Here is a 54,177-nt window from a genome sequence, read left to right as displayed (position 1 = left end):
ATGTAGTTAAAAGAATATAAAAATATATATATTATGAAGAAACGAAATTCATTCATTCAATTTTATTATCTAATTTTTCGTTTAATATTCCTTATTTCTTCATTTAATTGGCCGTATGAAGTTGTTATTTTATTATCATTAATATGGAAAAACGATCAAATGATACGAAGAATAATAAAAAGAAAAGATAAACAGCAAAAGCGAGTAAATAGCTCAAAAAATTCGTATAGAAATCATCTTAATTCATCAATCATAATTTGTATCATCGTATTTTTGATAATTATTTAAATGAACGTTTTATTGTTCATTGCTCCATTATATTAATGCATCATCTAGAATTCGTATTTAATAATCTCCGAAATGAAAAATTGGAGCTAAAAATATTAGAAATATAGAAATTAAACTTTGTTACAGCTTGTATCTAATCCGTAAAATGAAATTATTAAATCCGTGCCAAAGACTGTAACGTGACATTATAAAGCAAGAGATTAAAAAGGAAACTAAACTTTCTCCTAAATAAATTTTTACTATCGATAACAATTTTATACATATTTAAGTAAGATAATTTGAATGAAATTATTCAATTCGTTTTTTATTTTCCTTTCCCCATTCAAAATTTTGAAATCCAATTCGAATTTTTTAATCCCAATATAATTCAGAAAGCACTATTATCCGTAACTGCTATCACAAGTTTGCGATCGGCAGGCGCTTGTTCGACGCGCTATTGCGCATGCGCGGACGCATACCGACGCAAGAATCCGTGCCACTGATTGGTAGACGGTCAGACGCTCCGAAACACCAAGTATACGTGCACGACTCGCATAGTCAGTCTCGCGCCGAGCGTTGTATAGTGCGCTTTGTTGGAAGTAGTATCGTTCGTGGTTCGGATTTGTGTATTTGAAAATTTTCGAGAACTCGAAATATATCACGATATTAACGTGTGTACGTGACAAACAATCAAAGTGATATTTCTCGTGTCGAAGAGACAAAAAGCAACAAATCGTTAATTCGTTTGCATCCAGCGGTCATAAACGTTCGAAGGTTAGCATTCCCTGTTTTTATAAAGTTCCTCAAGTTGTGAAAAGAAATTGTGCAATCGAACTAAAACCGCGAACGCCGTTTTTTCGATAGTCACTTTTCGATCTCTCGATTCCCACCTTCGTATTGTTTCTTATCTTACGAAATTTTAATTACTTTTGCTATTATTTCAGAATTGCTTGTCATTATCGTGATTGACAAGTGTTGTGGTTTAAAACTATTTTAGAATAATATTCTCAATTATTTGGAGGATTGTTGTTTAATATTTTATTTAATTAATTTTAAAGAGATTCTGAAAATATATTTCTTCTAATTTTAATTCCTTGTCATGTATAACATATATTCGAATACGATTAAACCGTAAGAGAAAACAAAAACTTTCTATTACGTTTACGGAAACAAATAATTTATGTGTAATTATTATTTTTTTATATAATCTAATAGTTAATTTTATTATTTACTATATATAACAAATAAATCTCTAATATTGTAATATATTACTGTATAATTAAATATATTACTATAATATAATAAAAAAGATATTTTATGTATTATATTATACCAATTATATTAATTATATGTGTTTATTAAATATCCTCATGTAACAATACTCGATAATAATATACACAATACGATATATTACATACAAATTTTAAATAATATAGAGTGAATTATTTTAATACACTCGTATATAAAATATAGTAATACGCAATAGTAAATTTGTACTAGATTCACAGTATGTATTTTATATATTGGCAATTATTATAACAATTTTCTTCAATCTTCTTCCCTCTTGATGTTTTTTCGCGTTAATGATTTTTCGCGCTTAGTCGGTATTTTCCTCGTCAAGGAAAATCGAGACCTCTCTCTATAGGTAACTTGTTAGCCTGAAATCCAACGCTCGACTAACTCGGTCGAATATATACGACTGACAATCAGTCGATGCAATTCCGTCCAATTCAACCGTCGATTGCGACAAACTTGGATAATTAAGCCGCTTGTCCGTCAAACTTGCTCGTCGAACGTCGAGCGATTCCACCGGTATAATAATACGAAATAATAATAACAACTTTTCACGACGATCTCGTTCAACGGACACGCGTGTATCGACGAAAGAAGAGTTTACCTTGCGTTACGGTTAGCTGAGTAAGAAATTTGCGGATTTAAATGGGCCGCGGTGCAACAAGTCTCCTCGAAAGAAGAACTTTCCTTCTCGACACGCTTACGCGATTATCGCTGACTAATTATATCGAGGGAAAAGAAATATCGTTTTGGAAACAATAATTTCACAAAGAACGTGTACGTACGATAATTATAATGGGCGTGGTTAATAGTAATCGTGCGTTCGTTGAGAATAAATCGTTTGATCGAATAATGGTGTATTTTGTATACGGTTATTTATCTGGTACATTGGAAAGGATTCGATAAGTCGATAAATAACCTTGGCTAATCAATGTGTAATAAACTATTACGGCTAATGGATAGATAGCATTAAGTATTTTTTCGAAATAGGATGCTTCGTTTGTTATTTGTTTGTAGTTTGTAATTATCGAAGGAAATATATTTTTAGATAAATGGTATTGAAGTTAAAAAATGTTAAAATTCATGTTTTTTTGTGTTTTATCAATTTAAGAGAAAAATTTTACTGAATTGAATATGATTTATCAATTTCAATTAATATTAAATTCATTATTTTATTGATAATGTTAATCAATTATAATATACCGATAGACGTATCTATTTATTTATTTTTTTTTGATATTTTATCAAATAAATTAAATTAAATCACTCGTCAAAGATAATTTTGTAATCAAAATATTATCTTCTATAAAATAAATAACTAAATTACGAAAAGATTTTTAATCATTGACGAATAATTCCATTAGAATAGCTTAGATTTTATACATCAATACCTGGAATTCTTTTCAATTAAAGCTGTTTAATAATAGTTATGTAACTTAAAATTATTCGTAGTTTCACAATTTGATTTACAGACAGAATTAAATGATAAATAATTTCCAGTCTTTGTCTCGTCTTCTCTTACATTGAAATAATTTATTTTTATTATTATTGCAGAATTATCGATAATTTAATTCGCAAAAAATTTTGTTTATTTGTTTTAATCATTGTAAAAATGTTATAAAATTATATTCCTGGATAATTTTCTAATCTCATACGAACGAACTATGCAATATGAATGATCGCAATTCGCCAATAAACACGTGGATGCAAACGAATTAAAAGGAAGAAATTTGATAGATCGAGACGGAAGAGCATTAGAAGACAAACTGCGTAAATGGTGAGAGAACGCGTCGCCATGGGTACCGTGTGTTGTGGTCCGCGCGTGTAGTGCAAACCCCGTGATCGAAGGGAAGAGACGATGAGATGAACAGAGACAACCTAACGGTAACAAGGAGGGAAGAGTGAAAGGTTCGGTTGAAAGAAGGAAGATATAGAACGCGTGGACAAGCGTGACCGGCAAGAGTTCGAAAGACTACTCTCTCGTTGCGTTGAAGAGAGGGCAGCAGAATCGGCGAGAGAAAGAGGAAGAATAATGCGGTCTCGTTGTTTCCGTCTTGATCAACAGGACGTTCGGATCTGCTCGTAGTAAGTAGAACTAAAAAAAATTAGTTTCCTTCGATCTCTTGGATTTTTGTTTGCAGCTTGTTTTCGTGGTAAGTTTGGTATAATTTACGTGGAATTGTTCGGCCAATCGATATCCATATTTCCATCGTTGTGTCGACGGACGACGAACAATTCGAATATTAGACTAATGAAAAAGGAAGAAACAAATTTTTGGGATTTCGAGAATCCACAGATTCAGGTAAAAAGTCATCGAACCCGGGTCCTGGTGCAAAGATGGTGGAATGTAAAGATAGGTTCCTCGGTCGAAAGTGTTGAAAAACAAGGTAGAAACTGCGAGAGCAGTTAACCACAAAGTTAACCTCGAGTATCGTGGAAAAAGAAGTGGACGGCTATAAGTGGTCCTGGCGTATTCAAGGATGTTTCGAGCAGGGTCTAGTCGGTCAATAGAAAGTACAATACAGGCCGTGACAAGTTACTATAAACCGTTACAGCATGGACTCGTTCGTTCGAACATCTATTTGCGCATCGTCTTTATGATCAATAGGATTTATTTAAATACGCGAAACATTCGACGTTATATTAACACCGTCAAAGAAATTTTATTAATATTTATATTTGCAAAAATTACTTTTATGATGATAAATCCCAGAATTTTTTTTCATTTATTGGCGATAAACTAAGATACAATCAGTGGCGTTTATATCGCAAAATAATATCCAATTTTTAAACTTAAAGGACTGTGAAAAATCAGCGTCTAAAAGGCAAAGAAACTTCCTTATTGAAATACCGTACGAAGAGAGTCGTCAAATTAGCGTAATTGGATTAATTCAAGTTTATGCGTTGAATGGCGCGTTAGGAAAACATGAAAAACGAAGCTTTATCAAAGTAGCAATTTCTTTGATGAAACTCGACCTGCCATGGTCGAGTGCCATGTACGAGAGGAAAAGAAAATATAAAAAATCTTTTATACGGTTTGTACTTCTAAAGATGAATTTTCACTCTAGAGTAGTTCCATCTAAAGTTGCTCGTTTACTTAATTAATGTCTTGGCACGAAATATAAAAAGAAATGTTTTGGTATTTACTGTTGCAGGTATTATGAGAAATAAAATTTGTTAATTAATCTATCACGAAGAATTTAACGTGTTTAAAAATATTTCGAAATTTTTGTAAAGAGTAATTTAATTTTTATATATATATATATATATTGAAGAATATTTAAAAATATGTATTGGAATTTCGTTTGTTTAATTTGTAAAATACAATCAATTTTGATAATTTATAAAAATTGAAAATATATCAAGAAATTTTTTAGCAATATTGAAATATTATTTTAATTTCGTTCGTTAAAGTTTTCATTTACATCTTATAAAAATTAAATATTTTTATAACCGAAAACGATATGATAAAAACAATTGAGAATTTTAGCGACCTTCTAATTTTTTAAGAAATGAAATTTCCGCGAATCCTTAAGATATAACTGAAATCTTAGAGTCGCAAAATCTAATTATAAAACGTTAATCCGAAGGTGAATCGGCTTTATTAAATCAGCAGCAGTTTACAGATAGCGAATCGTTAATTTTTGACATTTCAAATATATTCAATATATTTCGCTCAAAACTTGATTCTTATTTATTTTTAAAAAATTGTTTATCAATAATTAAATGTGAAAAGATAATTTTTTAGTAGGTTATGAAAAAAACACTAATCTTTTATTTGTCAAAAGTTGTATATTCTATTTTGAGTAAAAATTAATTGCTTTTAAAAACAATAAATCAAAAACGAGTTCGAGTTTTCAACACTATCGAACATCAATAAATTAACATTTTTTTTTTCTTTTTACGATTAAAGAAACGTGAAGAATAGAAAAGATAATTTTTTTCCGTAGCATTATAATTTTCTCAAAACGTGACAAGACATTAAACAATTCTCCTATTTTTCTCATATACCACGCGATACAAGAAAAATAATGAGAAACATATTTCAGTAAAATTTATAACGAAATTAGGATATATTATATTTGTCATGTAAGTATCGAAAGATTGAAATCAGTCATCAAATATTTTTCATTTAATATAGTGCTTTATAATTTTTATTTATTTTTTTTTCCTTTTAGAGTATCTATTGAAATATACGTATATTTTTAAAATAAATTTACAGTATCTGATATTCTGTCAAGAATGCAAGAATAAAAAAAATGGCAAAAATGATTGATGATAAAAATTAATAAATAAGAACAAATTAATTTCAATTACAACAACTTACGAGAAAAATAAAATTGTAAGTAATTGCCGCGATGAAACTTCTTTTATGAAAATAGTTTTCGCAATTGAGCAAAATTACCAACCTTGAAACTTTTTTTCCAACAATTTCAAGGTAACAAGGAAAATGATGAATTAAACTCTTGCTATTTTCGCGTGAACTAGAACATATTTCAATTTCAACAAAATCCCGTCTTATAAAAAGTGATCGATGCGATGTGAAGATGGCTCGCTAGCAATGCAGTTTAGAACTGGTGAAGTTTTTTAACCAGGCATAACCATATTTATATTTGAAATAAAAATTGAAACTTTGATAATTACAATAGTTCAATAATATTTATAATATTAAGAAAGCAATTAGCATTTCCAGTCATTATCCTGTAACCAACAACGATTCTTAATTATCGTATTAATTAATCATGACTCTTTTTAAACGTTATTTACAAATATTAGGTGACATTAAATATTTATATACTTTTTAAAAATCTGATAAAATTTTTATCAAATAATAAAATAAAAACATAATTTCGTTACGTATTAATCGGGAAACACAATTAATATATGCGTGTATTATGGAAACAATTGAGCTCGTTTTGGATTAATCGATGTTGGACGACGAGTTGCATGCAAACGATCGGACACGGATTCGTGAGCGTGTAAATGACGTTAGAAAGTTGCGAAAGAAGCAGCTGACTCATCCACCAAGTGCTTTTTCTCATCGTTGCGGAAACCGTGGTCATGCACATATGCATGGAACCGAGAAGAAAATACAGGATAGCCCGCAATAGTGATATATACACAACCGGAAAAGGGGTGAATCTTCATGAAAAAAAAAAAAAAAAATAAATAAAATAAAATAAAATTCTTATAGGAGCCTATATTTTAACGTTCTAATTTTTAGGAAGTAAATATTCATACTGGAATGATTCATTGTAGATTTAAACGTGAAAATTCTAATTCTCACGAATTTTTATCTTATCATTGTTAATTTCCAATACTTAAATACAAAAACCATGTTATGCAATAATGAAAAAATAAGTAATTATATCATTTTGCTTTTAATATCGTTGCAAAATTTACGTGTTAATATTTTTTCTTTTTCTTTTATCCTTCGTTTATCAGATTACAATTACTTTATCACTGATGTCAAAGATGCATCAAATTCTCGAAGCTTACTTTGACAAAATTTCATCCAAGTAATTAGCTCGATGTTATAATCAGCACTTTTAATTTTGATTTAACACAATTGAAAAATAATGCATAAAATATTCGCACGAAATTATAATTTCGAGTTTACATATTTACACGAGTATAAATAATAGCAAAAAAATAAGAAAAATTCAAATTTGTAAATTGAATTTCATATTGATTGACAGTCTATATATAAACAACTATTTGCGATAACAATAACAAGAAAAAGAATACTCGATAAGGTTTATCTGGTTGTGAGTCATATGAATGAGGTAACATGTAAATTGTTTAGGAATATAAAAAATGATGTTAAGTACCGTTTTTAGATAAAGAAATTTTTATCTGATTAACCGATTAGGAAATATCTATATAACAATATCTATATAAAATTTCAAGAAATTAATCGGATATATTTTATTTCTCTTACATTATTCATTTTAAATAAGATATTTTAATTAAAATGCAGATATAAAACAGATGTTAACAAAATGGCAGTACGCAAAGTAAAATAATAATAAAATAAATTTTTGTTGTTCGTCTAACTAAAGATCGTGACGTAAATAAAAATTATTCAAGAGATTCAAAAGGCAGAGATCGTCTTGATTAATTCTTTTCTCGGATGCTGTTACTCGTTGTAATCGGACCGAAAAGTTACGGTGTCTGATAATGTGTTGATGTTCACACGTAGAAAGAAAGTTAAATTTATATAGTTAAACACGGAAAATACCGTTTTAATCTCCTTTGATAAAAATCTTCGACTGAGTTCTTCGACGAATGCAAGATTTTATCTGCAGTGAGATTATTTCTCCGTATAAATGGATACATTTTTATTTTTAATGTAAAAAAAGGGATTTTATAGAAAATAAACTGCAACACACTACATTCTCGATATAGAACTTATGGAATTACGATGCAATACGTTTTTAATAAAATTCCAATATTCTTTATCCTTCATCTTCCTAGTAAAATTTTCTAAATACAATTATTTTCTTTCTTTCTTTCTTCACAAAGAAAAAAGTAATTTTTAATACGGAACGTAATTACTTAAAAATCATAATTCTTAATATAAATCCCCGATACCGCATTGAGGTAACTCATAAATTCAAAAAATTTCATGAGCTAATATTTTTGAGAAAATTCTACAGTTATGAAGGATGATGCGTCAGCGCGAAGCAATGCACGGAATGAACTCTTTGTCATCCTTTACGATCCTCCGCTATTATATCCTAACCGCAGAATTATTTGATAACGAATCCCCATGATATATTCAACTTATAAGGTAAAAGAAGAAAACGATTCGGTTAACTTGCTGCACGTATAATAATTCAGATAGTGTTGTTATCGCGTTTTGTAAATTTCCTAATAAATCGACAAAATCGACAGAGAAGAAGAAATACATTCTTCTTACACTAACTAGGTTTCCAGTAGCAACGCTCTCCTCCGCGCAGTATAATTCAACTTCCCAGAACGTAGCAACAAATTAGAAAAATAATTGTCTGGCTTAAGTAAGTACTTAGTCTTGCAGTTTCCCCCTCCAGTCCTCCTTTCAACCACCCCTCTCTCCTCTTTCGTTCTTTTCCCCGGTGCGATGCCCGCGGCTGGTGCGTGTTTCCGCCGTATTTTCTCTCACATACCTCTGCGTACACGCGCTCCCACGTCACGGACGTGACACTCTCAATGACCCACGCAATACGCGGCCCGTGCCATTATAATTTTTCACTTCTGATCTCATAACTCATTCAGTTCTTTACGGGCGGCGAGCCGCAACGATCGTCAACAGCCTCGATCGTAATGGGAATGAAATTATGTTGCCGTTTAGATCGAACGATAATGGAATCGAATGGAAATTCGTTGTAATTGATAAAATTATGTATTACACAGAGGAAACGATTCGTAATTTTTTCAGGAAAATGGTTTCTATTATAGAAATGAAATGTGAAATAAAAATGGGTGAAATTGAATGGCATTCAACGAAAGCATTAAAAAAGAAGGAGAAAGTATTTTGAATATTATATAATAATGATGGAAATGGAATTATGTTATCGTTTTGATTAATGGAATCGAATGGAAATTCGTAATTGATAAAATTATGTATTACACAGAGGAAATGATTCGTAGTTTTTTTCAGGAAAATGGTTTCTATTATAAAAATGAAATGTAAAATAAAAATGGGTGAAATTGAATGGCATTCAACGAAAGCATTAAAAAGGAAGGAGAAAGTATTTTGGATATTATATAATAATGATGGAAATGGAATTATGTTATCGTTTTGATTAATGGAATTCGTTGTAATTGATAAAATTATGTATTACACAGAGGAAACAATTCATAATTTTTTCAGAAAAATGGTTTCTATTACGTGAGATAAAAATGGAGGAAAAGGTGAATTCAACGAAAGCATTAAGAGTATTAAAAAGTAAGAAGAGAGTATTTTGGTTATTATATAATAATAATAGAAATGAAATTATTTTATCGTTTCGATCGAATGATTAATGGAATCGAATGAAAATTCGTAATTGAAAAAATGATGTATTATAAAGAAAATGTAATTTTTAGGATAATTTCTATCACATAAAATTAAAGAAAGGAGGAAAAATATAAGAAGAGAGGGATATTTTAGATATTATACGGATTAAATCATAAAATCAACCGAAGTAGTAGCAAATTAAGTACGAAACGTCTATCATTTCTAACCTAATTGAAAATTCCTAACCTAATTGATTCAAATTATATCGTGTATTGCAAAGTTTTTGAAAGAATATCGAGAACCACTGCAAATTTATCCATTTGAATCGTTTCTATTATTTAAATTTCGATCGTATTATTGTCTCCGTACGCGTGTATACGTATAATCCGTAACAGGTCGTCAAATACGAGTTCAATTTTGGCCAAACTCGATTTCGAATCGATCAAAGTTGGCGAGCGTGTGGGATTCGTATAATACTTGGCGGTGGTGCTCGTTTTGCCGCAAGTCAAATCGACTTAATCACTTTCAGAATTGGAAACTCTGGCAAACTAGACGCGAAAGTGCGAATTATTGCTATAACTCGAGAATCTCCGATGTCTGGATCTCGTATTATTCGTATTTTAAAATCACGTAGATCACAATTTCATGGTGAAACTTGCGATCGTGTATGTATACCGATACGAACATCTTTTTCTAACTTAATTTATGCGATCATCTTTAAAATAAATGACAACATGGAGAAATTGCTTAAATTGGAAGGAGATATAAATATATTTTTTCTTTAACAAAGAGAATTGATCATTGAAAATATATAAATTCGCAATAATAATCATTGTTTCGCGTTATTGTCTTTCTACTTCGCTTTAAATATTATTTCAAATAAGCTGCGCAAAGTGATGGAAGGAAGAAAGTTTATCGACAAGACGATTCGACGAGCGATCGCGCAACTGGCCGTTTGCATGGTGAAAAAAATAGTCGAGTTTCTCGACACGAGTGCATTTAAACGCGATGAAATCATTGACTCGTTCCTTCATTTGCCCTGTCATTGTCGATGAATAGAGCACCATCTTTGCGGACAAAGAGATAGCTGCAACTTGTGTAACAGCATTAAATGTCAGGTCGAGAGACTGGCTATGTTGGCCGGATTACGGTTTCAATCCTTCTACGTATACTTTATTTCACCGCAAACGCTTTGGCGCACCTAGATCTTTCCCATTCTCGTGGTTCCGTTGCTCCTCACCAACCGACCCAACTCTCTCAAATTTAATTCAATCTCTGTGTAGATTGCTACACGCTCCTATTTTTCCTCATCGTCGATCGAATATGAGCTTACCTATGGTATTTCATCAATTTTATAAGATTCGAAATTCGAAAAAATTTGAGATCGCAGCTTGTGCCGAATATTTTGTACTAAATGCATTAGTCGAAATAACATGGTTGGTTCTGTTAATTATAAATAATATTGCTGTACGTTAATCAACAAGACGAATAATTTTCATTGCGTAATTGTCACGGAAGTGGTTCCGTGTTTCTGATTATGTAAATCGAGGATCCTATAGAAATATAAAAATTGAATTACTCGTTTCACGCGTGTGCTTTTTCGATCTTGTCACGAGAAAGCAAGCCCCATTTACACTTCCGGTTAATCCCTGGAACGTTGCAACGCCTATTCGACGTTTTCAATCTGTGAAAATCTTTGTATCGGAGGTTGGTCGAGAACAGAAGAGTTGGGAATTAACCGGTTGAAAAGGGTAACTAGTTAAAAAATATTTGAATGTTTGAAAAGCATTTATATTCGTAGCTATTATAATTGATCCGTTCTTCGTAATGACCACGGCCATTTGGTATTGCAGTTATTCGCATTATTATTATTACGTTTCGAACAATAAATTATCGAGGTAACTTTATTCGTAACTTCAACTATTAAATTTTGCCCATTTATATTCGAGAATAATGGCAAAGTTGATAATGACAAACTTTCTTAATATTCAACGGGGCTTTATCTTCTTCTTCGTAATATCAATGAACAGGAAATTGTACGGCACATCGAGAATAGAGAATAACTTATATCGCGATGTAATTTCCTTTCGTAAAAGATCTTGTTTTAAGAAAGGGGGATCGAAGCTGCAAAGATTAGTTGAAATTTTCAAAAAGTATCTCGAAAATTGTTTAAATTAACGCTTTAACAATACATATCACCCATGTATAATTATATTTTATCACACATTCACATATTTATATATTACGTTAAAACAGCAGATTAATTATTTTTAATTGTCTAAATATTATTCATCGTTTTAATGCATGATCTTTAATACATTTATATTATACAATACACGTGGAAAATTTATACAATATTTTTGCACAATTAGAAAAGAAAAGTAGCGCGAATTATGGTTGTTTCGGAGGCGAACAATCCGGTATTGGTCACGGTTCACGTTCACCAAGGTTCCACAATAGCGCGCAACAAACATTTACTTACAAACGGCGCACCCAGCCCTGACATTTTCTGCCCGAGCACTCGTCGTGTAATCCTTATATTACTTCTCAGGATCGGAGATTCCGTTGCTTAACATTTTCATGCATTAAATGTTATCGTGTGCGACTTATAACGATCGAAGAATACAGTTGCGTAAGTAATACAGTTGGAATAAAGTTAATAAATCTTGCGATTACCGTGAATAAACGTGTATTAACATTTACGATTTTTCTTATTTATGCGTGGGCTTTATTGTTCTCTGCTTTTTTGTTTACCCTCTTATGCGATGGAAGCTAGAGATTTATCGCTTCGTGTCTTCGAGTTAACGTCGTTCTTTATTTAATTATTTTTTCTTACGGAATAATCGATCGATAAATAATAAAATTGAGAGAAAGAAATATTTTTGAATATTAAAAATTATACATGTGTGTCGAGGAGTTTTTCACTCGTCATATTGTCGTCATTTTCGTAATCGTGATCAAAGCGATGTTAAAATTCATTTAAAAAACAATTTCAACTTCATTCAAGCACATAGAAAATTTCCACCGTTACTTTGCGTTATTTGAAACAACAACTTTTTTTATATATCTCGTAACATTGACCGCTTACAGAGAACGAAGAACCATTATCCTCTTTACATTCGCGTGTATACTCATTACTGTATCAAAAGCGATCAACCGAACGATTTCACTCTTCTTCTTGCACTCGGATTCCTTTCTGAGAAGTGAATCGTGATTTCACGATAATCATCGGTGGCTCCTCGATTCATCGGTGGCTCGAAATTCACGAGATTCAACAGCGACCGAGGTGCGTCGTGATTGTCATGATGATAAGATAAGGCCATCATCGTGTTGTGAAGCAGTTTAACACGTTCGCTACTGATTGGACCATCGTTACCTGTACGCATCATATATTTATTAAACACACTGCATTCACCCTTTTTACACCTTCATTATTTTCAACCTAAAACACGAATGTTTCTCAGAATCTATCCATAAACAATTTTTACTCGACTCTAAAAAGTCTAATTCATCGCGAAAGAACGAAAGAATGCACCAGTTTTTTTTTGTTTAAAATTTACATGTAATTTGCGCCGTTGAACTAGGCTAGACTTTCCTTTAAACGACGCGTTCAATCGGAGCAAAAGAAAAAAAAAAGAGAGAGAGAGGGGAAAGAAATTCATTATAAAGTCTCTACCAAAAGCTAGAACCTTATTCGAATCTTCTACGCTCATTCTTCCAGAAAGGCTCGTTTCCAGAAAGGCGATTTCCAATTTCGAGCACCGCAACAATTCCAGGATCGCTTTCGTTTCGCTTTCCAATCTCAATGGAGGGAACGAGCGGCATTTATGAAGAACGAGAGCCGTTACAGACGAATTCGTGATCGGTTCCCTCCGCACCCGCAAAATCGCGTGCAAAGCGCGCGAAAGGTTGTCGAATCGAGTCGAAACTCTCGCTTTGCAAGTTTGTTCGGTCAAGTTCCAAGTGGCACACATTACGTGGTCCGAGCAGCACGTGTCCACGAGAAACCGGAAGCGTCTATTTCCAATGGCGCGCGCGCGCCAACCACGCCAATTCTCGCCAGTTCTCGATGCACAGACGCGCGATTCGAAACGAGGCATTCGCCGAGTGAACGCTCAGACCTTTAACTCGCTCTTTGGTTAGGTTAGGTCGTGGCATCGGGCGCAAATGTGGTTAACCTTTATACGCTGGGTTTACGTCGCGTATGGTGGTTGCAAGATTTGTTTTCAACTCTTTTCTCTTCGTTGTGGAACAAGTAAATGACAATATTTGTTATTGTTGTTGACAAACAGATTGACAGTTGTACGCGTGTGACTTTGCGAGTCGACGTATTATTGTTAATAATGATAATAATAAGATTGAAAAGTGATTTCAAACGGGATGCAATTAGCTCGAAACGAACAAACGTTTCTTTTTATCTAACGATTCGACACGGCTTTTGTCCCCTCGACGTAATTAGAGCGTTGTTTCGATTTCAATCGTTGTTCGATAAACGCGCAAACATTTTTTTTAAGCCCGATCGATTATGATTTATCACGAGACGTAACATTGATCTTGATACAATTTATTAAACTCGAGTGGTTTATATACACACACATGTAAATAAGTAGGTATAATAACGATAGGCTAACCGGGTTATTGATTTTCTCTTATCTGATCGATTTTGATGATCTTGGTCGCGATAATTTATCAATTATGTAGGTTATTATGGGTTTTTCCATTGAAATATAACGCGTTGAACGAACAATCAAATTCTTTAAAATATTCGTTTGTTTAAAAAATTGTATTTATTTTATTTATTTATTTCTGTTATGGAATTTGAAAGGGAAAATTGTTTCATACATTGAGAACAATTTCTAATTTTAGGTGTTTAGAAATAAACACGAAAGCGTAATCTGGTGAAGCGAGTGTATTTTTACGAGTGCTCGAAACAACTTGGAAATTTGTGGTAAGCCACTGTAAACCATTTTCTCAAACTTTTCTTCGCCGTTATTTTATGAGTCATCACATAAACTTCTTTTTATTCCCTTTTCTTTCCCAGAAGCAATTTCTATTAGGTGTTGAATTATCTACTTTTCTCCTCGCTTATCGTCCGTTTCTCAACCCGTTACTTTAAATAGAATGTAACCTCTGTTGCGTCGACAAAGATTAACTTCGAAATAATCAAATACGGATATTTATGCGAAAAACGATTACGAAATTAAATGCTGAAATATTCATCGCTTCGAAGAAAAATAAGAAACTCCTCGAATAATCACACCGATGCGGCAAATATACGATAAAATATATATTTATATCGTATTTTACGTATTTATTGTAATATTTTTCACGAAAGAAAAACAAAAGTGATGTTAAAAATTCATAATATTTATCTACGGTGATATAATGACCGTATTAGAAAAAAATATCTGTGAAATACATCATTTTTCGTGCACGTAAGAAAATTGATTGCCATCGATATTGTGTGTACAACATGCTCTGTGTTCTCAATTAACGAAATCGTAATACACATTCCTATGCTATGTACCATTCACACGTTAAGAACGCGTTGCCTTATTACGTTATCCGGATTTCCCAGTGCATCGTAAAAATCGTTATTATGCGATATATCGTTATTTTATTTTAAAAAAAGAACGGAAATTAAAAATATTTATCTGATAAATGCTTAATTTCTACGAACGAGATATTGTCAATTATTAATCGACAATCAACGTTTTTACGAGATGTTAAATTTTCCACGTAATTCATGAAATATTATAAGCAAAGAAAAGTTATTCCAAAGAGTTATTCAAGCGATCGAGCACCACTTTCAAAGCTGTGTAATTCACCTTGTTAAAGACAGAGGTTAAAGCCTCTCGTGTAAATTTATAAAATGGACTTTTATAAAAATTACGTATCGATACAAAGATCGTAGGAAATAAATTATTATAAATATCACGTTGAAGGTAATAAAAAAAAAAAAAAAAAAAAGGAAAGTTCTTCGTGCTAACCTATTTGTCGCATTTTTCAGAATAAAATACGTGCGGTTTACGGATTCTCTCTCTCTCTCTCTCTCTAACGATATATTTACATTTTGAAATGAAATACGCGTTTCTCAGTGTCTTCTCTCCGCCCGACATCCGGATTAATTTCCCAAAGTGACGCGAATCAATCGCAGATCGTGACTTTATCGTGACAACGTCGCGGTCGGTTATCGGGTTACCGATCGCGATTCTATTTCTTCTGACCACAATTAAACCGGATAATGATCATAATAGATAATAATAACGTTGCTTGTGATGTAATTCGTTTTTTGCTCGCGATTCGTATCGATTGGTTTTTCTCGAGAATATTACAAAGACCGCGGAAAAAAAAGAAGAAAATTAAGGAAATTAAATAACGTAATGAAAAAAAAAAAACCTTCGACGATAATGATTACGATGTGAATGAAAATTTTAATTCGTCGGATTCCTCGATCGTTCGAAAGAAATATATTTTTCTACGAACGCGATACAACTGTACGTACGTATCCGTGTTTATAAGAAGGAAGGTTATTCAAAGCGATTAGCATTTTCACAACTCTCAGAGTTGTGACAAGCAAAGTACGACGTAAATCATTGTTTGGAATAATAAAAAGCTTGTTTTCAATCGTGGATCGAAGCGTTTATTCCGCATTACTAATGCCTAAAACACGCACGTTGTTTGACAACGTTCGTGCAGATGTTCGGCCGCAGTTTAATACCTTTTTAACTTTTGATCCGCGATTTTTGCATATCGCAACAACATTCGAATTCCCGTTTATTTTTCGCTCGCGCCAACATTATATTGGAATGTTTCCAATTTATATCCCGCGTTTCGTTCACGTAAATCGATCAAGCTTTGATGATCCAAATTTAAAATAAATCTCAGAGGTAAAATAAAAGTCCGAATCGTAAATCCGCTTGATTTTTCATAGATTCGCGCGAAACTTTATGCGTTCGTGGAAAATTTTGAAGAGAAACATTTCTTGCAGCAACTCCAATGCCAGATTCGACATTATACAAGCAGTTTCTAAAATAATATAAAATGTCTTTCTCTTCTTTCAAATATTTTGCACTTTCTCTGTCCGAAAATATGGTATACATTTGCGAAAAAATCAAAGAAAAGTAAAATTAGATATAAAAAAAGTATTAAATTCATTTTATTATCGCGATATAATTAAATAGAAGTAATTTTAGTGTAATCCAAATTTAGTTAAAACGAGGCACTTTTCAACTCACAATGAAGTTTTAGCTTATTTATATGAGGAATTTTATAAATTTCCTCCTCCTGTCAACGTAATTAATTCCACACACGTTTGTAATATTATAAAAACGTTATCAACAGTATTTCTCTCTAATTTATTAAATGCATCTTGAACACATTCAATCAATTCATCGATTATGTTTGGCGAAGCTTCGTGTTGTAGTCATTGAATAGAGTTAAAAAATCCCAAATCGAGAAATCAGAACTATTTGGTGGTTGTAACTTAAATTGAATATTCGAACCACCGGTAGAACCTGCAGCAACAATATTATCATTATCAGAGGAACTTTGCAACTTTATTAATAGCAGCGTGTTCTAATTTTTCTTTGTTCTTCGTATATTGCAATAGCTGTTGCAAGATACCATGACGTTGTTCATTAGTCAATTGCTTCGATTTGGCATCTCTTCTTTGTAAATTCACCTTATTTGGGTTAAAATTTTGAAATTACAGCGGTGACTATTTTATTTTTCTTAGAAAAACTAATTTTTGGTAAACTTCAAATTCCAACTCAACTCAAAAACAGACGCCTGTCAAATATATGATATTAAGTTATTTAGCCATCAAAAACAATACCAATATAATGAGTATTGCCAATTGCTTTCGAAACTTTAGATAATCTAAATAATCTAAGATTTTCTTTCAAACGTATACCATATTTTCGGACTAGAGTAATATTTTATTTAATATTTTATCGAGATCCTCTTTTTAGATCCTCCTTGTAAATGAATTAAGAAGTTGTTGCCAAGTAAAAAAATAAAAAAAAAGAGCATAAAGAGTTAATACTACATCTTTATCCAAATCAGAGACGAGGCGAAACGATATTGTTCGCATCTGACCGCCAATCATCGAATCTCAGTCGCCCGATATTATCGATTATGATTTCCGCGTAATTAACGCGTTCCACTAATTAGAACGCCGCTCGAAACGAATTTCTTGGCAGTGGTTTTCGCGGCTGGCTGCCTGGTTAGGTAATCAGGATTTATCAACCTGAAAATTCGCAGGATCGTGAATAATCGAAAAGCAATATTCCTGCAAATATCCCGCGTTTATCTTATTATCTGATATCCCTCGATTAAGAATAATCGCCAATTTTACGATACTCTGCGATGCGTTCGAACGAAGTCGATTTACCAAAGGAAACAAGCGAAAGTCGCTACGAGTGAATCGTGAATCGTCGATGAATTACTCGTCGTGTATCGAATGTTGCAGGTCGATGATGATTCGATGTGGTTACGAAGAGGATACGAGACGTAAGATCGCGTTAATCGTCGAGGCTGCTGTGCGCAACGAGATTGCGAATCGATCTCTAGGTCTCGATTCTCTTGATGAAATAGTTGTGAATAATTCAATAAAGGAACTGGCTTTGGTCGATTTGTGATGGTGTCAGCCTTCGAGATATACAGGTGGACGCACGAATTTCTTTTTTTCTTGATTTATAGACGATGATATTGGAAATAATAGGAAAAACATTATTCCATTATCCTTTTGACCCACTATGATGGTGTCGATTTTGAGAATCGAATGTCATTCTATTATATTCCACTTTGATCCATTGTAATCGATCTTGAGAATCGAGATATGGATAGGAAATTTATAGAGAAATTTGATTTTTGATTTGGCGTGCTAATATCAATTTTTTTTTTTTTTTGACAATGCAGACACTGGAAATAACGTGGAAAATATTATTCCATTACCTTCTGATCCACTGTGATGGTGGTGTTGATCTTGAGAATCGAGATATGGATAGGAATATTTTTTTTTTACGTAAGGAAATCTGTCTTTTGACTAGACATGCTAATGTCAATTTTTTTTTTTTGATTCATTGACAATATTATTCCTTTTGATCCATTGTGATGGTGACTCTATCTTGAGAATTAAGGTACAAGTAGAAAATTGAGATATATGTATAAGGAAATCTGTCTTTAGACTTGACATACTAATATCAATTTCTTTTTTACTTATTGACAATGCAAACATTGGAAATAACGTGAAAAATATTATTCCATTATCTTTTGATCCACTATGATGGTGTCGATTTTGAGAATCAAAATGGAATTATTTCATTATATTCCATTTTGATCCATTGTGATCGATCTTGAGAATCGAGATATGGATAGGAACGAATAGAGATCTGACTTTTGACTTGGCGTGCAGATATTAAAAATAACGTGAAAAATATTATTCCATTTTGATCCATTGTGATGTGATGCGATCTTGAGAATCGAGATATGGATAGGAACGTACAAAGAAATCTGACTTTTTGACTTATTGACAATGCAAACATTGGAAATAACGCGAAGAATATTATTCCATTACCTTTTGATCCACTATAATAATGATGTCGATCTTGAGATATGGATAGGAATATATATTTATAAGGAAACCTGCTTTTTGGCGTGCTAATATCAATTTTGAAGAGAGGAGAATATAGGAATAAGTCCAAACAAAGTAGATATACGATATTAAAATAAATTATTCGCGAATTTAAAGTATGTTTCGGCTCGTTCCAGAGAGAATTGGAACGGCAAACGGATAAAAATCCCGGGATGAAATCTGTGCTCTGTGTGGCCTCTGTGTTATTCGACGATAACAAATAGGCAAGGCGGGGGGGACGTGGTTCGACGACAAACAAACTAAAACAGCGTAATGGGACATTATTGTTGGAAAAGGCGCGACAAGGCCGTTGGTTCGTCATTGGATAATTGGACAGTGACAGTTGCACCCGTGGCTGATATTCGTATTCATAGCCACGCAACGTTTCTCTGATGCAACAATCTTCATGAAATAATGGCTCGAGAACGATTTCGAACCGGAGCCACCAGGCGACAACAATATTTAAATAATTCCAGGATGAATAGGGATTTGTTTGTGACAACTGCGATCTTCGACGTCTTTCTGCCAATCTCTCGATTACATAAGAAACCACGTAAGAAACTTTGCAACTTCGATGATGCTTTTATCCATTAAAGGCATTACTTGCTGCAACTTCCTTGATGCTCGGCTTCGTTGCAAGGCTTAATTATTCTCCTAAAAATTGTTTACGTTTCTATTCTATTAAATCGAGCAAGAGTTGAGCAAGAGCAACCTGTTGAAAAAATTAACTAGTTAAAAATCTCGAATAAAATTATTTAATATTTAAATAACATTCATTCGTAGCTGTTACAATCGCTTTTCATATAAAAACGTTTGGGATTGCAATTATTTTCGATTATTATTATTATATGTTTTGAATGATAAATTATCGAACTTATGGAAGTAAGTTTATTCTATATAACTATTAAATATTTTGCCCATCACTACGACCAAGTCAAGTAATTCGAGACAGAATTTCATTAGTTCACATTTTAGGATATAAAAATTTGAAGAGAGGTTATTTTTGTACTGGAAGTTCAGGAAAGAGCCGCACGAGGCTCTTGCCAATTGATCACTAATGTCTTAGAAGACCAGATAATATCGAATTGATTAAATTTTCTTACTCTAAATACTCGATAAATGTGTTTTGAAATCTACTGGCTCATATTGTTAGTCATCTTCACTCGTACTTTCACCGTACACGCAATAAGGTCAATCCTCACATCCTATGTCACTTGAATTTCGCAATTTCTTGATAAACGATTCTCTCTACTGTGTATAAATAAAATTAATCATTATTAGTCATTATTATTATTAGTAGTAGTAGCAATAGTATTTTTTATTATTTTTGTTGTTGTTGTTTTTATTATTAACGTTTGCGGTGAAAGAAATCTCGATATTATTGGTGGAAAACTTGATTAGCTTGATGAGAAATTAATGGAAGTCGATGTCCACGAAATATAGGGCATCGAGTATCTGGGAAAATGTCGCTTGATTTAATTAAGCGGCCGACGCGGTATCCCCCCCCTCTCTGTTTTTCAATACTTAATTTCTTTCTATCGATTCGTGATAACGTGGTTGATCGTTCATTATCACGGCTTATTTTACGTGGAACGTGGAAACATTGAATTCAACGTAATAATAATATTCGTATAAGTACGTAGGATATATCTGCTGGTCTCGTGCAAATAATTAATTATAATTGCATTAACAATAGTTAATTATGAAATGCATATGGGGAATGCATATCCGTTTAATTATAATTTTACATTTATGCAAAATAATGATGCAGAAAGATTGTAAAATATTTGCAGAAATTACTTAATTAATATATACGTATAAATTAATAATTGTAATTAGATAGGTAATACTTACGAATAATTAATAATATTCCCTCGATCAAATATCCTCTAATCAATCCGGAATAAATAAGATTCCACGAGAGATGGAAAAAAAGCAGCGTTAAAAAGAATTACAAAAAGACTGCAGGGAATATAACTCCCATTTTAACAGGAATCAGAATATCCCAAAGAACGCATCTAAAGTCAAAAATGAGAACAGACACTTTCAAGTCGCTTCCTAAAATTATAAAAAGCTCGACGTGTCGATTGTTTCATCTTAAAAAAAAAAAAAAGAAAAAACTTAATTCTAACTCTTTTCAATCCTATCCATGACATCAACCGATAAGATTTTCGATACGAAGAAATTTGAGAGACTTTCTCCTAAATCGGGGAGAGTGGAGAGAAGTCACGTTTCAGCCAACGTGAAATTGGCGATTACGAGGTTCAGCTATGATGTAACTAATCGGAGGATAGGGCGAGGAGGAAAACGATCGGGAAAATGGGATGCGGTTTTCTACGGTTGGAGAACCGTGTTTTCCGGTGAAAAGAACGGGTATAATGGGAAATCGATGGGGTATCCCTTTTGATAGGAACGATCGGTCCCTTTCCAACCACTTTTTCGACTCTTTTCCGACAACCGGCGTCGATTACGTTTGAAAAGGACTTCTTCTTCCTCCTCCCGGACACTCGAGAGCGAAGGAAATGAAACGTTTCTTTTATGAAAACCTCTGCTGCTTCGTCTGAAATAGAGAGGAAGATTTATTACGTTATGGGGTTTCCTATAGAGGAATTCGAAATTTATTTTTTAAGAGAAAAAAGTGTTTTGCACGTCTTGGAAGTGATTAGAGATGAAGAAGAAGAAGAAGAAGAAGAAATTACGATGTAAAATTCGTATTCCATTCTCTAATGATTATTATTACATCGATTGAGATCGAAAGGGGATTGAGACTGAATTCGAAATAATATCTATATTTACTTAATGATTTTTTCAATGGAGGAAAAATTCAATTTCAATCGAAAAGGTTGGAATATTATAAATTCATGTATGAATAAAGTAAAGTATACGTATCAGAATTGAATTAGTAGACACGCGGTTGTAATTGGGAAGGAAACGAGTATATAAATATGATAACTCGTGTATATATCGTATTCGTAAACTAATTCAGAAATTGGAAGGATTATAAAGTCTACGTATAAATGAATAATATAAGGCCTCGATCTTTGTCTCTTACAACGATATTTATTTTCAATATGATAATATATGCGAACAATCGAATAACAGTTCAGTCACGTATATCGTAAGTAATCAAATAATTTAAAAACTTAGGAAATTAAAAACACGCGTTAATAAAACATGAATCATTGTACCGTTGTATATGGATGATTATTAAGTATGCAGAGTTTTACACAATTTTTTATTGCTAGATTTGGCTGAAAATAAAATAATATATATATGTAATTATTCATAGACATTCGAATAACGCGTATAATAAGATTCTTACACAAGCTTAAATATTAATTAATATTCGGGTATTTAAGGTATTGTATAATAAAGAATCTTCTCCGAGATTTTATAGAATTTTTAACATTCTTCAAAGACTAACGTATCTCTTTATATACTCTGCTCTGATCAATGAATTTTAATATAATAAATATCTTAGCTTCAACTTTTCTTTCTATCCTTGGAAAATTATTAATTTTTCTATATAATTTTTATACGATCTTCCTAAAAATCTTTCATAAAAATAATCAAAAGTATCGATCGAATTGAATTTAATCGGATTACAACCAGATATCTCGTTTATACATCTTAGCTTCAACTTTTCTTTCTATCCTTGGAAAATTATTGATTTTTCTATATAATTTTTATACGATCTTTCTAAAAATCTTTCATAAAAATAATCAAAAGTAGTGTATCGATCGAATTGAATTTAATCGGATTACAATCGGATATCTCGTTTATACAAATATTTTCACGATACGTTACACAATAAATCCTTAAGGAAGGAAATCGATATCAAAGGGACGTACATAATAATCCACGATGACGCAATCAATTACATCACAACGAATCCGTGTAACGGTATTAATCAATTATTTCTTCTAGTTGTCTGTTCAGCTGTTATTCCAAGGTATTGTGAAGCCTGCTCCTCCGTACAAGGTCGATCGATTACACGTGACTTAAACACCCATCGATCCAATCTTTCGTTCGGTTTAACATTACTGAATATCGAATATCGATGAAAATTTTTATTATTTAACGATTCGATATGTTCCTCGTCTCTTCTCGAATTCGTCTCACTCGAACTCGTATCTCGAAACTGATTTAACTTATACTTTAAATTTATACTTGCATCCAGCCAGGCATGGATTACGAATCAAAGTAATAACGAGCAACAAGAATTAATAGTAATCTACTTATTCCAATTTCGTATTACGTAAACGAAAAAAAAAATAATCTCTCTCCCTTTCTCTCGAGCAAGATAGCAAAGAGAGAAGAAAGAAAAAACAAACGAATTCCTATTATACAAAATCCAGTTACACGATCGGTTCATCAGATAAACCATCTACCGTGGCTTCTCCAACCCACCGTATCTATCGAAACATCAACCCACTTCGACCGGCTCTTCCCAACATTCGCAACTTCTCTCATTTTTTCTCTTCTTTCTTTTTTTCCTTACTTTCACTCAATTCCCGTTAACGAACTACCCAGTCCACGATCCGTCTCGCATCGCGAACAAACGTAATTACAGAGATCACACGAACACAAAATAAGCCTCAACGCATCTTCTTTAATTCGATGCCAAGTGAAAAAATCAAGCATCTTCGTTTTAGAACAAAAGGAGGAACAATGATTTAGATAAATAAAAAAGGGCGAAACGACAATTCTTTCTATCTCTGTTTGGGAAAAATTCGCGCGGACGAAAGAAGGAAATTCGAGGTTTGTGAAGAAAATTCGTTTGAAAACGAAGGTAACGAAGTTACGGCCAATAATCGAAGGGGAAGTCGAAAGTGTCGGCGTGTCGTGCCGCCCGATTGCCTTCGTTCGCCGTGACCGGTGTATGGTTTCCTTGAACTTTGTACCGTTGTCCGGCTTCTTCGAAGATCGGCCCTTTGCAACAACGCACCGGCCGAGTCCAGTTCCGGGACTCGTGCAATTTTTAAACGGCCGCCTTTGTCGATTCTTCCGCTCCGCCCGCCTCGTCGACCGACCGGGAGCGTATCAAAATTTCAAACCAATTTCTCAGCCCATTGTTCCGCCTCGTAATTGGATCTCCTCCCTTTCGAGTAACCCTTTCGTTTCAATCGTGAAAGAATTGTCGTTTCTCTCTCTTTTTTGTTTTTTTGGAACGTTATCATCGTCGTGGAAAAATAAAGATAAAGGTAGAAGAGAGGAAAGAGGAAGGGAATATTTGTTGGAAAAATTGTTTTAAAATTTGAAGAGGGATAAATTGTTTCTGTTCGAGATAGTTGGTTGTTTCGAATGAACGATGATAAAGAAAAAAATAAAAGAAATAATAGAGGAGTATTACGCAATGGCTGCGCGATATTGGTAATATTCTTTTAATTTGCGAATTATATTTTGGTGTCGTAAACCATTGAACACGATTTTCTATCAAGATTTCATCAGCTATGATTCATCCGATTTCTTATTCTCGTTTCCCATTCACACGTTGTTATTCGTCGGTGAAAGGAAATCCTGTTACGTGCAAGTTTAATTTTAAATTCCTTCCAGGTACTAACCTCTGTATTTATGATATGATACAAAGGACGAGATAAAGAATTTCTTATTACGAGGAAAAGTTAAAAAAGAAAAAATCGAAGGAAATTTCCTTTTATAAAATTTATGATTAAGATGGGTTTTTAAACTGCTTCGTTGTCTCAGATTCTTTTTAAATTTCTAGACAAAAATTCCAATAAATCTCGTTTCTTCGACAATGTAAAGAAATATAAAAATATCCACAACCAGATGAGTTTTTGAAAGATAATATCGTACCATGTTATAAAAAATTTTTACTTAATCGATTCTAATCGAAATCAATTATTACTTATTAGTAAAAGCATTTTCAAATTGATCAATAGCTCGGTTAAATGTTTATCGAATTAATACCAATTTCGTACAAAATCGATTAATTAAATTTGCATCACGATTCCATTAATGCGCTCATCTCGTTATAATTGATATTGAATCGATATTTGCTATTTCATAGAATTACTTTATCCACATTAGATGACTAATCCATTAAATTTTCACACCGCCACGCCGATTGTCCGTGTAATCGAAGAGCATCGAAAATGAATAATAAAAAAAAAAAAAAAATAAAAGACTAAATGTAACAATATAATATCGATTATTCCATTCATTCCATTCATTTTCAATCCGACATCCAGGTTGTAACACCATGGCATCGAGTAGTGACTTCTGTCCTGCCACAAGAACAACAATGGAAGAACACCATTGCGGAACAGGTGGTCACGAGTCGTTGATCTTCGAACAGGCGTCTTCAACAGGGACGCGTTGCAAAGCCTCGAATTATCGATCACAATTTTTTCGTCATCTCCTATTAACTGCATTATTAAGATTAATTTTCCTATCTTATTTTTCCATTCAAAATCAACGAAATGGTCAAAATCGCTCGTTTCTCTTTCACCTCCACTCGAAATGTGCAGAAACACGAACGAAATTTGCTTCGAACGAAATGGTGAAATATCTTAATACCATTATTCGATCGATTTACGAGGAATCGGGGCGAAAGTGCGACGGCGGAATGCAGGAAAATTTACACGCTCAAGTTGCGCGAGCTTGCTCTCCGTGACGTGCAACAATGCCCACTTTAATTATCCTCGATCCACCTCTATTAGCATGCAAATTAAGGAAGTCGCGATTCTACTCGGTTGCATCGAACCGAGATGCGAAGAGAAAGACGCTGAAGAACGAAACGGGAGGAGAAGTTAAGAAAGAAGGGAAAAAGAAGACGAGAAGGGAAGTGGAGTGGAATAATGAGGAAGAGCGCAAAAGCGAGAAGAACGGAAACGTTGGTGAGCGAAAGTGGAGGAAGAAGAAGGATGGAAATTTGAGAGATCGAGGGATGGAGGATGGCGTTCAAGCGTGGTGGTCCTTTCCAGGTCGTTTGGAAACTCGCGAGTTTTGTATTTTATACGTGTATTTGCGTTACAGAGGTTGGAGGTCGAGATTAAGAGTTTATTTTTTTCGACAAGAATGCTTTTGTTCGAAGCGACACGTATCTAAAATCGTCGGGAGCATGCTCGGTGGAAAAGGAGAATTGTGAGAAATTTTCACGAAGGGAAAGAGGCGTTGCGCGATGGAAAATGGGTGGGAAGAGGTTCAGAGAAGAAATTTGAAACGAGAGGCTTTGAAAGGATGCGTATACGCGCGCGAGAATGAACGTAGCGCGACGACGATGAGAATTTTGTGGCGATGATATCGCGTGATAAAATATGAAACAAAGGGAAGCAAGGGATGAGTAAAACGCGCCGAGCTTTTTATATTTTCGTTTATATAGACGGAAAGGAGACAATCGAGAAGCAAAAATGAAAAAAAAAGAGAATCTAGGTGGTTATAAGCATCGATGTAAAGAGAGTGAAGGAAGAATGGAAAAAGAGGAGGAGAAGATAAAGCAAGAATAGAAGGGGGTGTGGAATGCAAGGGAGAATATTCATGATGAAAAAAAGAGCAAAGAAGGGCAAGCATGTTTCCTCGCGAAAGGTAGGAATTTTAGAAAATGTGAAAATTGCTTACAAAGGTATGAAAGAGGAGTAGGCGTAAAGGAAGCGAATGAATAATTAAACGACACGAATACGTAGAGGACATTAAAGAAAGAACAAACGAATGGAAATTATACTTGTAACAATAGACGTTGAAATAAGTTTTTCAGAAATGCGATTGTAGATAAATATAAAATCTTTTTTTTTTTTTTTTTCTAGAAAATAAAAAAAAAGCAATAAAGCCAGAAAGATGCGAGAGGAGTAAAAATAGAAACGAGCACGCGAAATCGAATAGAATGACGAAACTCGAGACGAAGACAAAAAAATGGGGAGAGAACGCGAAAAGAAGAGATAGAAAATTGAATGAAAAAGTAAGAAAAATATAAAGATATGTTTTCACAAAACTATGTTTCCGAAAGAAAGGATGGATCGACGGTGTCGTCGCGTATCTACACGCCATCTTGACTATGAATACAGCTTTTCCTGGTGCATCGTGGATACGATTCGGAGAGAGTGGCACGTTTCTCTCCTGGCTTTGAAATATCGTAGCAAACTGTGATCGTTTCCAAGTATTCCATATCTGTCGATACACGAACGGAAGAAATACGTCACGTCGAAACGAGAGATTTTACGAGGCATTTGTCATGGATGCTGGGAATGCGTCGCGTTATACGGTAAAGGTATTCGAGCTTTTGAAAATATTATACGATATTTTTATTAGTTTCTAGAATTTTCTTTCCACTCGAAAATTTTCGAAAAAGTTTTTGTATCATCTTGACGGAATTGCTTTCGTTTCGTTTCGTTAAGAATATTATTATAAGCTGAACGAAATTATCGGCTCGCGTGATTCTTGCATCGACTAGTGGATTAATGACCGTGGTGTTTTCTTTTTTATACGCACACTTTTCCGTAGAAAATTTCTCGTTCTAATAAACCGGTTTACTTCAAACACTTTTGAATACTCTCTCCACGCGTACAATGAATATAACGTTATTAACTTTCGTATCCGAATCCGTTTTCATTCAGTTTTAAGAATTTAAATAATTTAAGTTAGTCATTGAATTGAATTGCAGGAAGAAGATGGACAATTTTCAATTATTTTCTAACGTTGTAATCTTCGTTAAATTTCATTCGAATTTACTTTATTTCTTTTTCCTATAAAGTTATCGAAAACGAAGAAATCTTGTCACGAAAGTGAAAGTATAAAGTTCGTTTCGAAATCTGAAAAATTGATACAAAAGTTATCAATCCTATTGTTAATTCTACGTTGTTAATTACGTATTACGTTCTATCCATTATGTTCTCTTCCACGCGTTTTCAACAATGAATCTTGTTATTTATAAAACGTGGGAATCGCAATTTGCCTATTTGATAAATTCTCGTGGAAAGATTAGAAAATAAAGACTTAACACCGCGAAATTATCTTGCATCGTAACAATAAGAAAAGCGTGTAATTAAGCAGCATTAAAAAAAGATGGTACGGTGACACGTGTTTCTGGACTGCATTGTAGACGCATGATTCGCTGTTACAAAGATCGTTGCATGCTTGTGACAATTATATCGCAGTTGTATCACAGTATTTTTTAAACAGATGTATTTAAACTTTTCGTACTTGTTTCTACAGATTAATCTTGTAAGGAATAATTGAATTTTTCTTATTATTATAGGATTGGAATAAAGAAACTTTTATAATATAAGTATATTTTTTTATAATAATGAATTTCTGTAATTTTTAAAGAAATTATATTAAATCGAAAAAAGAAGCATCACAGATAAAGTCAATTTTTCCACGATTAATGTATTATTCTCATTTTATAGTTTTATAACCAGAAATTATTTAACTCGATATGTGAGTATTAATTCAAATGTTTCTTGATCGTTAGAAATTACTTTTAAGGCGAAACACCTTTACTCGACTCGATTCTGGAGGTTAAAACAAATACAAAAGTGTTGACATAGAAAAATTTAAGGCTTATTTATTAAGACACAAGTATTATTGAAGTTTGTGTTGGATGAAAAGAGACGGAGACAGAGCGACATGCGCGCCGCGACGTGGCAGCTTGGTGAAATAGATATAATGCTGTCTCACTCTATCTCTGTCTCGCTTCATCCAATGCAAACTGTTTACAGCTAAATAAATAAGCCTCAAACGATATTTTTGTACATCGACTTTTGCGTTTATTTTGATTTCTAGAATCGATTCCGCAAATATATTGATATAAAAGGATCAACGTAAGGATTAAAAAGAAAGAAATATATGGAATCTCAATTTGTATGAATTTTTCGATCGAAATTTTCCAAAATTCCCAACGGTTTATCGTCAAATCTCGAAATTAAGCAGCACGAGCTGACAAATTAACGGGATATGCTTTGAATAGACAGATTCAATCAAATGGAAAATACACAAACCCGTACGGATTCGATTTTGACACGAATATCGCGTCAATATAATCACGAAGAGGCGGTATTGAATAGATTCGAAATACGGGATTTGCTCCTTTGAATGTGTTCGACAATGATAATTAAATCCCCGTGCGACCAGGAGGGCATATTAAACAAGTATCGATTAGAGTCGATAACGAACAAACGAATTTTTTTGAGCGAAAGATATTTATCAAAATGAATATTGAATAATGCGATAATGCGAATATTAGTTTCTGTACAATTACATCATTTTGAAATAATGTATAAATACTTTCTTTCTTTCTTTTTTGAAAAGTTGCATATTAAATTTCGCGCGAAATTTTTCATTTAAATGGAAATTTCAAATGTTCAGTTTTACTCGCAAAAAAATTGAAAAATGAAAAATAAAAAAGTCACTCCCTCGTGCTTCTGTCTCTTTATATATATCCTACAAATAAAGAAAAACTATTTTGTTATTTTTAAAATCAATTTTATCAAACATTGTGAAAAAAAGAAAATATCTCATTCATTCGTACAGAATTAACAATGGACATAAAAATACGACAGATACAGACAAATTTAAGTTATCCGGGATGAAACGAGAATTCGTGTTCAACTTTTCTCTCAATACAAAAACTTGGAAGCGTGAAAACGCATCGGGTGGAAATCGTTGTTGCCGTGGCAACAACGGAAACGCGTGAAAAAGCCATCGACCGATTTTGCATTCGCAAAGAAAAATGACGATATGGGCCGATTCACCGTTAGAAACACTCGGAGCCTCGGCAGAATGGATTTTTTATTATCGTTGGTGAGAAGAGCAATCCAATCAACGGGGACAAAGAGCGCGAAAGTGAAAGGGTGGAGGCGGAAAATGGTGCTTTTAATGTGCCCCTCTGCGTCGAGAGTTCTCACGAGCGCGCCGATTCAACTGTTATCCGATACAACGAGCGTTGTTGTGCAACTGCTAGCTCGCGAAACGAAAGAAAGAAAAAGTTTTCTTACGAAGGAAAACAAAAATCACTATCTTCCCTGAAAATATGGGTCGTGTTACGGAAAATATGTACCTCAAAAGTTGGAGAGAAGCATATATATGCTCGGGGGCGCGAAGAGAAGGATACGAAAACAAGAAATTCAAAGTATTTCTCTGGCCACAAGGATCATCGTTATTGTTATTATGAGCAAGAAAAATAAGCTTTTGAGAAGAATAAGCGGATGAATAAGATTTTGACTGAATTTCTATTCGGTTAATATTTAAATATTTATTTTCAATCGGTTGCCTTTAACGTGTGTTATTGCTTTGAAAATAAATAAGTTCTTTCAACGCTTGCACGGATCGTTAAAAGCGAGGAATCTCGATCTTTGAAACGTTTTCCGAAAGATGGAATATATTATCACGGTTATTCGCGAGATATTGTCGCGTGAAGAAAAGGAAATCATAAATTCTCTCTTCCAACTCTTGGAAATAAAATAAACGTAAAATAAGGAATAATTTTAACGTCTGTATCATTTATGTAATCAATCAATTGAACAATGAAACGTTTCAGATCTCAGGCAGCACGAATAACGAGAATATACGGTCGTAATGAAGAAATGTGTCCAAATGAAAAGTGATCTTGTTTGTCGGATCAAGAAGGCAAATAAAATTCTTCGTCGAGCGAAATGAGACCTCGTTCCCGGCCCGCTCTAACTTGTATTAATTTAATTCACGTGTCTTGAGGTCGACCTCCTTTCAACGACCATCCAAATCATCCCTGCCAGATGATATTAAGAATGCTCTCGTGCGCCGAAGAAAACGAATTATTCATTTTTCCCATTTTTTTCTCTTTAAATAAATCTCACGATCGTATCAACGTGGATCAACGAATATTTTAATATTCCTCCTTTCCCTCGATCATTCTCACGTCGAGACGATTATTATTATTACAAAATTTTCCACCAATAATTTTAATCCTATTCGTGGCAAATTATTTTACGACGCGTGACGCACGGATTCGAAGGAATAATATCTCGTGAAAAACGATCCTCCATAGTTTCAATCGGCTTCGCAACACTTTTCTACACAATGTACACACACGCATGTACGTGTGCTACGAGCAATTCGGTTTCTTTGCCCTCGTCGACCCGTTTCTGTCCTCCCACACACACGCACACACAAACGGAAGATCGTTGCTAATTAAGAATTGGCGAATTCAGTCACGAAACGACGACGTACGATAAAGACATTGTGGATTCAAAGGAGAAAATGATGTCAGTCTGGAAGGTAATTACGCGCTATAGCGGTCAGTTGCTTAAGGCCATGGACTATGGCCTCCCCGGGTATGGAGAATTCTATTTACGAGTGAATACAGCGTGAAGCATAAAATATATTATACAACCACAAGAAATATTATTATTACTTTATATCTCAAAAATTATTATCTCTTTTCTAAAAATAATTGTAATAAAAATCTTTCTTTCGAAAAGGAGGCTTTTTCTCAATCGTCGTCATTCCGAGCCGAGCATCGTTCAGAGATCTTTAAAAAAGGAGAAAAATACAGTTTGACCAAAAAGAAAAGGAGAAACGCTATTGCTACTACTGTCACATTCGAAATTATTGCCACGAAATCTTTGTAAACAGGGACGTGACAAAAATCATCATCTTAACTCGATTCCTTCGACTCGTCGAAAACTTTGCAACTCTGACATTATATCCCAGCCTGAATATAAACGAGCCAATAAATTTACATAAAAATTCGTCCCGGCGATAAACAAATTCTCTGGTCAACGCGACCTCTTAACTCGAATAATTACGCTCCTTCTATTCGTTAGTCGTTCCTTCTAACTTTATTAACATTTCGAACAATGTAAGAAAAAGTTCGTCCCTTCTTTTATTCTTAAATTCTTAAAAAAGAAATATTCAAACGAACAAGTGTTTTCGAAACAAAAGAACAAAGGAATATACTGCAAGTTTGGAGTAGCAAGATGCATAATCGTTATCCAAATGTGATCTAAATTAAATGAAGGGAGGGGAGAGAGAAGGAATCTATATAATCTCTCCTCCAGTTTTAATGAAGAAACTTTAAATTTATGCAAGAATACCTGGAATGAGGAAAAGTTGGTGCATATGGTTAATGGAATGGAACACGTTTCCCTTCTCGTCATCACTTATCAAATCCCATTCGTCAAACGTGTCTTCGATATTTAGTCCATACTTTATTTAACGGTATAACTTCTTTCCTCTGCAATTGATTCGAACATTCGTAATTTCTATCTAGAAATCTATTCTCCGATGCATCAACCATTTCTGGTCCAAACTCCGAATACTCGTTTTATGAAGCGTTGCTGCGAAATCGCGTGGAAACTCGTTACACGATCGCCTACAGGAGCTTCCATAAAACGTTTCCAACTCGTTCTCCAACTTCCGCCGGTGGATTAAAGCACGGGGCGAGTCGAACGAGGTCACACGCGCGTGTATCCACGCGTTTATCCATCTTCAGGAGGGACAATGGATCGTCGAAGGTGTGTCGGGCAAAAATTCAGCACTCGACGAGTCGAAACGTTGGAAATTTCCCACCGAACTCGAGGCCAGCGCAAAAGTTACGCTCGGCTTTTAACTTTCTACCGTCCTTTTTTCCTCTCTCTCTTTTTTCCTTTTTCTTTTTCCTTTGTATCATTTCCGCGACAACCGCAACGAAAATTTGCATCGCTTTTCCGCTCCGCTTGATTTTATTTTCACGACGAACAGTTCCAATTTTAAATGGGAGGATAAATTTTTGGTTTTTCGTTTAGGGAAATATTGTTACTCTTGCGAATGAAATGTATTTTTTGTTATTATTAACATTGTTAGATTGTCGCAATGGAGAACGTTTCTGAAGCTTTTAAATATATCTATTTCTCTTCTTTTTCTTCTGTTTTGCGAGTAATCGATCGTTCATTTTCGCCGCAAAAAAATAATACTAAAAGCTATCCGCGCGAGGAACCGCGTTCGAGAAGCATTCATCTTCGTTACGATTGATTGGATATCGACAAGGACGATATTGAAAGGCAGCGTGATTAAAAATAGATATTAAACGATCGATAAAAACTTTGCAATAATATTTCAACGCGAATAATTTATTTGGAAATAAACGAAATGTAAAAAAATGTAACAAATTTCTATCCATAAATAAATGTAACGTACTCGTTGATCGAAAAAACGGACAAAAAATCCTTCCGGTGAAAAAAGAATCCTTTTGAATACTTTCGATCGAAAGAAAAAAAAAACTTGGTTATTGAAAACTTGGAATCGAGAAACGTGTCTAATCACTTGAGCAAATAGTAGAAAACGAGTAACGAGTCATTAACGGACGAGCGTAAATCGAATTTTAATTTTCAGATTCCACGGGGAGATCTAACGAACGGTGAGATGACTCGAAGAAGAAGAGTGCCACTCGTGTTGAGAGTATGCACAGGTAAGCGCACACGTTGCAAACCCATATACCTATTGATCGATTTGCATAATCCATTAACCGCATAATGCGTATAATTCACGGAACAGCTTAAGAGATCGAGGTGAATGGTAATTTTAACGTGTTCGAACAAAGTTACCGTGTTTCTTCCTTCTCTTCTTAGAAACCTTTTCTTCTTTTGATGATTTATTTGATAGATTATTATTAGATAATCAGATTGCTATTACGAATTATCATTTCGATCAAATCGATCGTAATCAAACCCTTGCTTCACTTATATATATATATATAACGAAACGATCGAAACGGGACTCGACTTGTTGCTTGCTATTTGCAGAAATATTTTCTTTTTCTTTTTTTTTCTTCATTTCGAATACGCAAGGAGGAGTCGATAAATCGTTATTGACATTTGAAAATGTTATGTATATAACATTATATGTATATAAATCTCGTGAGGAGGAAGATAAATGGCCGCAAAGCGAAGGATTTGATCACAGAGAGCGCGTAACCACGGTATCACTCGAGTGCAATCGCGTTGCATCGTGTTGCAAAGGTTGGTCATCGAGGGGGAGCCATGCCGTGCCGGCCATCATCGAGTACTGTTAGGATCGGCATGCCGAGCTGAAACCGTAACACTTGCCTTGACAATACGAATTTACCGTTGCGTTCGATCCAACTTTCCTCTTGCTGTAGTTGCATTCGGGCTGGCTTTTTACTTTCGCGAATTTATCATGGAGAGCGGTGACACTTTGTTTAGAATGGGTCGAAAAAAGGCGATGTTTATTAAATTGATCGCAAAGAAATTACGTTTTTGCTTTTCTAGATACTAGAATTATCAGTTTAAACGAGTTTTAATAGTTGTTTTTTTTTAAATTAGCTGAAGACGCGTTAGAGGAAATTGATGTTGGTTTTTTGGACTTTTGAAGAGAGTTTTTGTATCGTTTTAAAAGAAGATTGGGATAAATCTTAGGATAGAATCGAAGGGAAAGATCGGTGGTATGAATTATCGGTGTAAAAGAAAAGGAAAGAAAAAAATAGTGATACCGAAATTGAAAGTCCTTTGTGCTCATTCATTGTACACAAATTGAAATCGAAAGTTTCCTTTTAAGTTGGCCTTTCCAACCGAATTCGTGTTATTATATTACCGGATGATCCGTTCCGATCTGATGACTTCGCGAAGAATTAACAAACCAAGGATCGAATCGATTAAAGAATTAGAAAGCGGAATTCTTTCTTGAACGCACGGTACACACACAATTGGTTCAATTCTCGCGTTAATAAAGCCTTTCAACCGTTCTAAATTATACTCGTTAAGACGGTGTAAAATTTTTAATTCGCATACCAGAAACGATATAATTCAATCGCGTAACATAATTATACAGATCTCGCGTACTCGTTAAAAATATGATAATTCACGTAGGCGTAACACACGTTTTTCCATAATTTCCAGTTTACTCGATATCTTTTATTTTCGTTTCATTATCGTTTACGAACGAATTTCCAGACTTATTTTACTCCAAAAAAAAAAAAAAGATTCGAAACAAAATTTCCAACGTTCTCTTTCTCTAAACATCTCTTCCCAAGAAAGGCGAAAACATATATATATTTCTTAAATAATTCCACTCACGGACTAGAACGAGTTTCCCCGTACGTTTCATTTCCAAGAATCATCCCACCCGAATCCCTCCTATTCAATTTGTATCGCGTTCGTGGAAGCAAAATTTACCGAAAAGCGACGCTCGAGGGCGCCATTGATCACGCGCGCGACACGGTGAGCCGAGCGCATAACCTAACTTTGCACGGGAGAGGCACAAGTGCGCATTTTCACGTAACCTGTCCGCATCGGTAGGGATCGGGCACGCATACTTAAAATCCGCCGCATAATCTCGCGGTCTGTTTAACATTCAGAGAAGCACGGGGCGAAGCACACGCAGCGCGCGGTGCATACGCATTTTTTCCCCTTTTTTCTTTTTCTCTTTTTTGCATCCGTCGCAACGCGGTACGCGTCGGGGTACTGCAACTGCGACACGACGGAATCCATAAATCGGTTCTCGATTCCTGGCTGAGTAATTCTCGACCAACCGGTTTCTAGACCCATTAAAAGGATCGAGCACGGCACGCCGACGTTTTTATTTCATCCCGGCTGTGAGAAACCAGTCACCGTTGTCAATATATCCGCTCGGGTGTTCGCACGTGGTCCTCGTATCACGATCCTCGGTCACACTGTTCGGCCACGGTTTAACGATCGAACAATGAACGACTCGTCACGGGTTTTCCAAATAATGTAGCGGTTCACGTTGTCGAGAAAGGTTAGGGCGTTCATTCAGAGATTTATGGAACGATCGAAACGGGACTCGACTTGTTGCTTGCTATTTGCGGAAATATTTTGTTTTTCTTTTTTTTTTTTTTTTTCTATCGCTTCATCTCGAATAGGCAAGGAGAGGGAGGAGTCGATAAATCGTTATTGAAAATAACATAAATAAGCGTAAATAAGGTATATAAGGTAAGATCGATATTTGTAAAGATCTTCGTAAAATTGTCAAGAACAATTATCTCGCGAGTATGTTTAATGGAGGGTTTGTTCAAAAATACCGACGCTAATTAATCGCTCGAATATAATTGAAAATATACGTGAAAATGTTTATGTGCGCGCATAAAATCCTTATCCCCAGTTTCGTTCAATTCGTTATCGTTTTATTCTAATTTTTCTTTATCCCGTTTAATCCTACGGTAACCTATAAATGCGAATGTAATTACAGTTGTACACGCAGCATGCATATACATTACTTGGTTTTTCATTTACGCAATCCTGTTCGATAAGACGAATATGGAATGTTGAAAAAATGGAATACCGACAGATCGACGAAGAAACATTCTGATATCACTTTGATAGATCGTGAAATCTATCTTAAAAAATATCGATTTTTTCTCCTCTTTGTTCAAAAATAATATAAATATTTCTTAAATATTTTGATATCACACTAGAGAGCTTTCGATAGATCGTGAAATCTATCTTAAAAGATGTTTTGGAAGATATTTCGAATTGCCTCTATTTATTTCCCCTCTTTGTTCAGAAACAATATAAATATTTCTCAAATATTTTGATATGACATCACACTAGAGAGCGATCGTGAAATCTATCTTAAAAGATGTTTTGAAAGATATTTCGAATCGCCTCTATTTATTTCCGCTCGATTTTTTCCCATCTTTGTTCAGAAACAATATAAATATTTCTTAAATATTTTGATATCACACCAGAGAGCGTTCGATAGATCGTGAAATTTAAGGTTAAAAGATGTTTTGAAAGATATTTCGAATCGCCTCTATTTATTTCCCATCTTTGTTCAGAAACAATATAAATATTTCTTAAATATTTTGATATCACACCAGAGAGCGTTCGATAGATCGTGAAATCTATCTTAAAAGATGTTTTGAAAGATATTTCGAATCGCCTCTATTTATTTCCCCTCTTTGTTCAGAAACAATATAAATATTTCTCAAATATCGTATCATCACGCGTATTTCGCGTACGTTTCAGGTGTTCTCCTGCTGCTCTTCACCACGATCGCCGCAAACACGACGGAAGATCCCCTAAACACCTCGGAGAAACTATCCACCGAAACTATCGACCATCCATCCGATGCCACGATATCGGCGAGGAACGAAACAATCCCGAACAAAATAGCATCTCGGAACTCGGAATCGATAGAGGTCGAGAACGAGGCCGTTGATCCGTCGAACAACTCGAGCGATCAAAAAGATCTGGAAACCGCGCGCGAGAGTAAAGATGGCGAAGCGGAGAGGGAGGAGAAACTGGCGATACCAACGATCCAGGAGGACGCGAAATTACAAGGATCGCCCGATCAACTGGCCAGGTTATCGACCGCCGATTCCAACCCTGGACCCAAGCTCGAAGATTCGATCTACGGGACGTCCGCTGGGAAGAGTTCCAGCACGAAGACGTTATCCGAGGACTTTTACAGATTGTCCAGAACGAATGGGTTGACCACGGTTACCGCGAAGCCCGCATTGGAGGAGGGGAAGATGGATGGAACGAGGAGCGGGGAAAGAGGCGTTCAAGCGGAACGATCGAACGTCACCACGTCGTGGCAGGAATCCCTAAGCAAGATCCCTAAATCTTCGATCGCCTACCGATTCGGAAGCGAATTCCCGGAGGGGAAAGGAGACAGGACGAAGGCGGAAGCGAAGAAGAGCGAGGACTCGAGCCTGCAAAAAGTTCGTTTCCTGGAGAAGGAGGAGCGGGAGGAGGAGAGGGAGGAATCGGGGGAGAAGAGAGCGAGCAAGAACTCGGAAGTGGCGGAGCTGAAGGGGGAGGGCGATCCTCCCATCTCGTTGATCAACGACACGTACGTGAACTACAGCCATCGTTACAAAACCTCGACGGCCGAGGTCTCGAGAGATGGTTCCGAGAATGGGACCAACCTCATCGAGAGCACCGTCGTGACTCATCATCCGAAGGAGGAGGTGGAGGTCGTCGGGAATGTGACTCAGTCCGCGATTCAACGGATCGTCGAGCCGCGAAACTCGACTTCGAAGGACGCCAACCTTGGAAACGTCGAGTCGAGCGGACACCGCATCCAAGATCCCGCCAAGGCTAACGAAACCAGCTCGGTCGAGGTTCAACGAGAGGAAACAAGCGAAAACAATCCGAAACAGAAACTGGTGCAACTTACCACTGGTGCTACTACTCCTGCTGCCACCGCCACGACCACCACCACCACCACCACCACCGAAAGAACGTTTCCAGAGGGATCTTCGACCGTGACGTCGAGCCCGGTTCCAAGAGGAAGAACCATAGCGTTCGCGGAGACGAACGAATTTGCGAGGTCCGAGGTGAGGTCGACGGCCGCCTCGAAGCTCGACACGAGGAGGAACGGCGGCGAGGACAAGACGAAACCTTACCCCTACGCCAAGTCTTCGAAGGAATCTCCCGACTCGAGCAACCGGCTGGTCGAGGTCACGACGGAGGAGGCGATGGAGAACACGATCGGCAAAGGGCGGTCGGAGGAGAAGTTGATCGTGACGGAGGCGTCGGACGTGTTGGAGAACAGTATACAGCAACGGTCGAAGCCGACCTACCGCGACGAAGGGAGCGGCAACGAGTCGTCCACCGCGTCGAGCACGAGCCACGTTGCCCTCACCGACTCCAGCACGTCCGTCCCGAGAGGATCGAGCACCGAGCGAGGGACGGAGATCCAGGAGAGCTCGACGAGCGTGGGGAACGACGTGCCGAGGTGGAACGACAGCCGCGAGACCGTCTCCGCGGATGTGACGGGAAACGGGATAACGGAGGTGAGCCCGAGGCCCGAGGAACCTCGATCGAGGGACGAGCTACCTTTCCGTGAGGCCACCGAGCCGAGCTTCCGCACCGACCTCCCCTCGGCCGAAAGGAACTCTTCCATCGAGCCTCTCGTACCCGCCACGGAGACCTCCTCGTCGCCGCCCGTCGCCACCACCATCGAGCAAACCTTCGTGGCCAACGCGACCGAATCCTCTCCTCCGCCCACCTCAGACACCAACGGAACCAACGAGATCCCCGACCAGAGCCCCGCGCCTACCACGACCGCCGTCGAGTACGAGTTCGTCAGCCTCTCCTTCGACCCCACCGAATATCCTCCTCGTCCTCGAAACGCCACTACGGAGGAGGCCCCCGTAGAGGAGGATGGAACGGTCCCCGATCTCTCTTCGTCAACGAGAAACGACTCGAACGAGCCTCCAACCACTCTCACCCCCCCAGACGAGTCTGACGATCCTTCCTCCATGAGCGAGACCACGGATCGGGCAACCACCGCGTTCGTCCCACCGAATTGGGCGATTCGAATTGGGTCGAGGGACGAGGCCGCCACGACGAGGACGAGCCTCGAAGAGGAGGGGATCGGTTGGAGCGGGGTGGACGAGGGCGCGAGGACGACCGACGGGTTCGCGGTGGATTCCTGGAGCACTGGGGAGGATGAAGGGGAGGAGGAGGTCGCGACGATCTCGTTGGACGCGAAGGATACCCGGTTCGCGACCGAGCAGTTCACCCCTATGTCGAGCGTGAACGTGTCGACGGATGGAACAGTGGCTCCACCTGCTACTCCCTCCGAGCACTCCATTTCGAGCACCTTCTCGAGCCCGCCCCGTGGCGTCCCGTCGAGGAAACCGGATGACGCGTTGCCTCCTCGCCAGGAAATTACGTGGCTGGTGCGCATCGTGATGGAGGGCGGCAGATACGACGTGTGTCCGAAGATGGACAAACTGAGGGCGATTCTGGCGGATATCCTGCACTCCGGGATAAATAAGTAAGAGTGGTGTGATGCTGATAACTGTTCACCGGTGGAGACGAGTTTATCTTCGTTTTGGACGCTTTGTTCGCGATCTGACTAATATGAGGTATTATGAGGTAGCATCGGTAGAACATGTGTGAAGATAGACTTTTTCTCTCCGCCGGTGAACAAGTATTATCGCTTCGTTATATGTGTGAAAATATATATATATAGGAATCGTTCTGATCGCAGATCGGTATCGGACGAGCAAATTATCCTCCATGAAAATCCGTGCCAGGAATCGTCGGATTCGACTCCGTCGTCGTCGACGGATATGACGTCGATACTAGTTTACGTGGTGGACGAAAAGGGAAAGTTCGACACGAATATGACAAAAATTTTGCCGAGCTTGTACGAGGAGTCGCGTGATCGAATCACGTTCCCGATTAAAGTAAGTGGAGTTTATCTTACAGTTAGTCGATCGCGTTTATAATAATTTTCGACGAATAATTTTTATTATACAAAGTAACGCTACTTCTTGGTCTCTTTCCTTTCGTAATTTCTTTCGAAGCGTTACGAAGAATTCTTAGAACTCTTCTCTCGTGTTTATATTCCTTTCTTTTCCACGCTTATTCTTTTTACCAATAACGCATTTCTCTCTCACAAGTTATGATCCTTTCTCGAAATATTCTTTTACGAGATGACCGTTTTTAATTATTTAAATTATAACCTCTTCGTTTCGTTTTTCTTTGAAGAAAAATTTAAAGAATCTCGCGTGTTTGACTCGATAATTTGATTTTTGCACCCGTAGAAACTCGTAGTTTGTGCACCACGCGAAAATTTTGCTCGAGTAGATAATTAAATGTACACGATTACGATACAGTTAACCTATTCCGCCGACTGACCCACTCTTTTCAGATTCAGAGATTTCTTCTGGTACAGGAAACGATTCCGGATTCCGGAAACGCAGTGGCGGCCATCGTGGTCTCCTCAGTTGCCTTGATTTGCCTGGTTCTTTTGGCCGGCCTTCTGGTAAACATTTTTTTTACTTTTCCTTTCTTGAAAATCGATAAAATCCATTCGGATTCTTCGGATATTTGATGATATTCTATTATTGCGAAAGAGTTTTTCGAGTTTGTTTTTTCTTCTTTTCTTTGCCAAAATCGAAGTGAAAATTCTTTCCTTGGATATTTCACGCGATTATTTTAATCTTAATTTAACTATTTTAATTTTTATCTTTGGAAAAATCTTGTAGAAAAATAATAATAGAATAACATATTGAATATTTATACAGATTTCGAGTTTATAAGTATATACTTGAATACAATTTTCATCAAAAATATATTTCACCTTACAAAGATTCATTTTTCGATAATTAATATCGCTTTTTTCAATTTTTATTAAGCATTCTCGTGATACGTACCGTCATTTTAGGACGGATGAATATCTCGATTTATTTTTTTATATTTATTTTATACAATTAAATTACTTTGTTAACGCTTAATAAAATAATGACGATACACGCAAGAGCAATTTTCTTAATCTTACTTTAAAGAGAAGAGAAATCAATCCTCAAAGAGTCCTTCGATTTCTCATTTAAACACATCAAATTATTATCCATCGTGAAAGATATCTCATCCAAATGTGTCATCGAGAACATAAAAAGCTGGATTGATTTCGAAAGAAAAATTGTTTCGCTTTCCAAATACTTCTTGTGTAAATAATTCTGCGATTAACTGTATATAAATTGTCAAATTTATTGCACGCATATGGGCTGGCACGTGTATCGTCACGAAAGAAAAAGAAAAGAAAAAACAAAGAAAAACCTATTCAAGAAAGAAACTAATGAAACGAGATTCAGTTGCGCAGGTCGGCAAAGATCTATACTATCTAAAAGGCCGTCGTCGTGCTTGCGTTAAGCTCGTTTCGCACGATGTTACGTATTCATCCGTCCACATTTGCGATTTATTCCCAGTGTACGTAAACAACTAATGATAAATACCTGTATGTGTACCTGTGACGTGTATGTGTGTTGGAACTTTGCACGTTTGCGCTTTTTCACGCAGCGAGAAAACAACGCTTGAAAGGAGAAAAGGCCGAGCCTTTTTTAAAAAATCCTAAAATATCGTTGCTCGTTCGAGCGACAAAGAAGAACGGTCGCGCACGCTGTTGTTTCGTCGCCCAAGGCACGACACTCGTCCTTGAATCGGCTATTACAGATCAACCGTACACCGCTTCATTGGTTTTCTCCTCGTGCGCACCATGCACGCGTGTCCCAATGTCGAAACCGATCGTCGAGACGTGTCTCCAAGGAGCGGAAACCATATCGCTCGTTGTACGCCATCTTCGAACGATTCCTTTCTTTCCTATCTGTGGAACGAATCGAGGCGATTCTCTTCGTCCGATTCGAGCGAGATAACGAGCTATATCGTCTTGGCGATCGTAAAAAGAGTTCGAAACGAGAGAATGGTTTATCGACGGATGGAGATCTCTTTGTCTCGAAAATTTCCGCGAATCCTTCCCTTCTCCAATTGTCATCGGCTCGTAATGCACGGAATATTCGCGCGGGAGGGGACAATGGTCTGATGAATCAGAGGAATATTTTTAAAGTAGCTGAAAATATCGTTGCCGGGAATATCAATCGAGTTTGGCGAAAAAAAAAAGAATTTACGACTCTTTTGAAACGTTGTTGAGGAAAAAAGTAAAGGAAGACACACGGAAAATGTAATAAACGTTTAATTTTTTGTCGAGTATCGAAACTCTTTATAACGATTTAATTCAATAGAGAAGTGAGAAAAGAAGAAGAAAGGAGAGGGAAATTATTCGCGAGATGTGTTTCAAAATTATTAAAAAGGGAGAATCAATTAGATTTGTCTAATTCTCGCTGTATATTTTGACTCCAAGGAATTTATCCAATGATATATCCACAAAGCAAGATGATACACATCTTCTGAAACTAATGCCAGTTATTTCTGGTTCGAGGAAAGAATAGAGCTTGATTTTTCATCCGACGAGAAAAGAAAAACTGTAGGCGTAGCCCGCGATAATACCTTTATTCGCGGATGCAAGAATTACAGGTTTGTCTGCGAGCGGATGTTCCGTGCATTACCCACGTAACCAGTAAGATCAAAACGTTTCGTTTTGATTTTTGTACGAGTAAAAATTTTCTTTAACAAAAATAGAAGATATTTACGTACGCTTTTTCTTTTTTTTTTTTTTTCTTTCACGAATGATTAATTTGCAAAGCGATGAGATATCGATTATTGAGAAAAAAGAGAGAGAGAGAGAGAAGGATGGCGGTGTAAAAATTGAAAAATGATTTGCAGTTCATTATGAGGAAAAGGCAAACGAGATTTAACTACGGCGAACGATGTCGACCAGTGTCTTTGGACGCTTACAGCCTTGACAGTGTTTCCGCGTACAACAGCGTCAGACGCAAAGGAGTGGCGAGGTCTTCGAAAAGGAGCTATGGGAATCCGACTTTCGAAGATTCGGTGAGTTTCGTTGTCTCGTAAGATTTCGTAAAAATCGAAGATAAAAATTAATATGAATACATATCGAATGATAGAATTACAATTGGTGAGCAATAACGAATAAAAATATTTTTTTAGAAAGACGCATTTTTTTTTGAGAAAGAATTGCAAGACGAATAAAATATTTATTTGTGAAAAAAAGAAAATAAATAAATCTAAATTTAGATAATTATTTTTTACAATAGCGATTTTATGAAAGAAAGAGAATTCGAAATTATAGCATAGAAATAGTAGAATGATTGTTATTGTCTTTATATAATATCATCTCATATATAAATATAAAAATATATATTTTTTTAATCGTGTCCTAGCCAAACGTATTCTTCTGTTTGTAGCCAACGTTTAACACGTTCTTGTAAATATAAGTTAATTATTCAGGTAATAAAATTGTTTTTCAGTAGTACTTTATTTTTTCTTTTTTTTTTTTTTTTACAAATTATTGTAAAACGTAGTATCGATACCGTAACGTAGTCGTTGTTATTAGAAAGCTACACATTTTTAAAATATTTGCTACGACACCATGTATTACACACTTGTTAGGAGAAAAAATTCTATTATTTCAAACTTAAAAAAACCTCGAGAAACATGGACGTATAGTTCACGTAATAGTAGGTTTGCAAGAAATAACGCAATAAAATTCAACATTTAATTGAGTTTAGAGGAGTTTACATCTCGGATGTTTACGCGTTTCGAGTAATTTAAAAGGAAAATTAACGCCTATTAACTCAAACATGTCTCGATTAAATTATCAGAATTTTGGTTATCAACACTTTCTCCTTTATTGCTCTGCAAGATCTTACAAAGATCGATAATAATAATCGAACACATCCGAGGGAAACTCCGCTCAACTCCGTTAAACGGAGCAAAAATCGCGTTTCTTCTACGAATTTTCCTCTTTACAGAGCGCGATACCGTCTCACCCGTTGAATTTCGCCGGGCTTTCATCTTTCTGTAACGACATTAACGCGATCAACGAGGAATTCGCCGGTATCCCGCAAGTTTCGGCGAAGATAGACGAGCTACCCGCTGGAGCGGAAGTGAAGAACAGATACGCGAACGTGATACCGCTTCCGGAGACAAGGGTGCTCCTTCAAAAAATCAACAACGATCCTCTCACCGAGTACATCAACGCCAGTTACGTTCGGGTGAGTGAATTTTTTAACAACTGTTCGTGATTGCTCGATTCTCAATCCTCTGAAAGATTAACGCTTATATGCTTTCGAATGGTGACTCTCCATCAGTTATTTGGATAGATGCGGCAATATTTATTTCGAACGGCGATATTTATTTTATGTTTGATTTTTTTTAAAGTATCGCTTCACGAATAGATTCGTAAAATAATATACTGTGGAATTAGATATGATCATTAAAAATTAAAATTAAAATTATAATTCCAATTGAAATTTAAAATTCTATTAAAATTTCACATTTTTATCTCTAAATCTAAGATTTTAAATAATTATATTATGGATATATTATGGAATTGTATTATGGAGTTAGATTTTTTCATCTCGAATTGGATCTGTGATCGCGGATCGAACTAGATTTTCAACGTTAGTCTGAGTTTGATAGTCGTGGGAGAAATATTATTTTCAAAGTTTTCGAGTTTTGGAAGCATGGAATGAAATTAGTTGGAGCGAAGATGAGTGTGATTTTTCGTTATTGAATAACGAAATTATTTTTATTCCTTAAAAAATTGACGAGAGAAGAAAATGGTGATGAAAATAAAGATAGTAAGAGAAGATGAAAAATAAGAATAATAGACAGTGAATGTGAGAACAGAATATTAGTTCAAGATGAGTTTTTCGTTGTTGAATAACGAAATTATTTTTATTCCTTAAAAAATTGACGAGAGAAGAAAATGGTGATGAAAATAAAGATAGTAAAAGAAGATGAAAAATAAGAATAATAGACAGTGAATGTGAGAACAGAATTGGAATATTAGTTCAAGATGAGTTTTTCGTTATTGAATAACAAAATTAGTAAGAGAAAATAAAAAATAAGAATAATAGACAGTGAATGTGAGAACACGTTATTAGTTCAAGATGAATTTTTCGTTATTGAATAACGAAATTATTTTTATTCCTTAAAAAATTGACGAGAGAAGAGAATAGTGATGAAAATAAAGATAGTAAGAGAAGATGAAAAATAAGAATAATAGACAGTGAATGTGAGAACAGAATTGGAATATTAGTTCAAGATGAGTTTTTCGTTATTGAATAACAAAATTAGTAAGAGAAAATAAAAAATAAGAATAATAGACAGTGAATGTGAGAACACGTTATTAGTTCAAGATGAATTTTTCGTTATTGAATAACGAAATTATTTTTATTCCTTAAAAAATTGACGAGAGAAGAGAATAGTGATGAAAATAAAGATAGTAAGAGAAGATGAAAATAAAAAAATAATAGACAGTGAATGTGAGAACAGAATATTAGTTCAAGATGAGTTTTTCGTTGTTGAATAACGAAATTATTTTTATTCCTTAAAAAATTGACGAGAGAAGAGAATAGTGATGAAAATAAAGATAGTAAGAGAAGATGAAAAATAAGAATAATACACAGTGAATGTGAGAACAGAATATTAGTTCAAGATGAGTTTTTCGTTATTGGATAACGAAATTATTTTACCCTTATTCGTTAAAAAACTGACGAGAGAAGAAAATAAAGATAGTAAGAGAAGATGAAAAATAAGAATAATAGACAGTAAATGTGAGAACAGAATTGGAATATTAGTTCAAGATATTAGTTCGTTATTAAATAACGAAATTATTTCTATTCGTTAAGTAATTGACGACGAGAGAGAAGGAAAATAGTGATGAAAATAATGATGTAGTATAAGAAAAATATAGAATGAATAAAGAATAAGAATAATAGATAATGAATATGAGAGTACGTTATTGGGATTGCTCTCGATAAAATAAGAAAAACGACATTTTATCTTACAATTACGTTATTATTAAAATATCGCACGAAACAACGATATAAACTTTAAAAATGTAAAAGCTTCATACGTTAATTTGTGTGTAAAATCATTTTAGCTAGAAATTCACCGAACGGGTGAATCGAAAAATGGAGTTGTTAGTTTGATCGAGCAAAAAAAGGCTTGGAGTGCAAAAGGTTAAACTGTTTAGAAGCTGTTTATTCGCGTTACGAGACGATTATATTTTAATCTCCGATTAGAAATTTTTTTATCATCGTCTCCGCTATTTTTACCATTCGTTTCCTCTTAAGAAACTTAATCTCGCCTTTAATCTGGGAAAATCGGTTTGATAAAGCGGCGAGGTCGGCGCATCTCGGGCGATTTAATAAGACACGCGTGTGTAAAGTTTACGCGGGGTATTTTGCCTGCGTGAGAAAAGGACGTTGCATAATGCATCGCGAAGAATGACTGTTGCATAAGCTCGAGGCATGGCAATATGCGGAAGCGGGGCGGACGTTAACACCTGTTTCCATCGAGCTATTAAAGGATTTAAATAATGTAGCGTGCAGCGATAGAAACAACGATCGATCGTCGGAACAATTCGCTTTTATCGCTGTTGTCACGAAATGTTTCCGCGAAATTGAATTGTATATCAGAATTATAATTTAATAATAACAACAGCCTCGACATTTTTACATCTTCCAATCTACGATGAGATTCTTTTTTAATTCTCCTTTTCCTTTGTTTACCAATTATCACCAAAGTTATTCGAATATTGGAAAGGATACGAAGAGGAAAAGTTTTAAGAAAAACGAGAAATGTTAGAATTGGTTTTCGAGCAAGGAATGCAAACTGACTCGGTTTTAATATTTCCATTTTGCGCGTTTAATTGCGCATCGAACGTTCACAAAGGGCAACGTTCTCTAGGACTCGTAATTAGCACCGACCGTTCCTCGCTGATCGATATTATCGATTGATATCGTATCCTATGCACAATGCAATTATTGAATATGTTAATTGATTCTAACTGTAATCGATCGGCTCGAAATACGGGAGCTCGTCGACTAATTTTAATTCGAGAATTAGAATTTCGTTGATCGAATGGAAATTTGTTTCATCGTTGAAAATCGTTAATCGTTTAATCCTGTTTGCGTCATCATTAACACCGATCAACTCAATTTTTCTCCGATCGTCTAATAAATTGATTTACGCTTTGATTTGACTCGTTGTCGATTTTCAGGGACCAAAGAACGCGACGAAATATTACATCGCTTGCCAAGCACCGATGGAGTCGACCGTCACCGATTTTTGGAGGATGATATGGGAGCAGCAGAGCAAAGTGATCATCATGCTTACCGATCTCGTTGAAAATGGGGTGGAAAAGTGTACAGAGTATATTCCGCCCTCGGAAATCACCGATTGCCGTCGGTTATACGGCGATTTTCAAGTTACTCTGAAGAAGAGGGAAACCAAAGAAAAATACGCCATTTCCACGCTTCATTTGAACGTAAGCGATAACGCACGATGGAAACTTTTTTTGCATAAATTATATCATATCAAAGTGTCGATATACCCGAATGATAAAAATATTCATGGCCGACAATTTTATCCAATAATAAAATTAGTTTCAATTCGAAACACGCATTAAATCCAGGCATCGCCAATTTCTCTTCGATCCTAACACTCTTGTTATATCTCCTCCCCCTTCTCTCTTCTTCCCTGCTTTAAAACCCAGTTACGCTATAACTCACTTTAACTCACGTCAAATCACTTCTTCGCTCAACTATCCTAACACGATGTAGGCTCATCAACCGGTAGACCCAGCCATCATTATCGCGCAATCGACCATTTGAAGAATCAGTCGCGTCACTGGAACCAAACGCGACCGCTAAAAATTTCAATTATAGATAATTATGACCGAAGTAACGACGGTGTCGATGTTAACACGTTAAATTCGAATTCTTTACGCGATATTTTCGAATTTTATTAAACGTGAAACGAATTAAAAAAAATGAAAAAGTACGACTCGAATTCGATTTAAGAAATAATTGGTAATCGAAACGCATGATTATTTACAGAATTTGGAGAAGAACACGTTCCGAGAGGTATACCACATTTGGTATTTGTGGCCCGTGAACGGAGTGCAATCGGACGGTGCCGGGTTGATAGCCGTGCTACTCGAGGCGAGGGCACTTCAAAGGGGTGGCCCTGGACCCATTGTAGTCCACTGTAGTCCCGGCACTGGACGCACGGGAACGTTAATAGCTCTTGACCTAGGAATTAGACAATATGAGATTACGAGGACTGTGGACGTGCCAAGGGTCGTTTACACTATCAGACGGGATCGTGCTGGGGCTGTCAAGACGAAAGAACAATACGCTTTCATTTACAAGGTAATTTACTTTTTAACTTGCCCTGCCGTTTCCTTTCCAATCGTTGATTTCATTTATTCGTTTCGATTGGTCCGTGCATTGTGCACTGGTTGAGAGAGTGGAGCCGCGAGAGTGCGTCATTCTGCGTGATTTATCGAACGAGCAATAAATAGGAATGGAAGGATTTTTCCTTACTTGTTTATCTAATCATGAAACACGTTTGTTTTTCTTTTCTTTTTTAATTGTATTCCAGGAAAAATATCATTTATAAAGATATTGAAAATTTCTCATTTTCTTTTCTTCTTTCTCTTTTTCAGGCATTAAATTTATACGCGACCAAACTTGCCGGCGGTGTGTTGGAATCTACGTGAACCACTCGAGATCGTAAAGAAATTACCATTCGTTCGAATCGTAATAGAGACGTAAGTCGTGGCAGAGAACTGCTATATCCGTGAACGATAAATATCATTGAAGATGATGGAAAAACCGCGAGATTTTAAGAATGAACGAAGTTCCGGTGTAACCTGGACAGGAAGATATGGTAAATTGAACGAAGGAAATTGACTTGTGATACGTGGACCATAGCGAAGATCGTGTTTCGCTTTAGATTTTTGCTTAGTCCTTTCGAAGACGATCGTAAGACGATTTCACGTTAGTAAATTTAAAAGAACACTCTTTACCATCTGTTTGTCTATTCTCCTCGGTTGATAATTCAGTATTCTTTTTTTTTAAAGTATCGTCGTTGAATAAAATAAAATTTAAAAAAATTTTTTTGTAAAATAATGTTTATCGTAATTTATGTAATAGGAAAAAATTTACACAAGTGATATTTATAATTAAGATTTAAAAAAAACGTTTTAAAAAATATGCATGGAGTAATAAGAAATTGTAATTTTATTTATTTTTGTTTTAAGATGATAACGTAAACAATACGAAATTATAATAATAAAATAACGTATGAAATTCTGAAAATATCAATTTATACAATTTTGTACTTTAATAATTATACGCATTTATTAATTTATCTACAAAAATTAGTGTTAGAATATGATAAAATTAGTAAAATCGATTCAAGTTCAAATTAAAGTATCGTACGAACCAAACATACGAATTGAGCGTTAAGTATGTATTTAAAAGAGCAAATATTAAAACGATTACTTTGTTCTAAATATCTTAATTGAGGAGAGAAGGACAAATAAGATGGTAACATGTTGGATAATGAATAATCGAGAGGCGGGAATTAATTTGTGATATCCGGACCATCCGTCAACGATATATTCAACTTTGTATTTCTTAGGCCTATTCGATTTCATAAAGTTTTTTTTTTTTTATCATAAATTTCGTCTCCTTTTTGTCAATTTTAATATACATATATATATATTATACATATTGCGTATACATATATATTTAAATATCACGTATATATATATATATGAATAAAAGGATAATTAGATGTAGTTGGATATTTAAAAATAAGATCATGAATATGTCAGTCATATGCGAAAGGATTTATTCTTTCCAATCAAACAAGTATACAGCGACAATGAATGACAATTTGGACGGGCAAAATGAACCGTGATGCTTTGTAAAAGAAAAAGAGAAACAAAAATGAAAAAAAAGAAATAAATAAACAAAATAATAATATTCCCTCGAGAATTCACCTACGTATTTAGCGTTGTTTTTAATCGTGTAAAAAGGAATAATATACAACGTATGTACTAATTATTATTTAGAATTACAATTATTTACACAATGTTACTTCTCTAAGGATCTAGAAAGATTTCAGGATCGATTTCATCTCTCTTTCTCTTTTCTTCTCCCGGACAATTTATAGATACATATTATACATAATATATATATATATACATTATTGTATTATTGTTATTATTGTTATTGTTGTTGTTGTCATTGTACAAATATTTTGATTCGTAGCAGGTTGCTCTCTATAATTGTACATAGAAACCAACCGAAAAATACACCGAGTAAATTAGTTGTATTTCGTTAGATTTTCGTTAAGAATTTCGTTCGTTTTTTTTTTTTTTTGAAACGTGTCATTTAATTCTCGTCGAATACGTGTTCGTCGCCAGCCGCCATTTTTCTCACTTTCTTACGGCTTCGAACACGTTCGAGTTTGAATGCGTGGAATTATCCCATAAATTTTGTCGGTTTCGTTGAATGCTCCTGTGAAAAAGCATTTTTTTGTTTTATCGCTTGAAAACAATCACGGACGATGCGACGAACATAAACGATCGGTTTAATGATTCATCGTCAATTTAGACCGGTTATTTCTGACCGACGAGACTTGTTCGTGAGCGTGGCTCGAGAAATGATTCGAGATTCTTTCCGCTGAGGATTAATTTTTGCGTGAAGCAAGTTTTGTGATTGAGTTTTCTGCTCGATATATTCGATAACGATTTTTTTTTGTTATTTTCCGTATATTTAAATTATTGTACGAATAATGTGATTAATTCCTGTCTTTTGTTAAAAATAAATATTTTGTCTTTTATCTCTTATATGATAATTATAATTGATTTTATATATGAACTAATATGACTAATGGACTAATATATTTTTTAATTTTGATTTTAATCTTGATCTAAAAGAAAAAAAATAGACAAAATATTTATTTTGCGTGAATATTTGCAGAGAACTGACGTATAATTACATTATGTGCCTAGAATTTGAATTGTACATAACTTAAAAATTAATTTAATTCTTCGTTTATGTTTTAAAATTTTTATCTTCAAATCTGAATTAAAAAAAATATATATTTTTTTATGTTTATTTATCACTTGTCTAAATATGAAAATTAATAAAAAAAAAAACGTTTAAAATAATCAAACAATTTTAAAATCAAATTACAGAAAAATCAAAATATATGTACGTTTTCACAAATTTCAATTAACCTTAAAGCAACTTGATTGATTAAAATACAAAATATATAACGTGTTTAAAGACACGATTTAAAAATAAAAAAAGATAAAAAATATGTAATAATTATAAATCGACAAAATTTGTGGAATAATACAATGTGTTTTTATAACACGTTATGAAATTTAAAGTATAGACGCATTCCCTTATAAAACCAAAATTATCCCTTATACTCGAAATCGAACGATTTGATTCTACGAAATGTGATGAATAGAAGAAACATTCGACCACGTATGAAAAATAACACCAGGAATACAGGGTTTAATTCGTAGTTTCTATCGAACCCGTTATTTAGACACTATATAGTAGTATCGATTAATTAACATTTTTATAGTATTGTAATTTGATAATTATATTATAGTTGAAAGAAATATGAAGAAGCTCGTGATACTCGATTTTTTTAAAATATTGTCGAACAAAGACGATAAAAATATTTGAGATGGTGAAAAAATTTAATACGCTTCAATAAGAACACGAACATCGAATGTTTATCGCGATCGAAATTAAATGACAATGACAATTTACACGTGTAAGAGCACACAATTATTCTCGCCAATATTTTATACAGTTTCGTGCAAAATCCATTATTCGATCTAATCGAATTTTAATCAAAATAATATAATATTTTGAATCTTTTATGTTTTAATATTGTTATTCGTGAAATATGAAGGATATACGCTCGACATTAAAATTAAAAAGATTACTATTTTGTAATCAAAAAATTTCAACTGTTGTAATTTTGGAAAGAATCGTATCGTATAATAATCAACCTGGACTCGATTTAAACAACAAAAATTTTTATCTTTGTTTTACTTATACTTGAATTGTGTTACTATAACATATCTTTTTCTGAAATCACAATAGTTCGAATATCGACAATTTTTCGATCAAAATTTAGTGAAATTCTTTAATTTTAGCGTTGAGTATAAACTTGATAATGCAATTTCAAACACAGAAATATCTCAAATTTATGAATATTCTTAAATAACATTATTGGAAATAATAATTTAAAATGTCGTTTAATAATATGAAATAATTATGAAATAAAATAGCACGTTATTTCATAAATAATATTTCATCAATATTTGGTGGATTTATATTATATTATACATATTCGATGCGTCGCTTCTTCGAAATAAAAATTTTTTCGTTACTACGTAATCTTCTATTCCAACTTTTTCACTCGAATATAGTCAGAGAGATTGTTGCACGATATTGTAAATCACAATAATGCATAAACATTTGCCATAAAATAAAAAATTAGATATATTCAAAGTAATTACGTTAGAAGAAATCTTTATAAAGATTTAGAAGTTTACGGATTAAAAATTGTATCTAGAGTAAAAAGAAAAAAAAAAATTGACAAAGAGATAGAAATATAAGCGTAATGATCTCATTTGCTGATCAAGCAATGGAAATGAAACGTGAATTCTCGGAAAATTCTTCGGGGTGAGTGAAGGACAAACTTCGTGCGACGCCATTGTTAATTAAGAAAATGGTTTTGCTTTATTACCGAGAATAAAACCTATTTCCAGCATAAACAATGCGACGTAAGCGTTGGAAAAACATATGTCCCTGTTTCCTGAATAGTATTAATAATAATGGAAGAATATGTAATATCTCGTAATTGAAATACGTTAGGATTTTTCTCTTACTTAACGATATAATCGCTAATTATTAATTCACAATCATTGTGACCATATAGAAGATTCTGTGTGTGTGATATCGTGGAAAAAATTCGGAAAAATTATGATTAAAACCAGTGTTAATGCGCCAAATGAATCTTATTTAACTATATTAATCGTTAGAGGGTCAGATTTCGTATTGAGTTGTTCTTTCAATGCTGTCCATTCTTTTTTTTCAATGTAATCATTGAACTTTGTTAATATTTTTGAATGAGCAAATTGAAACTTTTTTTTAATCTTTATTAATTTCTCATCACATCTTGATTATTCGATTATTCCATCTAATTAAAATGTTTAAAAAGGACACATTTTACAGAGCAACTCTATGCGTGTAACAATCGTACCAAAAAGGAGAATTAATGTTTAATTATATATAAATGTTCTAATAAAAATATTATAAGAGGAATGTGTATGCTTAAAAAAAAGTTAGAAAAAGATTTCCCTTCGTAACGAATCCTTCGAGAATGAACGTGTAGAATTATGAAAAGGATCAGGAAGAAATGTGTATGCCTATCGACGTATGTTATAAAACCATGTGTAATTATACGATAGAGATTCAAAAATTGACGAATAAAACATGATAATGGTGTTCAATCGTATAGTTATTGCAACAATTACGTCAAATGCATTTTACATAGCTGGATCAACAAAATAAATGTAATTATTCTACATGTGTTTTCCAATCTTTTTGGTTTCATATAAAACAAATGCGTACTTTTTTCATATAGAATATGAATATTTACTAATTTACTATATACACTAACTTATTACTTCAAATAATTCGTTTAAAAAATTTCGTATACAAAAATTTTAACAAAATTGTAATACACGAAAATACACGAACTAATTTAGTAATAGAAGATGCATCGTATCTCGATTAGTTATCCAAAATTTCTATCGTAAAAATTATAAT

General features: G+C 34.8%; 1 protein-coding gene across 7 annotated transcripts; it reads left to right on the top strand.

Annotated features, from left to right (window-relative positions):
• The first annotated feature begins 785 nt into the window (after positions 1-785).
• LOC108004022 (mucin-5AC) lies at positions 786-53,858 on the top strand. Of its 7 annotated transcripts, none has more exons than XM_062084145.1 (12): positions 786-1,041; positions 3,298-3,645; positions 26,945-27,405; positions 33,483-33,558; positions 37,094-39,857; positions 40,074-40,272; positions 40,764-40,853; positions 43,148-43,315; positions 44,257-44,499; positions 47,517-47,783; positions 48,355-48,669; positions 48,966-53,858. In XM_062084145.1, exons 3-12 carry the CDS (start codon positions 27,370-27,372, stop codon positions 49,017-49,019), a joined length of 4,212 nt encoding a protein of 1,403 aa, XP_061940129.1. In that variant the 5' UTR covers positions 786-1,041; positions 3,298-3,645; positions 26,945-27,369; the 3' UTR covers positions 49,020-53,858. The 7 variants fall into 7 exon arrangements, with proteins under 7 accessions (XP_061940129.1, XP_061940125.1, XP_061940127.1 ...); XM_062084141.1 differs by having other exon boundaries at positions 40,740-40,853; XM_062084143.1 differs by having other exon boundaries at positions 3,283-3,645; positions 40,740-40,853.
• The last annotated feature ends 319 nt before the right edge of the window (positions 53,859-54,177 follow it).

The sequence above is a fragment of the Apis cerana genome, linkage group LG13 (genome assembly GCF_029169275.1).
Source record: "Apis cerana isolate GH-2021 linkage group LG13, AcerK_1.0, whole genome shotgun sequence".
NCBI lineage: Eukaryota > Metazoa > Arthropoda > Insecta > Hymenoptera > Apidae > Apis > Apis cerana.
This window is presented reverse-complemented; position numbering and strand designations above follow the sequence as displayed.

Excerpts from the sequence above, each read along its gene's own strand:
- LOC108004022 (XM_062084141.1), top strand. The coding sequence starts at position 27,370 with ATGGATGCTGGGAATGCGTCGCGTTATACGGTAAAG. Across the intron at positions 39,858-40,073 it reads CTGCACTCCGGGATAAATAA|ATCGGTATCGGACGAGCAAA; the intron begins GTAAGAGTGGTG and ends TTCTGATCGCAG. Across the intron at positions 44,500-47,516 it reads TCAACGCCAGTTACGTTCGG|GGACCAAAGAACGCGACGAA; the intron begins GTGAGTGAATTT and ends GTCGATTTTCAG.